At 39.4% G+C, this 72,089-nt stretch overlaps 2 protein-coding genes across 3 annotated transcripts; both read left to right on the top strand.

Annotated features, from left to right (window-relative positions):
* Positions 1-29,000: 29,000 nt before the first annotated feature.
* Positions 29,001-32,784, top strand: LOC114265301 (phospholipase A1-IIgamma-like). 2 transcript variants are annotated; one of them, XM_082903210.1, is made up of 3 exons: positions 29,001-29,793; positions 30,543-30,840; positions 32,126-32,784. In XM_082903210.1, exons 1-3 carry the CDS (start codon positions 29,518-29,520, stop codon positions 32,518-32,520), a joined length of 969 nt encoding a protein of 322 aa, XP_082759336.1. In that variant the 5' UTR covers positions 29,001-29,517; the 3' UTR covers positions 32,521-32,784. The 2 variants fall into 2 exon arrangements, 1 of the variants encoding a protein (XP_082759336.1); XR_014349419.1 differs by lacking the exon at positions 32,126-32,784 and having other exon boundaries at positions 29,650-29,871; positions 30,543-30,680.
* A 13,442-nt stretch (positions 32,785-46,226) lies between these two features.
* LOC114264426 (phospholipase A1-IIgamma) lies at positions 46,227-49,227 on the top strand. The gene is given in 3 exon segments (XM_082903209.1): positions 46,227-46,367; positions 47,023-47,521; positions 48,361-49,227. Coding segments are annotated over 2 exon segments (1,062 nt in total). The 5' UTR covers positions 46,227-46,367; positions 47,023-47,167; the 3' UTR covers positions 49,069-49,227.
* Positions 49,228-72,089: the final 22,862 nt, after the last annotated feature.

Raw genomic sequence — 72,089 nt, 5'->3', positions numbered from 1 at the left:
CGAAATCCTTCAGTTTCAAGCGCTTTGAACCGATTAAATTTTGGTTTCGGGACTTCTTTTCTCATTTTCACAACTTAAGGTGAGTTTGTCTCAATATTTGGAAGATTTTCTCGGGAGTTGACTTTTGTTGAGTTTTTCATTTCCCGAGGGTTGACTTTTGTTGACTTTTTCCAATTTTGGCTCATTTTTGCTCATTTTTGCCCCCTTTTGCAGATTTGTTGAAATGGCGGGTCAATTTCCCACGGTGGAGGTTCTCCAGGCGCCGGAGGCGATCCTGACATCATGTCTCTGCCTCCGAGGGTTCGCTCCTTTATTCCCGAGAGATATGATCCACCAGTACACGTTCTTCCGCGGGCTGTTTTTCATCATTTCACCGAGTTCGACGGGCGAGCACCCGGGGATCTCCTCCTGCGGGAGCCTGAGTATCATCTCTCCCATGAGGCACGAGAGGTATTTACTTCATTCCTACCTTTTCTGTAACGTATTACGAATTTTTCTTGCATTCTGCTTGCATTTTGAACACACGGTTTTATCACTAGAATTCCTGAGCACTCAGCCCATAAATTGATTGTGAACACACGGCACACATCGGTTGAGGGTTGAACACGCAGCCCAACACACTGATTTCCTGAGCACACAGCCTAAATTGACGGTGAACACGCAGTACACACTGATTTCTGAACACACAGCCCAGATTGATTTTCTGAACACACAGCCCAAATTGATTTTCTGAACACACAGCCCAGATTGATTTTCTGAACACACAGCTCAAATTGATTTAGAGTTTGAACACGCAGCCCAAACACTGATTTTTTAGAGCACACAGCCCCAAATTGAAGGTGAACACGCAGCCCACACTGATTGAGAGTTGAACACGCAGCCCAAACACTGATTTTCTGAACACACAGCCCAGATTGAAGGTGAACACGTAGCCCACACTGATTGAGAGTTGAACACGCAGCCCAAACACTGATTTTCTGAACATACAGCCTAGATTGAAGGTGAACACGCAGCCCACATTGATTGAGAGTTGAACACGCAGCCCAAACACTGATTTTCTGAACACACAGCCCAGATTGAAGGTGAACACGCAGCCTAAACACTGATTTTTAAAGCACACAGCCCCAAATTGAAGGTGAACGCGCAACCCACACTGATTTTCTGAACACACAGCCCAGATTGATTTAGAGTTTGAACACACAGCCCAAACACTGATTTTTTAGAGCACACAGCCCCAAATTGAAGGTGAACACGCAGCCCACACTGATTGAGAGTTGAACACGCAGCCCAAACATTGATTTTCTAAACACACAGCTCAAATTGATTTTCTGAACACACAGCTCAAATTGATTTTCTGAACACACAGCCCAGATTGATTTAGAGTTTGAACACATAGCCCAAACACTGATTTTTTAGAGCACACAGCCCCAAATTGATATTCTGAACACACAGCCCAAAACACTGATATTATGAGCGCACGGCCCAACTGATGGTGAACACGCAGCCCACTTACTTTACTTTGCACGCAGCCTTTTCATTTTATTCGCACGCAGCTTTATTCATTTCATGCTGAAACATGTGCTCATTCTGAATGCAGGTGACTTCCCGCAACGTGCGAGGATATGGCTCCACCGCGGCTAGAGACTGGTATGCCGAGCTCCCGGAGGCCGTTCGGGATTTGGTTGACTTAGCGGGGTTCGGGCCCTTCTGTGCTGGGCTATCTCGTTGTTCTGCCAGGAGGACGCTGATGGCCGCCCTGGTGGAGAGATGGTGGGACACCACCAACTCTTTCCATTTCTCTGCTACTGGGGACATGACTATGACCCCTTTTGACTTCGCTGTATTGACCGGCCTTGATGTGGGAGGTTGGACGATCCCATATAATGATGACATGGGCGAGTGGGAGGCCGCTTGGATATATCTGCTGGGGGCTCGCCCGCCTGTTGACAGAGCTTCGGGGAGAGTCCGATATACCTGGTTCTCTTCCCATTTTCGGCCGGTGGAGATGGAGCCCGGGACTCCTGATGAGGCGGCACAGTATGCCCGCGGCTTCCTGATGTTCCTCTTCGGGACCACTCTGTTTGCTGATAGAGGGAACACTGTTGGGCTCTATCTGCTGAGTGCCTTGGTGGACCTGTCACAGGTTAGGCGATATGACTGGGGTGGTGCCGGCTTGGCCACCCTTTATTGCTATATGAGCGCGACTTCCCGCGGACGGGGGGATTTACTTGGCGGCTACTGGAGAGCCTGGGAGGTACTTTCTGCCCTCTTGATTTACATTTCTGCTCCTCATTACTTGCACATCGTACGCACGGTGCACTTTATACTCTGTATCATGCATTTTGTCCTCAGCATTTCACATTCTGCTTTGTTTTCTACAGTTGTGGGTCTATGCATATTTCCCGACATTGGCCCTGGAGATGATGGTAGCGGGACCTCTCATGACCCCGTACTCGCTTGTGTTTGAAGGCCGGCACCGGCCAAGACCTCGGGAGTCTCTCCTTTACCTGCGACAGTATTTTGACACGGTGCGCACATCGGAGGTACTTTAGAACTCTCAGTTCTTTCTGTTTTCATCTTTGATTTGTTTTGTACATCTTCGATTTCTGATTGGCTTATGCACCTGTTATCTGCAGATTACATGGCAGCCATGGGCGCCCTTAGGTGAGGGTCTTCGTTTCCAGTTCGCCGGAGGGTGGGGTGCCTCCCGGTACAGACTTCTGTTTGAAGGGCCGGTTGGTAGGGCCTTTTTCCTGGGGGAGCGTTTCTTGCGCCAAGTCTGGGGGTACACTTCTCAGGACCCTCCCTCAGCACCTCCAGCAGACATGCGGATTGCTGATATACTCATTTCCCGGGATGTCGTCAATGCTATGCTAGACACTGATGCTTTGCTATATATTGAGGAGGGGGACTACGCCACTTACCGTCACACATACCTGATGCCTCCATTGACAGGAGTTCGCACTCCGATGATGAGGTCTGCTAGTATGCCATCTTCGAGCCAGGCCCGGGCTCGGGCTGCAGACGCCCCTTCCACCAGCAGGGCTGGTACATCCAGAGGTGGGGGTAGGTCGGTTCCCCCGATTCCTGCGACTTTTCCTCATCCTGGGTGGCCGGACATGCCGACTGAGCTGATGGGGTGGCAGTTTGGGACTACCTCTCCGATTCCGATCCCGATAGAGCCTCCGATGCCCGGTCATCAATATGTTATTGATCCCGACTCACCGCTGGTATGCTTTACTGCTTTTCATCTATCATTCAAATACTTAGACACTCCTTTATTCGTTGATGATTTGAGCTTGTATCTGCAGCTACCCAGAGAGTACATGGAGGAGGTGATCGGATTGGTGGCCTCACTCGAGGGCATGGTCTTGCGGAGGGAGGCACATTTGTCTATCATGGGCTTCCAGGTACCCTTTAGTTTTCTGGCATTTATCATACTTCTGATGACATACTAATTTCTACTGCATTGATAGGCTACTTGTGCAGAGCACATCAGACACACACCTCACTTGTACACTGTGTTTTCATGCACCCACTTCATGTAGTTTTTGCTTGCATCTGCATCTGATGTACACATTTGGACTGATATATTTAATTTGAACTCTTTGTTCTCAGATGCCTCCGGTATATGCTCAGCCGCAGGCCGGGCCACCTGGGCCTTCTCGGGGAGCTGGGCCATCTGGGCCCTTTCGCGGAGCTGGGCCATCCAGGCCTTTTCACGGAGCTGGGCCATCCAGGCCTTCTCGAGGGGAGGGGTCATCTCGCAGACATAGAGCACATGTTGTGGAGAAGGAGCCTGACGAGGATGAGGAGGAGGAGGTTACAGACCGTCAGTCGGAGACATCTGCTGATAGAAATGACGGTTCCGGCCTTGGTTCCGGGAGTGGAGGCGAGGCTGAGGGGGATCTCGAGGATGACGGCTCCGATTCAGATGATGGAGATGGCGATGGTGGCGGAGAGTCCATTCCGCAGAAGAGGACGAAGAGGGCCTCTTATCACTGCTCTTGAAAGCGCAGATGCAGTTGTTCCCTGTTTTACTTATATTTTTGCTAGTAGTTGTAACACATTGTACATTATCGGGCAGTTCTATTTTCTGTAAAACTTGTGCTTTAGCGAGATATGATAGGATGAAACAGCTTTTGAAAAAAAAGTATTGTATTTTAAACACTTAGCATCATATCGCATTATTCTGCATCATAATGAGATTGAATGGAAATGTGTGTTGTGAATTTTGCCCAGTCAGGTAGTGAACCGACGCAACAACTTAACTTTCTAAGATATAATGAAACCTTAGCAAGTTTACAACTCGATAAGAAAAACACAATAATGTTGACAACTCGATAAACAAGACTCAAACAAAAGCTTAAACAAAGAGTAACAACTCAAAACACGAAAACACGACAGCTCGACAAACAACTCGATAAGCAAAACGACAACTCGATAAACAAAACAACAACTCGATAAACAAAACAACTACTCGATAAACAAAACTTAACAAGACGAAGTGTACTTCGGACGATCTGGGCAACGGAACGCATCCGGAACAGAGGAAAATAGAGGCCTTTGGCACATCCGTTGCATGAGAATGCTTGAAACTTTCTCTCAGAGGGTAAAACAGGGCCAAAGACACACATTGGAGCATGGCCGGCCACTTTTGGGAGCCGGCCGGCCAGATTTATTGCAGAGAGGGGGGGCACCGGCCAGTTTTGAAACAAGAGGTGGCCGGCCTACCAGAAAATATGGCCGGCCGGCCACTTAACTCTGCAGCCGCCCAATTTTTGACACTTGTCCCCCTGAATAGTGTCTTTTCCTCTTTAAAAGCCTTGGCTCCGTGTTTTGATTCAATCCATCTTAGTTTTGCAAAAAAATGGAGGCGTTTCTCGTTGAAAATCTCACAGCTTGGATCGCTTCTCTAGATGGCTCGGAAAAGTTGAACTTCCGGGGTTTCGGCTTGAATGCACTATTCACGCTAAGCCGCACTCCGCTACATCTCCCTTTCCTCCATGCTGCGGCGAGGTTTTGGAACCCGGTGACGCACGTCTTTAGCTTTGGCGGTCAAGAGGTATGTCCGACTTTTGAAGATTTTCAAGTTTTGCTGGAGTCTAAACGTCATGAAGAGATCTTGCCCCAGTTTCGCTTTGGCCACGCCCAGGCTTTAGGGCGGATGTGTGGACTCACCGCGCATGATGCTCGATCCCTGATCTGTAATAGGGAACTGGATATCCTTGGTTTGATTCATCGCTTTTCCGACGCCGGTGACCGCAGCAACCATTATTGGCAAGGTTTCCGGCAACACGCCCTTTGCCTGTGCCTGCTGTCTCACTTTCTGCTTTCCCCGGGCTTTGGCGGATGTAGCATTCGTCTGATTGAAGTTGCTCAAGGCTTGAAAGAAGGAAAGAGCTACATCGCCATGACCTTGGCCGAGACGCTGATGGGTTTGGATTCTGTCTATCGCCGGGAGACGACTAGATTTGCTGGGAGTCCATTGCTGTTGCAGGTAGTGTTTCCCACCCAATCTTACATATGTATTTGCTCACATCACTCGGCCCTCAGGCTCGGTTTTTCTCACAAAAACCATTTTCTCGCTTTTCTCTCAACGTACATCTCTCTATTCTTTATTCTCTCATTTTTCAGCCCTCCCCAGGTATGGTTAATGGACAAACTGCAGGTTGTGGACTCTTGCCCGGCCTACTCAGCTCGAGGCTATTTCTTTCGATAGTGCCTAGTCGATGCCCCTGATGAAAAGTGGTGGTTTGACTGGATGCGCAATTTGTCCGCAGATCGCATTGCTTGGCGTTGTCCTTGGCTCAATCTCCCGGCGATGAGCTATAGCATGTCTCGACTGATCGGGATCCAGTTGATTGGTCTAACCCACTGTGTGTTCTACTTTCTATTCCAGTTCCTGCGCCAGTTCGGTCATGATCAGATTTGCCCACCAGAGGGGATTGAGTACCCGGCTGCTTTCCCGATCCGAGGTGCACAGCTTACCCGATATGCCACAGCATGGAGGACTAGAGAGCTTCTGGCCCCTGCTCCCACTTTCAATTGCACTTTGTCTGACGAGTGCTTGGACTGGCTTAATGAGGAGGCACAGGTTGGGTCTAGCTTGGCGTCAGAGGCTTCGACCAGCTCTAGGAGGGGGCGCAGGGATACTAGACTCGACTATGCCCCAGATTTATTGCTTTATTAGTACTTTCAAGTTTTCTTTATGAATGTAATAAAAAAGCAACTTCGATTGTATGTAAGAGCAGGAGAACTCTGTTTTGAAATCAATGAAATTGAAGGTTGTGGTACTAAAAATTTTCCGCTTTGGTCCAAAAATGGTCTCAGTTGTAAAGAGATTAATTTGAACAAAGTCAACTTTTATTAAAACTTTTCAAAACCATTTTCGATATGGATCGGAACTGGACACGCCTAAGATTTGTCACTGAGATGCACAACCCCAGATCCCTGCAACTGGAAAGTTGCCCCTAGTTTGGAGAGTACCGCGGCACTGCATGGCAACGGAAAGTTGCCCCTAGTCTGAATCGTGCTGCACCGTCGTGGCAACAGAAAGTTGCCCCTAGTCTGAATAGCACTGTACCGGAGATTGCGATAAATGCTGATGGACAAAGATGACCGAGATGGTCAAAATGGACAAAGTTGATCGGGGAAAAGTTTATGGCTGAACTTCAGGGTGAAGTTGCCTATGTATCCCAAAGATGGGAATCAAGCCTTACGTAGTTCAGGCTTAGGTTCACTCGGGTATTTTCACTCTCCTTTTACGCTCCAACTTTTGCCTAGGTCGCCCTTTGCGGGTTTTCAACCTTGCGAGCTCAGTTTTTATATTTTCCAATTTTTTTGTGCTCTAACTTTTGCCTAGGTCGCCCTTCCGGGTTTTCGGCCTAGCGAGCCTCTCAGGGGTAATATTTTTTCAACTTGTCCATGTTGATCGGTTGGGAGAACTCTAGGCCATCCAGATCCATCAGAACCACAGCTCCACCTGACCAGATGGCTTTGATGATGTAGGGACCAGTCCAATTGGGTTTGAACTTGCCCCTTGGGTCGTGGATGGGAGCTCGGTTGTCCTTGAGCACCAAATCTCCTTCCTTTAGATTCCTGGACTTAACTTTCTTGTTGAAAGCCCGGGCAATTCTGCGCTGATAGCCTTGAACATAGTATAGTGCTTTCAGTCTTCTCTCGTCAAAAAGCATGAGTTCCTCAAATCTGCTCTGCTGCCAATCTGCATCGGCTATTTGACACTCAGCCAAAACTCGTAACGACGGAACCTCAATCTCGATAGGTAGAATGGCCTCCATCCCATAAACCAATGAATACGGAGTCGCTCCGGTAGAAGTTCTGATCGAAGTCCTGTAGCCCCACAGAGCAAATGGCAGCTTATCTGGCCAATCCCGGTAGGTTTCCACCATCTTCTGCAGTATGTGTTTGATATTCTTGTTGGCGGCCACGACCGCTCCGTTGGTTTGCGGTCGGTATGTAGATGACTTATGAAAAGCCACGTTGTATTTTTCCAACAAGTCTATCACTTCCTTCTTGAAGTGGGAACCATTATCTGAAACGATCTCGTTCGGGACCCCATAGTGACAAATGATGTTGTTTCTGATAAACTTTGCAACGTGTGACGCCTTCAACACCGCATACGATTGGGCCTCGACCCACTTTGTGAAATAATCTATCACAACCAGGATGAACTTCGACCCCTTTAGAGTGACAGCCCCGATCACATCAATTCCCCAAACTAAAAATGGTCATGGCGAAGTCATATTGTACAGTTTCGACGGCGGGATGTTCATGCGATTTGCATGAATTTGACACTTGTGGCATCGCCGAACAAAACTAATACAATCCTCCTCCACGGTGGACCAGTAATAACCCTGTCTGAGGATCTTCCGTGCTAGCATTACTCCGTTCATATGTGCACCGCATTCTCCTCCATGGATGGCCTCCATCAGGCGCTTTGATTTCTCGGCTTCAACACACAGCTTGTACATTCCCAGATGACCTCTCTTATACAGTTTACCCCCACAGATGATGAACTGGACGGCCATTCTTCGGATTGCCCTTTTATCCTTGGCGTTTACCCCTGGCGGGTATACTTCCTTTCCAAGAAATTCCAAATGTCATAATACCAGGGGTTTTGGTCCTGAACCTCATCTATAGTAGCAATCGACTCATAGGCTGGCGCAAATTTCTGGTCAATGACGACTGGACGCATCCGGATTCCAAATGGGATGTCTATCATGGAAGATAGAGTTGCTAGAGAATCGGCGAACCTGTTGTTCTCTCTTGGAAGATGAGCAAAGTTTAGCTTTTCAAACCGAGGGATTAGCAAGTCCAAGGTCTGATGGTACATTATCATCTTTTCTTCTTTGACTTTCCAGTCTCCGTTTGCTTGAGATACAATAAGGTTTGAATCTCCGATGACGTCCAAACATCTTGCCCCTAGTTCCAAGGCTACTTCTAGGCCGGCAATGCACGCCTCATATTCTGCTTCGTTGTTCGAGACTTTGAACCGGAGTTTGAAGGCTAGAGGGATACGGGAATTGTCGGGTGCTATCAGCAACACTCCTATCCCATACCCGTATTGATTTGATGCTCCGTCAAAGTACATCGTCCAATATTCATCATCGATGTGCAAAATGGCTTCATCTGGGAATAAGTACTCCACCGCTTCACCTCCTTCGACTGGATGATCAGCCAAGAACTCTGCCACTGCTCTTCCTTTGACTGACTTGCGTGTCACATATTTTAGATCGAATTCGGAGAGCAACAGCACCCAACGAGCTAGCCTACCCGTAAGTGCTGGTTTCTCGAAAAGGTATTTGATGGGATCCAGTCGCGAAACCAACATTACGGAGTGAGTTAACAAGTAGTGCCGCACCTTCCTGGTAGCCCATACCAAAGCTAAGCAAGCCTTCTCGAGCGGAGTGTAGTGGGTCTCGTAGTCCAACATCTTCTTGCTCAGATAGTAGATGGCCCTCTCCACCTTGTCCTCCGACTCTTGCGCGAGCATACAGCCCATTGTGGTCTCAGTCACTGAAAGGTACAATATCAACGGTTTCCCCGGCTCTGGTGGCGACAATACAGGCGGGTTCTGTAAATATTCTTTGATCTGTTCAAAAGCAGCTTGGCATCGGCCCTCCCATTGGAACTTCTTGCCTTTCTTCAGGAGACCAAAAAGTGGTTCACAAGTCAAGGTTAATTTTGAGATAAACCGTCTTATGAATTGCACTTTACCCAGAAAGCCTCGCACCTCCTTTTCAGTCCTTGGTGGTGGCATTTCTAAGATGGCCTTGATTTTTGAAGGGTCGACCTCGATGCCCCTTTGTGTAATCAAAAACCCCAGCATTTTTCCCGCTGTAACACCAAACGTACACTTCTGAGGATTTAGCCGCAACCGAAATTCTCTGATCCTTTGAAAGAATTTTTGTAAGGCGGTGTAGTGGCCTTCTCTTTCCTTGGACTTGACAATCATGTCGTCCACGTACACCTCAACCTCCTTGTGGATCATGTCGTGTAATATTTTGGTCGCGGCCCGTTGATAAGTAGCTCCGGCATTCTTCAACCCAAACGGCATTACTCTGTAGCAGTATGTTCCCCACGGGGTGGTGAATGCAGTCTTTTCTCTGTCTTCCGGTGCCATCACTATCTGATTGTACCCTGAGAAGCCATCCATGAATGAGAGCAAAGCATGCCCTGCTGTAAAATCCACCAACTCATCAATATGCGGTAAGGGAAAGTCGTCCTTCGGACTAGCTCTGTTCAAATCCCTGAAATCCAGGCATACCCGGATCCTGCCATCCTTCTTCGGCACTGGAACGATGTTGGCCAACCAAGTTGGGTATTCGGATACCAGCAGAAAGCATGCATCGATCTGCTTGGTGACCTCTTCCTTAATCTTGAGAGCCCAGTCCGGGCGGATCCTTCTGAGTTTCTGCTTAACAGGTCGGGCTTCGGGGTCAAGGGGGATCCGGTGCTGTACAATCTCAGGATCGATCCCAGGCATGTCTTCGTAGGACCACACGAAAACATCTTTGAAATCTTTTAATAAAGCGACTAAGCGCTCGCGTTCCTCCGAAGACAGCGTGGACCCGATTTGGACCAACCGCGGGTCCTCCTCAGTACCAATGTTCATGGTAATGATTTCATCTGTTAAGGGTTTGACAAATCTCTCCTGCTCCTGCTCAATTAATCGTTGCAAAACCGGAGGAATTTCGTCCTCGTTGTTTTCATCAAAATTTTGAAAGTCTGAGTTTATGCAATAAATTAAGGGCACAGAAAAGTACTCAGAAACCACAGTTACTTGATTCTCATTAAGCTCATCCAAATCGTCCGAATTCTCGGTTACAACAGACTCAAATGAGAAAGAAAAAGACGACCTGGACACAACTGTGGCATCCAGGTTATCATCCCCAGGATTACCAAACTCAGACTCAGTCGAGCTGGAACCTGATTCCGACTCACAGGACTCGGTGGAATCAGATTCCGGCTCACTACCTGACCCGGTGTTGTTGGACAAGAATCCCTCTTCGTATTGCCAAGTGAGAGAGGGTGCGATAGATGCATCCAAGATAGTCGCTGGAAGGCCCGCAGCCGTTTCATCTCCAATCATGGAAACCGAGGAGTTATCCCCCAAGCACTTTTGGTCGATCGAAGGATCTGAAAGTAGACACGCCAACGCTACCCCCACCTCAAGTTCGGTGCTCTCAGAATCCACTGCCTTATACTGCTCAACCTCAGCTGATAGGTCTGTCTACTCTTCGGCAACGTCATCCCCAGGTAGTTGCAGGTCGAAGAAGATCTCGAAACCAGGCACACGCTTCCTCTCCGCATTCAGCCATGGTTCTGGGAAGCCGCAAAATGGAAAGTCTTCCCCCTCCCGGACGAAGCGTCCGTTTAGGGTACCCTGAATAGGCCGATGCATTAATTCAAAAGGCTTCCCAGCCTTTTTTGCTCTGGCTCTTCCTGCCATCTCTTTACCCTTCCTCACCCAGTCCTCTTTGGTGGGCAGATAACCCAATCCAAAGGTGTGAGGGTTGTGTGTCACTTCAGCCAATGCAGCGACGCCCTTCCGGCCGCTTCTTCCCAATCCCATTCCGGGGATGTGTTGTAGCTTGCTCATGAGGTAGACGGATTAAGCACTAACGTACACCCCCTCATTCACAGCCATAACGTTCTGCACCACTCGAGCCTCAGCCAAAGTGAACCCCGATAAGAACACATCCTCAGTGCCATGCTCGATTTCCAATACTGGTGTGGACACTTCCGGTGGTGGGTGGATTGAAGAATTCCAAAAACAATAGCTACCCCTTTCCCGTGAGGGTACTTCAGCATCTGATGCAAAGTGGAAGAGACTGCCTTGACCTGGTGCAACCACGGTCGCCCCAAAAGTAGGTTAAAGGTTGCGGGAACGTCCAAGACATGGAATTCAACATTGTGTTGTCCTGGACCAACCTGAGTCTGAATTTTAATAGTCCCCATCACTTCCCTGCTAGTGTTGTCATAGGCTCTGATCACCTGAGTAGTTGGCGCGAAGTCCGCGGGTTTCAACCCGATTGCATATGCTGTCCTGGCTGGGTAGACATTGATGGCGGACCCGGTATCAACAAGTACCACCGGTATCCACTTGCCTCTACATTCCACGGAAACGTAGAGGGGTTTATTGTGATTTATGCCCTCAGGCGATAGTTCCTTGTCTGAAAAGGTTAATGCCGGGGAACCTCCTCTCGGAAAAACCAGCCCAACCAGCTGTTCTGGTGTAGTATCTATAGAGAGTTTAGCTTTGTCCATAGCAGATAGGACAGCCTGTCTGTGCACTCGTGAAGCCATAAGCAATCCCCAGATGGAGATGTCTGCTTGTATCTTCTTTAGCTGCTTTAGCACAGCTTCCTCTTCGATTTGCTTCTCCTTCTGTTTCTCAGCTTCTCTATCCTTCCCGGATGCCTCGGGTTGGTCTAGGTGTGGAGGCTTGAAGTACCGCCCACTTCTCGTCATGTGATCAACCTCATTGAGGTACCAAGTGTCATCCGGTTGATTACTTCCCCAGTCTTCATCTGTGTGGGCGAGACATAAGTCATCGTCTTCCCACCACATTCCGCTGGCGTCCAAAAGGCACCTGTCTGGCTCCGGCATGTTTGTACTCATAGTACTTTCAGCCTGTATGCTCACAGCATCCTCTATTCTCGTGCCCGCAGCACTTTCGATCCCTTCATGAATTTTAGCTTTTTCGGTTCTCTCAGAACCCTGTTGCCTTATCTGCGTCAGTGCAGCTTTTTGTTCAACTTTCCCTGTATTCTCAATGTTTCCATCTTGAGTGAAATTCTTCGTACCGGCACTCTCCGGCAATGTACTTTGACTTCCGGCCCTTCCGGCCACAACTGATACTCCCGCCCCTACCGGGCCCTGTTCTGGTCGGATTTCTTCCACAACATCGGGTTGATCATCTAGCCACCCGGTAGCTCCTGCTGACTCCTCATATTCGAACCAGTTGACTGCTGTGTCCCCTGATTCTTGGTCGTTGAAGAACTGGAGGTTGGCTAAGTCCTCTTCCACTGCTGTCAAGTCATCTGATCTCTGCTCAAATCCTCCCCCTCGGATCATACACAGTTCTGCACTCTCTGGCAACCCCACACTTAGCTCAGATTGGCCCACCAATAGGATGTATTCACTTGGGTCGTAGGCTTCCCCAGCAAAATTCCCAGACTGTTCGGACCCAGCCTCGACCATTCTATCCCCCTCTGCAACTCCTGCTGCGCTATCTTCCACAGTCACCACCGCTGGTTCAGGTTGGGTTGTAGAGATGTCCAACATGCACAAAAGGTCAGTACAGTCGGAAAGGAGCACCTCTGGCTTAGGTAGGTGGGTGGGAGTAATATAGATGCTAAGATCGTAAAACACGACCCCAGTCTGGATAAGGTTGACTCTTTTGGGAGGCGGAGCTTGGTTGTGTGTAGGGAGTGGGTTGGTTGTGACGTTAGGTCTTTCTGGGGATAGGATCACATTTTTGTCAACAAGGTCTTGGATGTCGTGACGCAGCTTGAAACACTGGTCAGTATCATGGCCGTGCTGTTGGTGGTATGTACAATACTTGGCTGGGTTGTGAGAGGGAGGGAGTGGATTCGGCAACGGCCTCGGCTCTAGGGGTTTTAGATGCCCCTTTCTGATCAGGACCCCCAGAGCCTTAGACAGAGGCATGTATAGTAGGGTGAAGGTTCTTTGGCCTCTGGGCGGGTACTTATTGGCTTGGGTATTGCTTCTGGATGCACCGGAGAAGGGTGTGGCCGCCATGGGCCATGGAAGGGGAGGGGGAATGGTGGTGACCATTCTAACCTCCGAAGCTCTTGCAGTTGCAGCGCCACTCGGGCCTGCATTATTGTTACGGTTGAATGTTCTCCGGGGTTGCTCCCTATCCTGGTCAGTCAGACCTTGCTTCATCACGTCTTCGATTTGTACCCCCATCTTGTGTAAATCTGAGAAAGTGGGAAAGGGGAGTACAATCATTTTCTGCATCAACTTTGGTTGGAGATTGCGCACAATCATCCGGATTTGGTCCTTATCAGTGGGCCTCAAAATCATCATCGACGCCTTTGCCCTCCACCGGGTTACAAAGTCTGAGAAAGTTTCCTTGGGCTCTTGCCTTGTCATTTCGAGATCACGAGTTGTAATCTCGATCTGGGTGTTATACGAGTATTGTGCGACAAAGGCCTCAGCCATTTCATCCCAATTTCTTTTGACCTCATCCTCTAACTTCGCGTACCAGATGGCGGCCACACCCGACAGGGTTCGGCCGAACAATGAAAGCTTTTGTGGTCGGGTTAGGCCCATTGGTCGCAGGATGTCTGAGAATAGCCGAAGATGGACCATGGGGTCTCCAGATCCGTCGAAACGGTCAATTTGCGGCATCTTGAACCTATCGGGCAATGTCACGGCCTCATCGGTATATCCGTCCTCGATATCTGGGATGGCCTTTACCCCTTGCGATTTCTTGAAGAGTTTCTCAAGCTTGCTCAATTTCAGAGCTGTATGGTCTATTTCGAACTCGAAGGGAGAGTCCAGGTGGTTGACGGGCGTAGGCGCCTTAGACATCTGAGGTAGAATCGGGGGCGGAGCTGGCCCTGCTGGTGCGTCTGTATCTGCTTGAATGTTCTGGGTGTTTGGCAGAGTGTTCTGGGTATTTGGCGTCTGCTCAGGCAGTGAAGCCCCTGGTGGGGGAGGAACTTGATGTGAAGCAGATGCCGCATTCTGCTGTTGCAGTCTGGTAATTAGCTCGGCCTGCTGGGCCATGATCTCGGCCTGTTGCTTGGCGAACTCATCTCGGCGAATGGCATCCTGCTGCATGGCCCGCATGGTCTCTTGCATTTGGCGCATCATCTCCTCAACTCTTGTTGGTGCCGCCATACTGTTTTGATCTATCTGAACTACTGGCAGATCTATCTCTATAGCAACAATGGGGATCTCAATCTGACTGTCCACTGATGAGGGATACCACTGTTCTGGCAACCTCTGTTCAGACGCACTGCGCTTTCTCGGCTTTCTTCTGACAACGGGGGGGGTAGAGAATGGAACACTGGCTGTCCGTCGATTAGATCCTCGGATCGATTGAGTCGACGACCTCGTGTCCAAAGTGCTTGGGAGGTATCTGTTGGGTTTGAAGCAATTGTGCTAAAACTGCCCTAGCAAAAAGAAAAATAAAGCAACAAGGAAATAAATAAACAGATAAATGGACAGCATAACAACTTAAAATAAATGCATGACACACAGCCGGGCATAACAACACACGGTCGATAAGCTGAATACACACTGTCCTCAAACACTAATTATCATCCCTGAATCACTATCCCCAAAGACTGAATCTAATACCCGCAGATAACTGATTCTCAAATACTGACTGATGCCCGCAGGCCTGATGCCCAAACCCTGTAAACTGATACATGCATTCGTATGGAGACGCATCCCAAAGCACATAACAGATAAGTGAGAGCCAAAACACCCTTATGTTGGGGTAGGGTTTCCCTGTCCTATTTTGTCAGGAGCTAGGGTTTCACTATGCACACAGCGGTTTCAAACAACCTATAAACGGGTAAGCAACCTGTCCTAGTTTGGAATGGTCACTACGGATTTGCATATGCACTAGGTCGAATGGTCAAAAAGTGTGCCCCGGTAAAACCGGGGTTTGTGTTCCCATACTGGCAGAGCCCACAACCGGTCAGCCTTATGGTCATGCATTGACAAGACAAGCCTCCGGCAAACCGTTCAGGAATAGCAGATGGCAAACACGGTGTCCTAGGCGCACCAATGCAAATGCAATGCAAAGAAACACACAAGTGTAGTCAAAACCAGATATCATGAGTTCGAGTTAAGTTCTCTAAATCCCCAGCAGAGTTGCCAGAAACTGTAGACGTCCCCGAACGTCCCGGGAGGGATCGAGCTCCCGTTCTGTTCGATATTGGGCTCACTACAGCTCAGGACTCTAAAATTTTCATGGTTCTAAGTCTGAACCAAAGAGTCCAAATCCGGCAAATCGTTTTGAGAAAACAGATTTTTGAAAGAATTGCCAAACATGGACTGCTTTGCCAGATACAGAGTCGCCACCTAAATATTTTATTTTGGAGAAATTTAGGAAACCCTGACTCGTTGCCTAAGGCCACGTGTCCGTCATCACCAAAGTTGCCTTGGCTCGGGAACTTGGGTACGATTGGGGAAGGTCACTTCGTGAGCACCCCCGCTCACCCGATCAAAGATCGGCCTCTACTAACCATGATATCAAGTTTTGAAAACATTGTGTGTTCTTATTCCGGTTATTAGCCTAGATTTACTATGTGATGCGCACAACATACAAGTATAGACCGGGTCGCCTGAATTGGAATAAAACATTTCATGTTTGTTTTTGAAAGATGGTTTGCTACTCGCAAGCAGGCTTAAAATGCAGATTTTGCCACCCTCAGGTGGGGTTAAGAAAAGATGGTTGTGCCACTATCTAGTGGGCTTAAAACTCACAGTCGATGATTTGTTCCAATCCAAAAAACCCAACCTTCACCCACAAGCATTCAAGCAGTTATATCACATAAGCAAATAGCCTCATGGTAAGCATGCTATTCATGGCAGTCACTCACACGCATGCAAGGATGCTAAAGCATAAAACTTACCGAGTACTCCAAGCCAAAACAGAAACTTATTAGAAATCCATGCATGATCCTAATTATACAAAAATGCCTAATGCAACACATGCAAAATGCAACTATAGCAGGCTCGACTATTCTAAACATGGCATATGAGATGCAACAGCTAACAAGTATTCAACTTTGAAATTGAAATACAATGCAGTTAGTATGATGCGCCGAGCCCGGTGCATGCAAAACAGATGAATGATGCAAACATGCTGTCATACTGTATTCTAATTTAAACATGCCCTAATCTAACCATCATAAGCAGGTAAGTAAAAGGGAAGAAAGACGTGGGGTTGGAAGACATACAACACACACACGCACACTTATTACAGTTGTGCCCTCGCGCAGAGGGTCCGAATAAATAGTACAATCCAAATAATACAGTCCAAATAATACAGTCCGAATATAAACAAACTCCTAATTAATTTACAAATTAACTAAGAAAGCTATAAACTGGCATGCAAGCCAGGGACTGCCTTGACTCTTCTTCAGATGATGGATGATGCATGTCTGGGCTGCCTTGCGCGAAAATCCATTGGGATGCCCCGATTAGCCTCTGTTTTACAATTATTCTTGGAAAGCGCGCCAAACTCCAGAAGGTTGCTAATTCTTGATTTGCTGCAACAGAGAGCAGGAAATGGGCATAGCAATGTATTTTCACAAATGTATGCATGCCTCGATCCTCGTGCCACCAATCACGCATCTCGATGTATGATGGCCGAGGAGTCGATTTGCATTACTCAATATAGAATGAATGCACATGAAAACTCAACTAAAACCTAACTCCATCATGGATAATCCGGAGTGTCGGTGACTGGCAATTGAGACACGTTCCGTCACTCGGAGTACGAAACGTACCTCGTTTCCCATGCCCGGGCTAACTCCTACCCCAAGCACAATGCAATATGCATGATATGCATGAAATGCAACTAAGATACAACCTAACATGCACAATGCTATGAGATGGCATACACGATGCACGAGGTGACATACAACCTAGCATGCGCAATGCTATGAAATGAAATGGCATACACAATGCACAATGGACTTATACTAACACGAGTGGACCTCAGTCACACTCACATAAGAGGCCATCAGATGAAAATGAGACGACTCGAGATGCGCGCACGCATGCACGCAAACCGAGGACCGACCCTAAGGCACGAAATGCCACTCTAACAAGACATGGCAAAGCATGGAATATGGCATACAAGCATGCAAATTTCAGCAACAAAACATGACCCAAAACAGCCCCGAATCATAGGAATATGGCACCCGATGCATGAAATGGTCCCGAAATGCAAGATTAAGCACATGAAATGACTTGTAGCTACATCAAGCATGCATTATTTGATCATGACATGTGAAGACAGATTCAAGGCAGCCCCAAAATAATCATGTTCACAGTTTTAACCAAGACCAAACAGCAAACACAAATAGGGCAAGACTAGCATGCAAAAAATGGCCCTAAATGTGAGATAAAGAAGAAATTCACAGCTTCTGACCTCAAATAGATTAGGGCCCTTCAACAAAGTTGAAGAGGGGCCCAAAATATGATCTTTTACAGTTTATGGAAAACCACAAAAACCAGCACAGGTATGGCTAAACTCTCATGCAAGAAATAGGCCAAAAGATGGCCAAAGAAGCAAGTGGTGGTTTCTGGCCTTAAACACAAAAGGGCCCTTCAACAATGTTGAAGAGGAGCCAAAAAAAATGTATTTTATAGTTGATGGACGGACCCAAAACAGTATGCAAATATGTTCAAAATGCTATGCAAAATGAGGCCAAAAAGAGAGATATAACACAAAGTATATAAAATATGCCTCAAAACATGAAAGACCCTTAATGAAACATGAAGAATGGGTCAAAATAAGACTGTTTTCAGTTCTGAAAAGAGCCCAAAAATAGAAGCATCCAAGGCTAACAAGTCATGCAAAAATATGGCCAAAAGAGAGATATAATGGCAAGTAGTAAATGGAGGCCACAAACAGTAATGAGCCCTTCAACAATGTTGAATAAGAGCTCAAAATAAGAAACTCTTCAGTTTATGACATGCCTCAAAACAGATTATACATAAGCCAAAAATACTACACAAGATAATGGCACATAAGAGGGATAATAAAGCAAGCGTATCAAGGAGGCCTCAAACAGTGAGAGGCCCTTAAACAAAAGTGAAAAGGAGCTCAAAATAAGCCTAACTCCAGTTAGGGTCGGAGTCCAAAACAGCAAGCATGTATGGCTAAGAAATGATACAAAAACAAGCTCAAAAGAGAGGGAATGCTACTTACCCTTGAAGACCAAACTTTGATAGCTTCTTGTCTTGAGTTTGGTCACTCCTAGGCCTTGAAGAAGGACCTCCAGCTGCTGGAATGAAGGATGGAAGGGTGGAGCTTGGTGGTGGTGTGGAAAGGGGTATAGGACTTGGAAGGTTTGAGCTTGGAAATGGAAAGGGAGAGGGATATAATGCAAAGGCCTTAGAGGGAATTTTTGTAACCCTAATATCAGAGTTGGGGCTGCTGTTATATAGACAGAAAGGGGGGGAAAAAGGGGGGAAAAATGGAGGAAAAACCATCAAGTTTTCCCCCAAAATGCAGCCCCCCGGATACAGAATCTGGGGGGAAAATGAATGCACTTCTGCACTGTAGATGATGTGAGGATCCTGGCCGGCCAGTTATCCAGGTTGCAGGTGGCCGGCCGGCTACTTTACATGGCCGGCCGGCTAGGGGTCAAAAGGGTCAAGTGTGATTAATGGCTGGCCACCACAAAAAGAGAGCCTCTGATGCGTGCACAACACAACCTTGTGGTTGAACACTGGAAAAAGTGAACCAGGAGAGAGAATAACCCACTTTTCAAAGGGGTTCAAAAGGGTCAACAACAATTACTGGCCGGCCACCAAATATTGGTGGCCTTCCAGATGTGTACATCACAAATATGGGGTTTAGGGTTCAAGAAAATGGCCCAAGGGTGTTCAACATTGGCTTTGAAGTGAAGAAAATCGGGCGAAGGAGGGCGATGAAGGGATAAAGTTGGCTGACAGAACAATTACTAGCCTCCCACCCTTCTACGGCCTTCTTACCAATGAAACAGAGGTCCCTGCCAAAAATGAACCAAAACTAATGCAAAATGAGGGTTCGGGGGCCGAAACGCGTAGTTCGGGGCCCCGAAAATGGGCTGTTAGGCACCGGGAGTGGTGTTCGACCACGAAGTCGGTCTCTCGGACCACAGTGTCCCTCAAAAGGGAGCAAATAAGAAGTATGCCAAAAATCGGAGCAAACAGAGATGGTTAAGCGGTCCCGAACCGGGGCACACGACCAACGGCTCCGAAAAAAACCAGAAACCGGACTCCAAACGGGCAAAATGGCCTACGACCACAAAACGTAGCCTACTGTCGCTGAGAGATGATCTACGAGACCTCTCCTTCCCTTCGTGAAGAGAAAACAGAGAAAATCGAGCCTGGTTCGCAAACCGAGGCAAAGCATGAAAGGGTCCAGAAGTCCGGAGGCAAGACTCGCAGCCGAGACTCTGAAACTTCTGAACGAGCACAATATGCAATATGACCAAGTGCTTAACTAGTGACGTCTGAGTCTCAATGTCGGTCAAAAATGTGGTGTCTACACAAGTTATTATCTTGCATCATTTTTAGTCCTCATTTTATTACTTCATTTTAATTACCAACCATTCATTAGTCAATTAAGTCCAAGAGTGAGCTTGAAGTCCTCTAATGGAAAGGAATACCAAGCCAAGAGTTGTTTTACGTATGAGAGAAGTGTCATGCCGTTGGTGATGAACCCCCAAAGGGATTAAACCATTAAGCAAGAGACCTCAATCTCAAACTTAAATAAACAAGTAGCTTGAAACAACTTTCAAAGCAAAGAAAAAGCCAAGAAAGGAGGGAGGTTGTAGAGGTGATTAAGGGTGATCACAAGCATGGAAAACAAGAAATAAACACTATCAACTCAAATAGGTTGGTGGCTAAGGCCTAAACCACCAAGCCTATGAAGACAATTATACTACAAGCATGTAATACAAAGCTCAAATGCAATGAACCACTAAAAAAAGTCCTAAAACAGTGCTAAATCAATCCTAAAACAAGCTGGAATTAAGACAAAAATAGCTAAAACATGGAGCATGTTAAGCTAGTAAGCAGACACATGGAGGGGAGGCCACCCCGTTCATTTTTGAGACCTCAAAACAACATTTTAGCCACTGAAAAAGCCTTGAGAATCAATGGTAAAAAACTCAAAAAAGGTTGACAACCAGGTGGGAAACACAAGGGTAAAGGCCTTGGAAGCTAGGTGGAAGAAATGGTAAGCCACCCCTCCATCTTTATTGGCCTTAAACCACAAGTTTTAGCCCAAAATTTTAGAGTTTAGGTAGCCCAAAAATAGTAGGCAAAATAGCAAAAAAATCAAAGCAACAAGCCAAGACTTATACCTTTTGAAGAGGAGAACACTTTCCAAGTCACAAATTAACACTTACACACCCTCAAGAGCTCAAACTAAGCTCAAAAGTGCCTCAGCTCCAATACCAGGCAAAAGCTTAGAAATTTGCGAAAGAGAGAGAGAATTGGAGAGAGAGAGAGAGAGAGAGAGAGAGAGAGAGAGAGAGAGAGAATTTTGCTCCAAAATGTTCAACCCTCAAAAGCTTAGAAAAACATGCAACTCCCTCAGAAACATCCATACATACACATGTAGGCAGATGCAAGCATCAGTAAAAACAGTTGGCATAGTTGGCATAAATATCTGCCAAAACACACTTGTGGCCGACAGGCCACACACATGGCCGGCAGCCCAAAGAAAGGGGCCTGCAGGTCCCAGGATTGTTAGGCTTGAAAAACTAGGGCTTTGGTCCAAAATAAGACAAGATGTGTGTAGGGTTTGAAAACTCAAAGCCGTGGCATTCTGCGGAGGATTTCGAGCACTTGACAAGCATATACAACTTCATCATTGGGCACGCAAACGATGGTGTCTAGGTCGCAAGGGCGGTCAAAAATGGGGTGTCTACAATAGGCTACAAAGAATATTCTAGAACTACTATGATGGAGAGTGTTCTAGACACTTCCTCCAACTCTATCTCATAGACTATTCTAGAATCATTCTAGAATGTACATATCTAGAAGGATCTACAAATATCTACAACTATTTATAAGTCTCTACAAAACTCTTGGGAGTTCTAGAAGCTTCCAACATTTCCAGGGCTTTCTAGTGAGGGATAACATCAAGATTTGTCAGTCTGTGACATTCTCCCCTATCTAATGCGACGACGCCCTCGTCGTGTCTTCTTCATGAAACCATTTTATCTTTTCCTTGAATTGCCACAAAGCTTCTACTGGTTCCCAACTAGCCTCACAGTTAGACAATCCCGTCCATTTTACCAAGTATTCATGACGTGGGGCAAAGCTTTGTCATCAGACCACTCGGTCTGCTAAGACGGACTCTATCTCTTTGTCATAAGTTGTCGTGATGCCCAACAATGCCCTCTTTGACTTGCCTTTATCTGGGTCTTCTTTATCTCCATAGTAGGGCTTTAAGTAGCTTATGTGGAAAACTGTGTAAAGTTTGAGATGTGGGGGTAATTCAAGCTTATAGGTAACCTTACCCACCTTTTTGATTATTGGAAATAGCCCATCATATCGGCGTATAAGCCCTTTGTGTAGGCCTCGGGTGAACTTGTTTTGGCTAGACGAGATTTTCACCATCACCAAGTCTCCAACATTAAACTCTCGATGGCGCCTCATTTTGTCTGCCCACTTTTTCATCTTCTTGGTTGCCTTATTGAGGTAAGACCGTGCCACATCTACTTGTTTGTTCCATTTCTTAGCAACCTTGTAGGCCGATGGACTCCTTGTTGAGATGGTCATTAAAGAGTGTGGAGTGAGTGGTTGTTGCCTCGTGGCTAGCTCAAATGGACTTCGGTTAGTTGCCTCACTCCGTTGCAAATTGTGGGAGAATTGGGCTACATCAAGCAACTTTGCCCAATCATGCTAGTTGGAATTTACAAAATGCCTCAAATATAAAAAATAAAAGATAGACGAGAAATCATAATTTAAACAGCCAAAATAGAAAATCTGAGACAATCAAACATATTTTCCCTGTTTGGGTCAAATTCAGTCAAACCATCCTCTTAGTAAATAAAGTTAATGGGTGAACTTAACCATGCTTGCAAAACAAAGTAGTTCAAATTAGATAACCAAAATCTAGAATTTCTTATAACACACGCCTACAAGTTAATCACACAATTATAAGCTCGGAGGTCGGAATATGAGAAATAATATTAAGAAACGGTTCAGTATCATCGCTACTGGATTTGAACACTCTGCCATTCTTCCTCTCAAATAATCTTTTTGTGGTCAAAACCATACTGAAGATTTAAAAATAAAACCAAAAGTAACATTAAAATGATGCATTTTTATTTTAAACTACACATTTCAAAACTGTGTCATTTTGCTTCAACTTTAAAGATGGATGGTTGGATTAGAAGAACAAGATCTGTCTGTTGTTACCACCTCAATACACCTGACCTTGAGCCATTTGAATTTTGAAGCACCATGGAAACACCATAGTATGCACTTTTAACTAGCAACCTCGCAACACACAAATAAACCAACAACAAGAATTTGTAAAGAATCATTAAGCAAAAAAATAAAATCCAAAATGAAACTATAGAAAGTTATAAACAATTAAAATTAGAGGAAAAAAGACAAGATAATCACTGGAAATTCCACATCATGAATTTATGATGAAAGAAAATTTGAATTTCTCACTCAAATCACAATCTCTAATACATGTAAATATATACCAACATTAAGAGTTGGTAAAAGGATCATTATTCTAATTAGTTAGTTAGTTGAATTATGCAGAAGATTGTTTTTATGATGAGTAAATAGCAATTCTGGCTTTCCACAGCCACTGACTACTCTCAATACTCTTATGTTGTGTTTGGTTGTGAGATTTGTGGGGGGATTAAGAAAGGGAAATGGAAAAGGTAGGTGAAATGTAAATAAAATATACCTAAATTTCACTTACTTTCACACACTTTTTCCCTTTCCCTTTCCGAATTCCTTCCCAAATCCCCCAACCAAACACAGCATTAGGAATTTTGTTTGAAGGGGTCATTCAATCCCCCTTCCCCCCAAGTTAGAATTAAATCAAACCAACCTCAAATAGATGAAATTATTCATAAAATAAAAATTATTTCAGCTCAATGGGGTCACAGTACACCAAGCGCGGCCCTTGAAATTATTTTAGCTCAGTGGGATCACAGTAGGGTAGTTAGTCATCTATCATGTATCAAATTTAATTTTGAACGTTCACATGAATGATTGACAAATAAAGGCGATTATCTTTGCTTATTCACAATGAAAATGTAGATATTCCACTATCCATTGTCTTCAAAAACAAAAATCCAACTATCTAAACCTTATTTAAGTTCCATTATCTTTTCGGGTAAATTACACTTTGCACCCCTGCACTTTACATCAAATCTCATTTTGGCCTCTACACATCAAATTGTGGCACTTAACCTCCTGCACTTTTGGTCAAGTGTCACTTTGGCCCTTCTGTTAGCCCCATTGTTAACAGAGGTTAGTCACAAGAAAAACATTGGAGGATAAATTATGCTTTGTACCCCCGCGCTTTACACAAAATCTCTCTTTAATACCTACACATCAAAATTGTGACACTTAGCTCCCTAAAGAATAACTTCTGTTAGCCTCATTGTTAGCAAAACGGCCAATGTGACACTTGACCAAAAGTGCAGGGAGTTAAGTGTCACGATTTGATTTGTAGGGACTAAAGTGAGATTTTGTGTAAAGTACAGGGGCGCAAAGTGTAATTTACCCTATCTTTTCTATTTTGCAGTTTAGATGGTAAGAGCAACAAATTCTTTTCCAAAAAGATTTAATTTCCAACTAAAGAGGAACAAATCCTACTAGTAAAAAACCTCAATTAGTTATGATTCATGAGAGCTATTTGGTTGTGTCTTGTGTGATATTTAATTATAATTCATTATTATTATTATTATAGTTATGACTAGGTATCAAGTTATGTCATTTTATACTTTAGTTATGATTAATTTTCTTCTTAAGTTATACATTATTTTAGTTATGATTAGTGAAATATTTAGTTATGTTATGTTATGTTTTGTATTTATGACTCAAAAAGTATATAATTATATCATTTTTTTTATTTAGTTATAAGATGCGTACATAGTCTTTCCCCGCAAAAAATAAAATAAAAATTGAAATGAAGTGAATAATTTTATATGTATCAAAATGAAATGAAATATTACAATCATTAAATTAAATAGATAATATTTAATGATTAATTTTTATTTCAAAATGAAATAAAATATTACAAAAATTTATATCATTAAATAAAATAGATAAATATTATTAAAAATTTATTTTTCGAGCTAATTAGGCCAAACCGCAAGCTGGGCTCACTGGTCGGACTGGGCTTCAAAACAGAGGGCCTAGGGTCTCAGGCATTTAAGAATGTAAATCTAGCTTGGCCCATGTCGGGTCTCGCAGACTCTCGCCAAAATTCTGGTCGGGCCACATGCCAAAAACATATGCCAAGGCCCAGACCCAGGCCCAGGGATATTCGGGCCAGCGGGTCGGGCCTCGGGCAGGCCCAGTGGACTTGGACCTGGCCTCGGGCTTGGGCCGGCTTAGGTGGGCCTGATCATTTTTTTTTTGTTTTTTTAAATTTTTTCTACTAAAATTTTATTATTTTTCACTAAAAAATACACCAAGCCTCAGACGGATCGGGCCTTGAATAGGCCTTAAGCGGGCCGATGAGTTGGCCCACGGGTCGGGTCAGGCTTCAAAATGATTGGGCATGGCCTCGGGCTTGAATGAGCATAGTTAGGTTGGGCAACACCAAGCTGTGAGCCGTCTTCAAATGGGCCACGAGCCAGTAGATCAAATTTACACCCCTACTATTAACTCTGGTAACAAGGGAGAAACCAATTTGGTATTGATGAAGTTGTGTGTACTTTTATTTTTCAATAGCAACAATTTATGATTTTGTTTTTAACCATTTAAAAGACCATGATATATGGATAAATACAAAAATTCTTATATTATTAATTAGGGTGTTCAAATTATCCAGTGAACCAAATGACCGAATTAAATCGACCTCTTGGGTTGGGTTGGGTTGGGTTGGTTATTGAATTCATTGGTTTGGTTTTAGATCTTCAAATTGTTAAACCAATAGGATTAGGTTAGTTCTTGGTTTAGAACTTACTCAAATCAAACTAACCCGATAACTGAACATATATATATTTAAAAAAATTATATTGAAAGAGTTAGGCACTTTTGCAGCGTTATGCAACCAAAATTCAAATTATTGTCATGACCATAGCAAGAGATTACCTTGAGTTATACGGTAGTGAGAAACGAAAGTTCAACAATGTATTGACTAGACTAGCAGCTCAATCTAACGAGCTTGCTTCACCACATATTTGTGGACTTCTCTCAAACATGGGTTATATATATTTCTCAAAGTACATTTTATTGTTAATGAATTTTTTTTATATATAATTTACTTAAACTATTTTAATTTGATTTTCAAGTTTTAAATAATCTTTTACTTTTTATTTATATTATGTTTAAATGCTTCCAGTGTGCAGTGTGTCAGCTTGGGTTGGTTCCTTGCCGACTTTTTGCCATGCAATCTTTTTTTTTTTTGATAACCGAGTATTCGGGCCAGGTGCCATGCAATCTTATGATTGAGGCTCTCTCTCAAATGCGAACTTAGTTGGAATTATAGTTTGTCAGCTTTGACGCGTTTTGCATCTTTTTTATTTATTTTTTCTTTATTAATTGTATCTTTGTTTGTTATTGAAGTACTCAATAAAATTTCCTTTTATCGATTAAAAAAAAATTTGTTTCAATGTTAAAGATTTATTTATTTAATTATTTATTATTGATATATTCAATTATTTTTAATATAACAAAACTTGGCCTTGTTTGACATCCTTTAAAAAAGTCAAAAAGTCAAAAAGCCACTATCCTATTTAAGTCACATCATCTTATTTAAGTCACATCATCTCTCAACCATATCACTTTAAACCCAATCTATATTTCATAAAAAGTCAAAAAGTACATTTATTTACATTATCCCAAACCACCCCTAGTTTTAAATCAAACCAACCCAAGCTAAATTGGATTGGCTTGAGTTAGTTCTAGTACATGATTGGTTTGGTTCTGAATTCAAAAATTTGAAACCAATCAGATTGGATTAGTGCCAAATTTAGCACCAAACCCAACCTAACCAAATTTAGCACTATTAACTCCACTTTTAGAACAAGATTTTCAATGAATTCAATTATTAATATTTATATAAAAACATCATATCCCTTCAATTACAAAGTGGTTACAAGTATTTTTTCTTAGCACACAACATGTGTGCCTCCCCTTTTAATAAATAATAAAATTTTCATTTCTCTAATCACTAAACTTTTAAATTAGATAGTAACAATTTCACATGATGGAATAAATATGAAGCCAGCATTTGAAATAGATAAAGTAGCATTGGGTCAAATATTATTATAAATTTTGCGAAGTCCAAAAGATCGCACGTCCGAAACAACATTGCAATTGTTACTTTAAGTAAAAATAAGTTGTATTTGTCACTAAAAACCGAAATTAACTTCGAAAAGGTTGCGACAAGAAGTAGTCCACCGGCAAAGCTATCTGTGACGCCCAATTTTGCATCGTTTAGTTCGTGATTAAGAACATTTCTCCAACAACAATTTGAATTTAAATTTTTTTCAAAGTTAAAAAAGATAAATTCTCCATTTTAGAGGTCACTTTTTTCAACATCCCATGAATTTGCCTTCCCCTCCCCTGCCTAGGCATGACTTTGCCTTCCCCTCCCCCTTACGTGTAGTGAAATGCATGATGTTCTTAAATTAAATTTTAACATCCCATAAATTTTACTACATTGTTCAGCATCAATAAACTTTTCTTTGCACCAAAAACACACACACACACACATTTTTTTTTTGATTAGTAAAAAAAGAAATTCATTAAAAAATATGAAATTGAAGATACAGAAAGATGACAAGTATCGAGAGAAATTCGAGAAAGTACAGACTATCCCTACTGCTGCTATTCACAACCATCTAACCAGCTCCTCGGCCTCACGATATTAAAGACAAAAATAAATAATAATAATAAAAAAAAAAGTTAAGAAGAACTTACCATATATATATATGGGATGCAATACTTGGACGTCCTTGATGAAGCTCAGTTACATGTATTTCATACAAGTGCCCTGCATGCCTAAATTGCTAATTAAAATGGTGGTAGCACATTTGCTCGAGGATAAGTATGATACAGGAAATTTCACTAAAAAAAGTTTGCCAAATAAGTTTTTTGTGTTTTCAAAAAAAAAAAGAAAAAATAAATAAGTATATAAAAAATAAAGAAGAAGAAAAGAAAACCACGACACCAAACAGATAAGATTCATTAAATATGAGCATGTCCATTGGATGAACGTAACACACCCACCACCAACTTTTTTCTTTGGGGTAAGTGAGAACCACAAAAAAGAAAAAAGATCAAAGTTTGCAAGATAGCTCAAGACAAAGACCTAAAGAGCGACATGTAAACCTCAGAGGAAATCTTGACAACAATATCAAAACCAAAACTTAAACCATTAAACAGGATTCCAACATACACCCATAACTGGGTTAATAAAACTTAATTTAAGGAAACATTTACTGAAGAGCATAGAAACAACTTCAATTACATAGTAGAGCTTAAGCTTTCATAATTTTCTCAGCCTTATTAAAGATTGAGAAATCATCTTTTTGATGATCTGGCTTACGGTCTGTCAATTTCCAAGAGTTCAAGAAATCATCTTTGAGATGATCTGGTTCATGGTCCATCAACTTCCAAGTGCCATCCGCCTGTTGAACCATGCCCTTGTTCTTTTCAACCTGCCACGAAGCTGGTATTAAATATTCATCTTTTAAAGCATCCACCAATTTGTTAACAAGCGCAATATCACGATCAACTACCAACTTGAACCCTCCTTTTGATCCTTGTGTACCTGCAACACCATGTAGGTAAGCTTCCGAGTTATGCCAACTTTTCAGAGTTCCAGGTTTCTTCAAGTACTCTGACTGGAGGGTTCTAAGTGGTGAAGATAACTTTGGACCCTCTAGATATTGATCTACGGCAGCAGATCATTCACTATGGAGAAATGGCTCAAGCAACTTATGACAACTTCATCTGCGATAAGTTGTCCAAATATGCAGGAAGCAACCGGTATACAAAGCAAGGTTCTAAATATCGGCCGGTATGGTTCGTACCGGAAAATTGGAGTGGCGAGTCGAATACTCGCCTGTATACCGGTGAGAATGAATTTTGCGTCCGTTGTGACCGATTCCCGATACGTATCGGCCTGAATCCGATACGTGAGCGATATAGTTTCGATACAGTCCGGTACGGCTGAAAATGGAGCAAAGCACCTGCAAAAATAATTGAACAAAGCACCTGCAAAAAATAATCGAATCGAAGCCAAACCCATCACCGATTTCAAGCTTCTTCGTTGAAGGTTTGTTCTCTCATGCTCTGTTTGTATTTGTTATGCTTTGTTTTTTCTTTTGACTAAATAAGTCATGCTTTTGCTTGTTCAGTTGTTGTTTTCGGTTTATAATTTTTTTTTCCTGTTTATTCTGTGGTTATTTTTTATTTATATTATGGGATGGGATGGGAATAAGATATATTTTAATATATATTTATGATTCTTCAAATATTTATATATATTGAAGCAAAGCTCTGCAGATCCCCATCAACCTTTATATTTGATGTCCCACTTTGTTTTTCTATTTCAGTCTCCCATGTGTTGATTAGTTTCTTTGCAGAGTCCAACATTATGTGCACCAAATTCTGAATCATATTTTTCCCATTTAATCATTTTGTAAAAAAATATTTTTCCCATTTAATCATTATGTGCACCAAAATAAGTAAAAAAATATTTCCACATCAATTTTATATTAAAAGTTTAACATATATGCCAAATAAAAGCTTGAGACTAAAACAAATACATATCATTTAGTTGAAAACGAGTCAAAAGTGTCTCTACATATCAAAATTTCGATTAAAATGTGATAAATTAAGGCTAAAAGAGTCAAAAAATGCATAAAATTGAGTTTTAGAGGGATTGCTAATAATTTTTGAAATTTCACGGCCACGACGCTCGATGTCCGATATGTAACGGTCGATACTACCGATACCGATACTCCGCGATCGATACCGTTACATTACTCGATACCGATTTAGAACTATGATGCAAAGACAAACCTCTTTGCTAAGCTGGGTCTAGATCCATCGATGTATCGTGTGACTCAATATTTGTACGCAACATCATCAACCCAAGTCCTCGATGCATTCATCATGAAGTCTCTATCAAGAGAGGCATGGAGCAAAGAATCAAACTGGATGGGATATGTTGCGGTGGCCACAGATGAAGGGATGGCTAAGCTAGGGAGGAGAGACATTGTGATTGCCTGGAGAGGAACAATTCAGCCCTTGGAATGGGCTAACAACTTGCAAATTCTTTTAGTCTCACCTTCAAAAATAATTGGAGAGCAAGATGACGATACTAAGGTGCATCAAGGATTTTACTCTATCTACACTTCAAACAATCCAAGATCACCGTTTACCGAGGCCAGTGCTAGAGACTAGGTAAATTTGATAAACCAAAAAACATATAAGCTTATACTCTTAAGCAAGGAAAACTACCGAACCTAAAATAATTGATTAAAAATGAATTATATATAAATTTAAAGGTCAAATTGTACTGGTATTCCCTATATTTAATCCTTATGTCATTTTGGTCTATATAATTTTAATTAGCTCAATTTTGATCCTAAATTTATGATTTTATCTGAATTTGGTCTAATTGTTCCCAACTTTTAGTGTTTTTAATGAAAAATGTGCATATAAAAGACGTGTCGTAATTTTATAAGCAAAATTGTATACTTATTCAACTTGATAAGTTAATCTCAACTAATGTAGTGACCATTTTGCTTCAAATATCTTAATTATGATTATCAATTGGACTAAATTAATATAAAATCTAAAATTAAAAGTCGAAATTGAACTAATTCAAATGATAGAAGATCAAAATAACATAAGGAGCAAAATGCAGGGATTACTGATGTGATTTGCCCAGATCTAAACTATATATGTTCTGATTACACTCAAAATAAATTTATTGCACATGCTTTATTTTTACAAGCAACATTTTTGAACTTCCTAAAATTGTTGTTTAGGAAAAGATTGTCCATAATAATTTCTTAATTTGGAGAACAATGCCAAAACTAATATTGTTGTTTCATCATATTATATTTCAGGTTCTTGCAGAGATCATAAGACTTGTCGAGGAATACCAAAATGAAGAAATCAGCATAACCGTAGTTGGTCACAGTTTGGGTGCAGCAATTGCAACCCTAAATGCATTTGATATAGCTGCCAACGGATTTAACATTCATAGAAACCAGCCAGACAAGGCATGCCCTGTGACTGCCTTTGTGTTTGCAAGCCCAAGAGTTGGGGATTCAGACTTCAAAAAGGTCTCGTCTGGGTTGAAGAATCTTCATATTCTACGCATTCACAATGCCCTAGATATTGTTCCAAAGGTTCCATTCATAGGTTCAAATCTCAATTCCCTAGGCTGTATCAACTGTCTGTAGACAAAGAGATCACTGTGAAGTTGCAGATCGATTGTCGGGAGAGCAGTAACAATTGGTGCTTCAACTTTCGAAGATCCCTCCTGGGTTGGGAGGCGGATGAGGTGATTCGGTTGCAAAATATGCTGGGATCGGGGCCTTGCCTGCACAATGGCCAGAAGGACTCCATTAGTTGGAAGGCTCACCGCTCAGGAGTGTTTAAAGTTGGAGATGTCTACGATTGGTATGTGCAAAGTCTTAGCCGTGCGCATAGTGTAACAGATTTAGTGTGGAAGAATTTTGCACCTCCAAAGGCCCAATTCATCACTTGGCTTGCTTGGAAAGGTAGGCTGAAAACCTCTTCATTTCTTCACAGAATAGGAGTCCTAACAGGGTCTGAATGTGTGCTGTGCAAAGCTGAGGAGGAAACTGCTAGCCATCTCCTGCTGTTCTGTCCCTTTTCGTGGAATGTTTGGTCTAAAATCATGGTATGGTGGGGAATTCAGTGGGTAATTCCAGGCTCGGTTGAGGAGCTGATGCATTGGTGGTTGGGGTGGAAATTTAGGAAAAAGGCAAAGCAAGTCTGGAGAGCTATCTTCATCTCTGTGATTTGGTCTTTATGGAGATACAGAAATGACTGCACGTTTAACAATACCCAACCTGATATTGAGGAGTTGTGTGAGGTAATAAAGGTAAGAGTGGCCATATGGGTAAAGTACTATGGGATGGGATGTGCATACTCTATTCATGAGATTATTGCAAATATCAAATGGGTGAGCCAACAGATTTAAGGGTGAACCAACATATATAAAGTTGCTGCTGTCTGCTGGGGAGATTCTGTTAGGTGTGGTGTGTTTGCTGCTGTCTGATGGGGAGTGTGGATGTATCTAGCTAATGTTGGAGTAGCTCTGCTTTGGGTATTGGTTGTATCTCTGCTGGCCAAGGTTCACTGCTCTGGAGTGTCATGCTGCTGTGTGGTCATTATGGTGCACATGCTCATTCTCACATCTCTGCTGATATCTATTGGATGTCTGGTGGATCCCCCATCTGTTCTGCAGAATTTGTTTCCATCTGTCATGCTTGGCTTTCATGGTTGGGTAGGAGAAATATCAGTAGGCTTTGTATAGGTTTGCAGAAGGCTGTGTGTAAGTTTGGTTTCTCACCAAACATACACTAAGCCCCTTGGTGTTTTGTTCCCCCTACTCTGTTTACTTCTTCAATTAATAAAACTTTCTTTGCTCATCAAAAAAAAAAAAAAAAAAAAAAAGGTTACAAAAACGTGGGGGAAAAATTGGCAATTAACACTACCAAGTCGGAGTACTTGAAGCGTCCTGGAAATCTGCAAAGTTGGCATAACTTGGAGGCTTACCTTCATGGTGTTGCAGGTACACAAGGATCAAATGGAGGATTCAAGTTGGAAGTTGATCGAGATATTGCACTTGTTAACAAATCATTGGATGCTTTAAAAGATGAATATCTAATACCACCTTCTTGGCGAGTTGAAAAGAACAAGGGCATGGTTCAACAGACGGATGGCTCTTGGAAGTTGATGGACCATGAGCCAGATCATCTCAAAGATTATTTCTCGAACTCTTGGAAATTGATGGACGATAAGCCAGATCATCAGGAAGATGATTATGAAAGCTTAAACTCCACTGTCTAATTGAAGTTGTTTTAAGTAAATGTTTCCTTAAATTAAGATTTATTAACCTAGGTTATGAATGTATGTTGGAATCCCATGTAGTAGTTTAGGTTTTGATTTTTTTATTGTTGTCAAGTTTTCCTATGAGCTTACTTGTTGCCCTTTAGGACTTTGTCTTCAGCTATCTTGCATACCATTTTATTTTTTTATTTTTCTGTTTTTTTATTTGTTCGTAATAAATCTGACTCATCCAAAAAAAAGTTGGTGGTGGGCATGTTTCATTAATCCATAGTCGAAGAATCTTAAGTGTTTGGTATTGTGCTTGTTTTCTGTTTTTATCTATTTTTATTTTTATTTTCATTTTCATTTTTTTGAAAACGCAAATAACTTATTTGGTGAACTATTTTTTGAGAAATTTCTTGTATATCATACTTATCCTCCAACGAAAGACCTGCTTCCATGTCCTGCTCTCTCAGCCTTGCAACTAGTTGAAACATAATCACTTTTTTCGCTCACACAAACAAGGGGAAATAACACAACAAGAGTGTCAGAAGAAAAATATTAAAAAATTATGAAAAGGTATAATACTTTAATTATTAAAATATATAAATTATTTCATAATTTTGTAATACTTTTCCTCTAACACTATTGTGGTGTTATTCTTCCTAAAAATTACATATTAGTTTATAACATGTGCTATGCACATGAATAAACAATGATTAATAAATTTATTTTTTTATTAATAATAAAATAATTTTAAAAAGAACAAACAATAAATAAGAATAAGTACGTCTTAATTATTTTTAACTTACTGGTGGTTTGAAATTAGTTTTTAAATGACTTTTTGGATTTTTTAGGAGTTAAAAAAAAAAATCCTGTGTTTATAAATGAGTTTATTAATTTTATGGAAAAACTTGACTGACTATGTCATATGCCTACTCAAGAGGATTGTTGGTCATTTCTAGCCGCGGTTTAAAATTTTCAATTTTTTTTTTTAAGGTACATCGCAAATACATTTTAGCTTTTTAACTAAAGCTTTTTCGAGTTAAAAGGAAAACATCACAAACATGGACTAATTTTTTTTATTTATTATTTTTGTTTCTATTATTGTTTTGTCCAAAGTATTATCTAATAAATACATATATTATAATTAAATTTATAAAATTAAAACAACTAAATTTGCTAAAATTAAAAATATATATATATATATATACTTTACATTTTGTCTACGGAATTCCTAATTATAATTCATCCTATCAGAGTTTGTCCGATTACGTAACAATTTTATTTTTTGTCTCTCTTTCACTCCTCTATCTCTATTTTCTTATATGTAGTTTTGATGGTTGTGATAGATTTTAATTGTATAAAAAACATGACGTCGTGGTAGCATTTGAGTTTTGATGGTGGACAATAAATTCGAGTTTTACATCTTAAGGTGATTGCAAGAAAGAAAAAATGAAATGAAAGATTTAAATTTTTATATTTATTTCAAAAAGTGTATTAAGAAAAATGGATCTGCAATCTGTTCAGATTTAAATTTGATTTTTGCCATCTGTTCAGCTGCAATCTGTTTCTGTTCTGATGTTGTGGGTGGCATTTTGGATTGTTTGGGCAAAACTGTTCTAGAGGTTGAGTTTTGGCTGTAAGAAGAGTATTTTGGTTGTCCTGCGAGCTGTGCTCACTCTGTATCTGTTTCTGTTTTGAGGCTTGGTATCTTGATCTGCTACTATCTGGTGTGTTTAGGCTGCTACTGTTTTGGGGTCTGTTGAGGTAGTTGTGTTTTGGGGCTGCTTGTGCAATATCTGATTCAGGTGGTTCAGTGCAATACCTGTTTTAGCATTTCCTACCTATGCATTAATTGATTCAAGAAGATTATGCGGCATTTTTTTGTTGGTGTATCTGTTGGTCCCTCACCAACAGTTGTTGGGTTGGTGCTGGCTTATGTTGGCCTTTTCATCATCCCCCTACCCCCCTCCTCCCATCTTTATTGATGTCTCTCTTCCTTTCTTGTAAGGTTTTCCCTCATTAATAAATTTTTTGTGTTGATAAAATAGAAAAAGAAAAATGGATCTGCATATTGGTAATCACAATTTAATACGTGGTATAGAAAGGGCAATTTGGAGAATTAATTCAAGTTGCCAACCAAAGTCTGACACGTGGCAGTTCGTATTGGTAATAATGGATCTGCGTAGCACTGGAACAATTGAGAGGTACAAGATGATGTGACTTAATGGTTACTTATAAAGTTTAAATTCAAAATCAGGAGGGAAGCCTAACTGCAAGAGTGGAATAGTAGGACTGACTGTGAGAAAGCATATTCAGCAATCATGGGAGAACATTTTGACAGTTGGAAGCTCACTTCGACGATTATCATTGAAGAATATAAATAGTAGAGAATGCCCCAAAATGAAACCCCAGACTCAAATCAAAAAACTAATTTATTTACTTTTCCTTCCAGTTTTTCCTGTTCTTTATATTTCTACACTTCAATTCATGTACTGCACTTCATTTCCTAGGAGTAGTTTCAAATAGCTTGTTGCTGTAAACCTCTACGAGGCTAGGTCAGATCATTGTAAGTTTTCATTTTACTTAATGAAATTCAGATTCTGAAATTGTTCTTCACTTGTTGTTATTTACTAAATTCTCCAAAACAAGCCACCAGTAAAAGTCCTCTTCATTGAGACTGAGAGAACTATAACACAATCGTTTGATAATTGGTTAGCAATTAATATTCTGTAAAGACTAATTGATCCTTGCTGGCACGCTTAAAATTACATTATTAACCTTCGAAAGCCAAAAAGCCAACATATATTTTTGGCATGCCTGGTGGGATCTTAAAATGGCTCGACGTAGGAGACAAGGAGAAAATGAACGCCTGGAAGAAGGCGTAGAGGGAGAGGGAGATGGAAAGGTAGAGGTAGACGTACCTGATCTAGAGGATAATGTGATAACACATCCTATGGAAGCACCTATCTCATTAGAACCTATGGTCGAACAGACTAGCAACTCGGAACATGCACCACATGTTCAAAAAATTGGACGAGGCCATGAAATTGGACCATTCATTGTTCTATCTACTCAGCTAATGAATCCATGGGGAGGCTTGGTAGATGCCATGGGACAGCAGTTAATGTATACAATGGAAAGATGGGCAACATCCTTTATGGATCGCATGAATTCCCATCAACTAACTAGCACAAGGCATATGGAGGAAAATTCAAATATTCTTCAGCAAAGAGTGGTTAGAGATAAGCAGCGTATGCAAAGTAGTAGACATACTAATGGTCAGACTAGTAATTAAAATTATAAAAGACCATCACCTATGCCTTAGTCATGGTATGAGCCTCTTTTGAGGCTTGCGGTAAATCAAAATATCTCATTACCTAACAGTGAATCGGGATGGAAGGAAATTATCCTGTGAATCTTATTTACATTATATGCTCTTGTTCCGATTTATTAGGCTAACTTACTATGTGATGCACACACATACAAGTATAGACTAATTTGCAAAAATTGGAACAATTGATTTCATGTTTGTTTTGAAAAGAGTTTGTGAATGTGCCACTCGAAAAAGTGGGCTTAAATGTACATTAATCAAGTTATCTCGATTCAAGCAATTAGCCATCATCTGCCGGCATTTAAACAGTTTATTAGATAAGTACTTAGTCTCATGGTGAACCCGCTTTGCATGGCAATATTAACACACACATGCAATATGCTAAAGCAATGAATGTTCACCTAGTACTCAAAGCCAAAAACAGATGACAAAGTTAGAATAATGCATGATCCTAACTAATGCAATATGACTACTGCAACACATGCGATATGCAATCTAAATAGGCTCGACTACTTAACGTAACATGTGAATCAATTTGATAGCATGCGGTCTAAGCACGTATTCAAAGAAGTGTTAACTAGTCATGTAAGTTAGAATGATATGCCGAGCCCAATGCATGCAAGGCATGATATATGCTAAATGAAACATACTGCCCTAATCTAACCATCATAAGCAGGTAAATAAAAGGGAGAAAGATATGAAATAAGAGGACACACACATTATTACAACTGCTTGCCCTTGCACAGGAGGGTCCGAATAAACTAACTAACTAAACTAATTAACTAGCTATTACAAATCGAATTAACTAACTATGCTAGCTAGTTATTACAACATCACAACTAATTAACTATTCTAGCTAATTATTACAAATTGGAACTAACTAATTAATTAATTACAAAATTCTAATTTGCTAACTAATTAATTACAACATGAATACAACATGAAATAAAGTAACTAAATTAACTAATTAGCCCCGGGAAGCGAGGGATGCTCATGTATGCGCGAATTTCCACCCGAAAAGCACATTTTTCTGTTGCCAGAATGCTTCTGTTACATAGTAGAACACCTTTCACCTCAGCTACTGCTCTGTTCTGTTCCAAAAAAGCTGCTGCTCAATTTGACAAAAGTAGCCGGCCGGCCAGAAGTGGTGGCCTGCTGGCCACAAATGGTAGCCCGTCGTCCAGAAACAGTGGCTTGCCGGCCACTGATGCTTGGTTACTCCTGCTACAACAGAAAGCATACAGAGCATAAACAAGGTATTCTCAAGGGTTGTTTGCACAACTTATCCATCATTATCATCAAACAGCTCAATGAAGTAGTCAATTTGATTCACAAACCATCAATCGATATAATTTCATTGCATGATGGCCTATGAACCAAAGTGTACAAGTTCAATAAATGCAACAAATAAAGGCTCTGAAACCTCCTCCCTATCATGGATTGATCAAGAAAAGCGGTTGACATTGACTCTTGAACCGTTTACATCACTAACAATTATGAAACGATTCAAGACTCAAGGTTTCAATTAACGTCTGATTGAACCCTAACCAAGTTATTATCTTGCATCATTTTTAGTCCTCATTTTATTACTTCATTTTAATTACCAACCATTCATTAATCAATTAAGTCTAAGAGTGAGCTTTAAGTCCTCTAATGGAAAGGAATACCAAACCAAGAGTTGTTTTAGGTATGAGAGAAGTGTCATGCCATTGGTAATGAACCCCCAAAGGGATTAAACCATTAAGCAAGAGACCTCAATCTCAAACTTAAATAAACAAGTAGCTTGAAACAACTTTCAAAGCAAAGAAAAAGGCAAGAAAGGAGGGAGGTTGTAGAGGTGATTAAGGGTGATCACAAGCATGGAAAACAAGAAATAAACACTATCAACTCAAATAGGTTGGTGGCTAAGGCCTAAACCACCAAGCCTATGAAGACAATTATACTACAAGCACGTAATACAAAGCTCAAATGCAATGAACCACTAAAAACAGTCCTAAAACAGTGCTAAATCAATCCTAAAACAAGCTGGAATTAAGACAAAAATAGCTAAAACATGGAGCATGTTAAGCTAGTAAGCAGACACATGAAGGGGAGGCCACCCCATTCATTTTTGAGACCTCAAAACAACATTTTAGCTACTGAAAAAGCCTTGAGAATCAATGGTAAAAAACTCAAAAAAGGTTGACAACCAGGTGGGAAACACAAGGGTAAAGGCCTTGGAAGCTAGGTGGAAGAAATGGTGAGCCACCCCTCCATCTTTATTGGCCTTAAACCACAAGTTTTAGCCCAAAATTTTAGAGTTTAGGTAGCCCAAAAATAGTATGCAAAATAGCAAATAAAGCAAAGCAACAAGCCAAGACTTATACCTTTTGAAGAGGAGAACACTTTCCAAGTCACAAATCAACACTTGCACACCCTCAAGAGCTCAAACTAAGCTCAAAAGTGCCTCAACTCCAATACCACAAGGTTTGGTTTAGAGTGTATAGGCAAAAGCTTAGAAATTTGCGAGAGAGAGAGAGAGAGAGAATTTTGCTCCAAAATGTTCAACCCTCAAAAGCTTAGAAAAACATGCAACTCCCTCAAAAACATCCATACATACACATGTAGGCAGATGCAAGCATCAGTAAAAACAATTGGCATAGTTGGCATAAATATCTGCCAAAACACACTTGTGGCCGACAGGCCGCACACATGGCCGGCAGCCCAAAGAAAGGGGCCTGCAGGTCCAAGGATTGTTAGGCTTGAAAAACTAGGGCTTTGGTCCAAAATAAGACAAGATGTGTGTAGGGTTTGAAAACTCAAAGCCGTGGCATTCTGCTGAGGATTTCGAGCACTTGACAAGCATATAAAACTTCATCAATGGGCACACAAACGATGGTGTCTAAGTCGTAAGGGCGGTCAAAAATGGGGTGTCTACAATAGGCTACAAAGAATATTCTAGAAGTACAATGATGGAGAGTGTTCTAGACACTTCCTCCAACTCTATCTCATAGACTATTCTAGAATCATTCTAGAATGTACATATCTAGAAGGATCTACAAATATCTACAACTATTTATAAGTCTCTACAAAACTCTTGGGAGTTCTAGAAGCTTCCAACATTTCCAGGGCTTTCTAGTGAGGGATAACATCAAGATTTGTCAGTCTGTGACATTCTCCCCTATCTAATGCGACGACGCCCTCGTTGCGTCTTCTTCATGAAACCGTTTTATCTTTTTCTTGAATTGCCACAAAGCTTCTATCGGTTCCCAACTAGCCTCACAGTTAGGCAATCCCTTTCATTTTACCAAGTATTCATGACGTGGGGCAAAGCTTCGTCGTCAGACCACTCAGTCTGCTAAGACGGACTCTACCTCTTTGTCATAAGTTGTTGTGATGCCCAACAGTGCCCTCTTTGACTTGCCTCTATCTGGGTCTTCTTTATCTCCATAGTAGGGCTTTAAGTAGCTTATGTGGAAAACTGTGTAAAGTTTGAGATGTGGGGGTAATTCAAGCTTATAGGTAACCTTACCCACCTTTTTGATTCTTGGAAATGGCCCATTATATCGGCGTATAAGCCCTTTGTGTAGGCCTCCGGTGAACTTGTTTTGGCTAGACGAGATTTTCACCATCACCAAGTCTCCAACATTAAACTCTCGATGGCGCCTCATTTTGTCTGCACACTTTTTCATCTTCTTGGTTGCCTTACTGAGATAAGACCGTGCCACATCTACTTGTTTGTTCTATGTCTTAGCAACCTTGTAGGCCGATGGACTCCTTGTTGAGATGGTCATTAAAAAGTGTGGAGTGAGTGGTTGTTGCCTCGTGGCTAGCTCAAATGGACTTCGGTTAGTTGCCTCACTTCGTTGCAAATTGTGGGAGAATTGGGCTATATCAAGCAACTTTGCTCAATCATGCTAGTTGGCATTTACAAAATGCCTCAAATATAAAAAATAAAAGATAAACGAGAAATCATAATTTAAACAGCCAAAATAGAAAATCTGAGACAATCAAACATATTTTCCCTGTTTGGGTCAAATTCAGTCAAACCATCCTCTTAATAAATAAAGTTAATGGGTGAACTTAACCATGCTTGCAAAACAAAGTAGTTCAAATTAGATAACCCAAATCTAGAATTTCTTATAACACATGCCTACAAGTTAATCACACAATTATAAGCTCGGAGGTCGGAATATGAGAAATAATATTAAGAAAGGGTTCAGTATCATCGCTACTGGATTTGAACACTCTGCCGTTCTTTCTCTCAAATAATCTTTTTGTGGTCAAAACCATACTGAAGGTTTAAAAATAAAACCAAAAGTAATATTAAAATGATGCATTTTTATTTTAAACTACACATTTCAAAACTGTGTCATTTTGCTTCAACTTTAAAGATGGATGGTTGGATTAGAAAAACAAGATCTGTAGAAGATCTTGTTCCGTTGTTACCACCTCAATACACCTGACCTTGAGCCATTTGAATTTTGAAGCACCATGGAAACACCATGGTATGCACTTTTAACTAGTAGCCTCACAACACACAAATAAACCAACAACAAGAATTTGTAAAGAATCATTAAGTAAAAAAATAAAATCCAAAATGAAACTATAGAAAGTTATAAACAATTAAAATTAGAGGAAAAAAGACAAGATAATCACTGGAAATTCCACATCATGAATTTATGATGAAGGAAAATTTGAATTTCTCACTCAAATCACAATCTCTAATACATGTAAATATATACCAACATTAAGAGTTGGTAAAAGGATCATTATTCTAATTAGTTAGTTAGTTGAATTATGCAGAAGATTGTTTTTATGATGAGTAAATAGCAATTCTGGCTTTCCACAGCCACTGACTACTCTCGATACTCTTATGTTGTGTTTGGTTGTGGGATTTGAGGAGGGATTTAGAAAGGAAAATGGAAAAGGTAGGTGAAATGTAAATAAAACATACCTAAATTTCACCTACTTTCACACACTTTTTCCCTTTCCCTTTCCAAATTCCTTCCCAAATCCCCCAACCAAACACAGCATTAGGAATTTTGTCTGATGGGGTCATTCAATCTCCCTTCCCCCCAAGTTAGAATTATATCAAACCAACCTCAAATAGATGAAATTATTCATAAAATAAAAATTATATCAGCTCAATGGGGTCACAGTACACCAAGCGCGGCCCTTGAAATTATTTTAGCTCAGTGGGATCACAGTAGGGTAGTTAGTCATCTATCATGTATCAAATTTAATTTTGAACGTTATCACATGAATGATTGACAAATAAAGGCGATTATCTTTGCTTATTCACAAGGAAAATGTAGATATTCCACTATCCATTGTCTTCAAAAACAAAAATCCAACTATCTAAACCTTATTTAAGTTCCATTATCTTTTCGGGTAAATTATACTTTGCACCCCTGCACTTTACATCAAATCTCACTTTGGCCCCTACACATCAAATTGTGACACTTAACCTCCTGCACTTTTGGTCAAGTGTCACTTTGGCCCTTCTGTTAGCCTCATTGTTAACAGAGGTTAGTCACATGGAAAACATTGGAGGATAAATTATGCTTTGTACCCCCGCGCTTTACACAAAATCTCACTTTAATCCCTACACATCAAAATTGTGACACTTAGCTCCCTAAAGAATAACTTCTGTTAGCCTCATTGTTAGCAAAACGGTCAATGTGACACTTGACCAAAAGTGCAGGGAGTTAAGTGTCACAATTTAATTTGTCGGGACTAAAGTGAGATTTTGTGTAAAGTACAGGGGCGCAAAGTGTAATTTACCCTATCTTTTCTATTTTGCAGTTTAGATGGTAAGGGCAACAAATTCTTTTCCAAAAAGATTTAATTTCCAACTAAAGAGGAACAAATCCTACTAGTAAAAAACCTCAATTAGTTATGATTCATGAGAGCTATTTGGTTGTGTTTTGTGTGATATTTAATTATAATTCATTATTATTATTATTATTATTATTATAGTTATGGCTAGGTATCAAGTTATGTCATTTTATACTTTAGTTATGATTAATTTTCTTCTTAAGTTATACATTATTTTAGTTATGATTAGTGAAATATTTAGTTATGTTATGTTATGTTTTGTATTTATGACTCAAAAAGTATAAAATTATATCATTTTTTTTATTTAGTTATAAGATGCGTACATAGTCTTTTCCCGCAAAAAATAAAATAAAAATTGAAATGAAGTGAATAATTTTATATATATCAAAATGAAATGAAATATTACAATCATTAAATTAAATAGATAATATTTAATGAATAATTTTTATTTCAAAATGAAATAAAATATTACAAAAATTTATATCATTAAATAAAATAGATAAATATTATTAAAAATTTATTTTTCGAGCCAATTAGGCCAAACCGCAAGCTGGGCTCACTAGCTGGACTGGGCTTCAAAACAGAGGGCCTAGGGTCTCAGGCATTTAAGAGTGTAAATCTAGCTTGGCCCATGTCGAGTCTCGCAGACTCTCGCCAAAATTCGGGTCGGGCCACGTGCCAAAAACATATGCCAAGGCCCAGACCCAGGCCCAGGGATATTCGGGCCAGTGGGCCGGGCCTCAGGCAAGCCCAGTGGACTTGGACCTGGCCTCGGGCTTGGGCCGGCTTAGGTGGGCCTGATCAATTTTCTTTTTGTTTTTTTAAATTTTTTCTACTAAAATTTTATTATTTTTCACAAAAAAATACACCAAGCCTCAGACGGATCGGGCCTTGAATGGGCCTTAAGCGGGCCGATGAGTTGGCCCACGGGTCGGGTCAGGCTTCAAAATGATTGGGCATGGCCTCGGGCTTGGATGAGCATAGTTAGGTTGGGCAACACCAAGCTGTGAGCCGTCTTCAAATGGGCCACGAGCCAGTAGATCAAATTTACACCCTTACTATTAACTCTAGTAACAAGGGAGAAACCAATTTGGTATTGATGAAGTTGTGTGTACTTTTATTTTTCAAAAGCAACAATTTACGATTTTGTTTTTAACCATTTAAAAGGCCATGATATATGGATAAATACAAAAATTCTTGTATTATTAATTAGGGTGTTCAAATTATCCAGTGAACCAAATGACCGAATTAAATCAACCTCTTGGGTTGGGCTGGGTTGGTTTTTGAATTCATTGGTTTGGTTTTAGATCTTCAAATTGTTAAACCAATAGGATTAGGTTAGATCTTGGTTTAGGACTTACTTAAATCAAACTAACCCGATAACCGAACATATATATATTTAAAAAAATTATATTAAAAGAGTAAGGCACTTTTGCAGCGTTATGCAACCAAAATTCAAATTATTGTCATGACCATAGCAAGAGATTACCTTGAGTTATACGGCAGTGGGAAACAAAAGTTCAACAATGTATTGACTAGACTAGCAGCTCAATCTAACGAGCTTGCTTCACCACATAGTTGTGGACTTCTCTCAAACATGGGTTATATATATTTCTCAAAGTACATTTTATTGTTAATGATTTTTTTTTATATATATAATTTACTTAAACTATTTTATTTTGATTTTTAAGTTTTAAATAATCTTTTACTTTTTATTTATATTATGTTTAAATGCTTCCAGTGTGCAGTGTGTCAGCTTGGGTTGGTTCCTTGCCGACTTGGTGCCATGCAATCTTTTTTTTTTTTTAATAACCGAGTATTCGGGCCAGGTGCCATGCAATCTTATGATTGAGGCTCTCTCTCAAATGCGAACTTAGTTGGAATTATAGTTTGTCAGCTTTGACGCATTTTGCATCTTATTTATTTATTTTTTCTTTATTTATTGTATCTTTGTTTGTTATTGAAGTACTCAATAAAATTTTCTTTTGTCGATTAAAAAAAAATTTGTTTCAATGTTAAAGATTTATTTATTTAATTATTTATTATTGATATATTCAATTATTTTTAATATAACAAAACTCGGCCTTGTTTGACATCTTTTAAAAAAGTCAAAAAGTCACTATACTATTTAAGTCATATCATCTTATTTAAGTCACATCACCTCTCAACCATATCACTTTAAACCCAATCTATATTTCATAAAAGTCAAAAAGTACACTTATTTACATTATCTCAAACCACCCCTAGTTTTAAATTGAACCAACCCATACTACATTGGATTGGTTTGAGTTAGTTCTAGTACATGATTGGTTTGGTTCTGAATTCAAAAATTTGAAACCAATCAGATTGGATTAGTGCTAAATTTAGCACCAAACCCAACCTAAGCAAATTTAGCACTATTAACTCCACTTTTAGAACAAGATTTTCAATGAATTCAATTATTAATATTTATATAAAAACATCATATCTCTTCAATTACAAAGTGGTTACAAGTATTTTTTCTTAGCACACATGTGTGCCTCCCCTTTTAATAAATAATAAAATTTTCATTTCTCTAATCACTAAACTTTTAAATTAGATAGTAACAATTTCACATGATGGAATAAATATGAAGCCAGCATTTGAAACAGATAAAGTAGCATTGGGTCAAATATTATTGTAAATTTTGCGAAGCCCAAAAGATCGCACGTCCGAAACATCATTGCAATTGTTACTTTAAGTAAAAATAAGTTGTATTTGTCGCTAAAAACCGAAATTAACTTCGAAAAGGTTGCGACAAGAAGTAGTCCACCGGCAAAGCTATCTGTGACGCCCAATTTTGCATCGTTTAGTTCGTCATTAAGAACATTTCTCCAACAACAATTTGAATTTAAATTTTTTTCAAAGTTAAAAAAAATAAATTCTCCATTTTAGAGGTCCCTTTTTTCAACATCCCATGAATTTGCCTTCCCCTCCCCTGCCTAGGCATGACTTTGCCTTCCCCTCCCCCTTACATGTAGCGAAATGCATGATGTTCTTAAATTAAATTTTAACATCCCATAAATTTTACTACATTGTTCTGCATCAATAAACTTTTCTTTGCACCAAACACACACACACACACACACACACATATATATTTTTTTGATTAGTAAAAAAAAAATTCATTAAAAAATATGAAATTAAAGATATAGAAAGATGACAAATATCGAGAGAAATTCGAGAAAGTACAGACTATCCCTACTGCTGCTATTCGCAACCATCTAACCAGCTCCTCGGCCTCACGATATTAAACACAAAAATAAATAATAATAATAATAAAAAAAAAAGTTAAGAAGAACTTAACACATATATATATATATATATATATGGGATGCAATACTTGGACGTCCTTGATGAAGTTCAGTTACATGTATTTCATACAAGTGCCCTGCATGCCTAAATTGCTAATTAAAATGGTGGTAGCACATTTGCTCGAGGATAAGTATGATACAGGAAATTTCACTAAAAAAAGTTTGCCAAATAAGTTTTTTGTGTTTTCAAAAAAAAAAAAGAAAAAAAAAAGAAATAAATAAATAAAAAATAAAGAAGAAGAAAAGAAAACCACGACACCAAACAGATAAGATTCATTAAATATGAGCATGTCCATTGGATGAACGTAGCACACCCACCACCAACTTTTTTCTTTGGGGTAAGTGAGAACCACAAAAAAGAAAAAAGATCAAAGTATGCAAGATAGCTCAAGACAAAGACCTAAAGAGCGACAAGTAAACCTCAGAGGAAATCTTGACAACAATATCAAAACCAAAACTTAAACCATTAAACAGGATTCCAACATACACTCATAACTGGGTTAATAAAACTTAATTTAAGGAAACATTTACTTAAGAGCATAGAAACAACTTCAATTACATAGTAGAGCTTAAGCTTTCATAATTTTCTCAGCCTTAGTAAAGATTGAGAAATCATCTTTTTGATGATCTGGCTTACGGTCCGTCAATTTCCAAGAGTTCAAGAAATCATCTTTGAGATGATCTGGTTCATGGTCCATCAACTTCCAAGTGCCATCCGCCTGTTGAACCATGCCCTTGTTCTTTTCAACCTGCCACGAAGCTGGTATTAAATATTCATCTTTTAAAGCATCCACCAATTTGTTAACAAGCGCAATATCACGATCAACTACCAACTTGAACCCTCCTTTTGATCCTTGTGTACCTGCAACACCATGTATGTAAGCTTCCGAGTTATGCCAACTTTTCAGAGTTCCAGGTTTCTTCAAGTACTCTGACTGGAGGGTTCTAAGTGGTGAAGATAACTGGAAGGGCCTATTGGACCCTCTAGATATTGACCTACGGCAGCAGATCATTCACTATGAAGAAATGGCTCAAGCAAGTTATGACAACTTCATCTCCGATAAGTTGTCCAAATATGCAGGAAGCAACCGGTATGCAAAGCAGGGCTCTAAATATCGGCCGGTATGGTTCGTACGAGAAAATTGGAGTGGCGAGTCGGATACTCGCCGGTATACCGATGAGAATGAATTTTGCGTCCGTAGTGACCGATTCCCGATACGTATCGGCCTGAATCCGATACGTGAGCGATATAAATTCGATACAGTCCGGTACGGCTGAAAATGGAGCAAAGCACCTGCAAAAATAATTGAACAAAGCACCTGCAAAAATAATCGAATCGAAGCCAAACCTATCACCGATTTCAAGCTTCTTCGTTGAAGGTTTGTTCTCTCATGCTCTGTTTGTATTTGTTATGCTTTGTTTTTTCTTTTGACTAAATAAGTCATGCTTTTGCTTGTTAAGTTATTGTGTTCGGTTTATAATTTTTTTTTCCTGTTTATTCTGTGGTTATTTTTTATTTATATTATGGTATGGGATGGGAATAAGATATATTTTAATATATATTTATGATTCTTCAAATATTTATATATATTAGGAGCATTTATATATATTGAAGCAAAGCTCTGCAGATCCCCATCAACCTTTATATTTGCTGTCCCACTTTGTTTTTCTATTTCAGTCTCCCATGTGTTGATTAGTTTCTTTGCAGAGTCCAACATTATGTGCACCAAATTCTGAATCATATTTTTCCCATTTAATCATTTTGTAAAAAAATATTTTTCCCATTTAATCATTATGTGCACCAAAATAAGTAAAAAAATATTTCCACATCAATTTTATATTAAAAGTTTAACATATATGCCAAATAAAAGCTTGAGACTAAAACAAATACATATCATTTAGTTGAAAACGAGTCAAAAGTGTCTCTACATATCAAAATTTTGATTAAAATGTGATAAATTAAGACTAAAAGAGTCAAAAAATGCATAAAATTTAGTTTTAGAGGGATTGCTAATGATTTTTGAAATTTTACAGTCACGACGCTCGATGTCCGATACGTAACGATCGATACTACCGATACCGATACTCCGCGAGCGATACCGTTACATTACCCGATACCGCGATTTAGAACTATGATGCAAAAACAAACCTCTTTGCTAAGCTGGGTCTAGATCCATCAATGTATCGCGTGACTCAATATTTGTACGCACCATCATCAACCCAAGTCCTCGATGCATTCATCTTGAAGTCTCTATCAAGAGAGGCATGGAGCAAAGAATCAAATTGGATGGGATATGTTGCGGTGGCCACAGATGAAGGGATGGCTAAGTTGGGGAGGAGAGACATTGTGATTGCCTGGAGAGGAACAATTCAGCCCTTGGAATAGGCTAACAACTTGCAAATTCTTTTAGTCTCACCTTCAAAAATAATTGGAGAGCAAGATAACGATACTAAGGTGCATCAAGGATTTTACTCTATCTACACTTCAAACAATCTAAGATCACCGTTCACCGAGGCCAGTGCTAGAGACCAGGTAAATTTGATAAACCAAAAAACATATAAGCTTATACTTCTTAAGGAAGGAAAACTACCGAACCTAAAATAATTGATCAAAAATAAATTATATATAAATTTAAAGGTCAAATTGTACTGGTATAAAAAAGTGTGAGGCGGAGGGGGCTGGCTGTTTGGGCGCGCGTAGCAGTAGTAGGGGTAGTTTGTACCTTCCGAATCTCTCTCGGTGCGCCTCATCTTCCTGTACTCTTAATTTTATGCTGTTAATGAAATTTTCCTTTGCTGATCAAAAAAAAAATTGTACTGGTATTCCCTATATTTAATCCTTATGTCATTTTGGTCTATATAATTTTAATTAGCTCAATTTTGATCCTAAATTTATGATTTTATCTGAATTTGGCCTAATTGTTCCCAATTTTTAGTGTTTTTAATGAAAATGTGCATATAAAAGACGTGTCGTAATCTTATAAGCAAAATTGTATACTTATTCAACTTGATAAGTTAATCTCAACTAATGTAGTGACCATTTTTCTTCAAAAATCTTAATTATGATTATCAATTGGACTAAATTAATATAAAATCTAAAATTAAAGGTTGAAATTGAACTAATTCAAATGATAGAAGATCAAAATAACATAAGGAGCAAAATGCAGGGATTACCGATGTGATTTGCCCAGATCTAAACTATATATGTTCTGATTACACTCAAAATAAATTTATTGCACATGCTTTATTTTTACAAGCAACATTTTTGAACTTCCTAAAATTGTTGTTTAGAAAAAGATTGTCCACAATAATTTCTTAATTTGGAGAACAATGCCAAAACTAATATTGTTGTTTCATCATATTATATTTCAGGTTCTTGCAGAGATCAGAAGACTTGTCGAGGAATACCAAAATGAAGAAATCAGCATAACCGTAGTTGGTCACAGTTTGGGTGCAGCAATTGCAACCCTAAATGCATTTGATATAGCTGCCAACGGATTTAACATTCATAGAAACCAGCCAGACAAGGCATGCCCTGTGACTGCCTTTGTGTTTGCAAGCCCAAGAGTTGGGGATTCAGACTTCAAAAAGGTCTCGTCTGGGTTGAAGAATCTTCATATTCTACGCATTCGCAATGCCCTAGATATTGTTCCAAAGGTTCCATTCATAGGCTACAAAAACGTGGGCGAAAAATTGGCAATTAACACTACCAAGTCGGAGTACTTGAAGCGTCCTGGAAATCTGCAAAGTTGGCATAACTTGGAGGCTTACCTTCATGGTGTTGCAGGTACACAAGGATCAAATGGAGGATTCAAGTTGGAAGTTGATCGAGATATTGCACTTGTTAACAAATCATTGGATGCTTTAAAAGATGAATATCTAATACCACCTTCTTGGCGAGTTGAAAAGAACAAGGGCATGGTTCAACAGACGGATGGCTCTTGGAAGTTGATGGACCATGAGCCAGATCATCTCAAAGATTATTTCTCGAACTCTTGGAAATTGATGGACGATAAGCCAGATCATCAGGAAGATGATTTCTCGATCATTACTAAGGCTGAGAAAATTATGAAAGCTTAAACTCCACTGTCTAATTGAAGTTGTTTTAAGTAAATGTTTCCTTAAATTAAGATTTATTAACCTAGGTTATGAATGTATGTTGGAATCCCATGTAATAGTTTAGGTTTTGATTTTTTTATTGTTGTCAAGTTTTCCTATGAGCTTACTTGTTGCCCTTTAGGACTTTGTCTTGGAGCTATCTTGCATACCATTTTATTTTTTTGTTTTTTTGTTTTTTTATTTGTTGGTAATAAATCTGACTCATCCAAAAAAAGTTGGTGGTGGGCATGTTTCATTAATCCATAGTCGAAGAATCTTAAGTGTTTGGTATTGTGCTTGTTATCTGTTTTTATCTATTTTTATTTTTATTTTCATTTCCATTTTTTTGAAAACGCAAATAACTTATTTGGTGAACTATTTTTTGAGAAATTTCTTGTATATCATACTTATCCTCCAACGAAAGACCTCCTTCCATGTCCTGCTCTCTCAGCCTTGCAACTAGTTGAAACATAATCACTTTTTTCACTCACACAAACAAGGGGAAATAACACAACAAGAGTGTCAGAAGAAAAATATTATAAAATTATGAAAAGATATAATACTTTAATTATTAAAATATATAAATTATTTCATAATTTTGGAATACATTTCCTCTAACACTATTGTGGTGTTATTCTTCCTAAAAATTACATATTAGTTTATAACATGTGCTATGCACATGAATAAACAATGATTAATAAATTTATTTTTTTATTAATAATAAAATAATTTTAAAAAGAACAAACAATAAATAAGAATAAGTAAGTCTTAATTATTTTTAACTTACTGGTGGTTTGAAATTAGTTTTTGAATGACTTTTTGAATTTTTTAGGAGATAAAAAATAAATAAATTCTGTGTTTATGAATTAGTTTATTAATTTTATGGAAAAACTTGACTGACTATATCATATGCCTACTCAAGGGGATTGTTGGTCATTTCTAGCCGCGGTTCAAAATTTTCAATTTTTTTTTTTTTTTTTTTTGTTAAGGTACATGGCAAATACATTTTAGCTTTTTAACTAAAGCTTTTTGGAGTTAAAAGGAAAACATCACAAACATGGGCTAATTTTTTTTTATTTGTTATTTTTGTTTCTATTATTGTTTTGTGCAAAGTATTATATAATAAATACATATATTATAATTAAATTGATAAAATTAAAACAACTAAATTTGCTAAAATTAAAAATATATATATATATATATATACTTTACATTTTGTCTACGAAATTCATAATTATAATTCATCCTATCAGAGTTTGTCTGATTACGTAACAATTTTATTTTTTGTCTCTCTTTCACTCCTCTATCTCTATTTTCCTATATGTAGTTTTGATGGTTGTGATAGATTTTAATTGTATAAAGAACATGACGTCATGGTAGCATTTGAGTTTTGATGGTGGACAATAAATTCGAGTTTTACATCTTAAGGTGATGGCAAGAAAAAAAAATGAAACGAAAGATTTAAATTTTTATATTTATTTCAACAAGTGTATTAAGAAAAATGGATCTACAATCTGTTCAGATTTAAATTTGAGTTTTGCCATCTGTTCAGCTGCAATCTGTTTCTATTCTGATGTTGTGGGTGGCATTTTGGATTGTTTGGGCAAAACTGTTCTAGAGGTTGAGTTCTGGCTGTAAGAAGAGTATTTTGGTTGTCCTGCGAGTTGTGCTCACTCTGTATCTGTTTCTATTTTGAGGCTTGGTATCTTGATCTGCTACTATCTGGTGTGTTTAGGCTGCTGCTGTTTTGGGGTCTGTTGAGGTAGATGTGTTTTGGGGCTGCTTGTGCAATATCTGATTCAGGTGGTTCAGTGCAATACCTGTTTTAGCATTTCCTACCTGTGCATTGACTGATTCAAGAAGATTATGCTGCATTTTTTTGTCGGTGTATCTCTTGGTCCCTCACCAACAGTTGTTGGGTTGGTGCTAGCTTATGTTGGCCTTTTCATCATCCCCCCACCCCCCTCCTCCCATCTTTATTGATGTCTCTCTTCCTTTCTTGTAAGGTTTTCCCTCATCAATAAAGTTTTTGTGTTGATAAAAAAGAAAACGAAAAATGGATCTGCATATTGGTAATCACAATTTAATACGTGGTATGGAAAGGGCAATTTAGAGAATTAATACGAGTTGCTAACCAAAGTCAGGCACGTGGCAGTTCGTATTGGTAATAATGGATCTATGTAGCACTGAAACAATCGAGAGGTACAAGATGATATGACTTAATGGTTACTCATAAAGTTTAAATTCAAAATCAGGAGGGAAGCCTAACTGTAAGAGTGGAATAGTAGGACTGACTGTGAGAAAGCATATTCAACAATCATTGGAGAACATTTCGACAGTTGGAAGCTCACTTCGATGATTATCATTGAAGAGTATAAATAGCAGAGAATGCCCCAAAATGAACCCTCAGACTCAGATCAAAAAACCAATTTATTTACTTCTTTTTTCCTTCCAGTTTTTCCAGTTCTTTACTTTTCTACACTTCAATTCATGTACTGCACTTCATTTCCTAGGAGTAGTTTCAAATAGCTTGTTGCTGTAAACCTCTACGAGGCTGGGTCAGATCATTGTAAGTTTTCATTTTACTTAATGAAATTCAGATTCTGAAATTGTTCTTCACTTGTTGTTATTTACTAAATTCTCCAAAATAAGCCACCAGTAAAAGTCCTCTTCATTGAGACTGAGAGAACTATAACACAATCATTTGATAATTGGTTAGCAATTAATATTCTGTAAAGACTAATTGATCCTTACTGGCACGCTTAAAATTACATTATTAACCTTCGAAAGCCAAAAAGCCAACATATATTTTTGGCATGCCTGGTGGGATCTTAAAATGGCTCGACGTAGGAGATAAGGAGAAAATGAACGCCTGGAAGAAGGTGTAGAGGGAGAGGGAGAGGGAGAGGGAGAGGTACCTGATCTAGAGGATAATGTGATAACACATCCTATGAAAGCACCTATCTCATTAGAACCTATGGTCGAACAGACCAGCAACTCGGAACATGCACCATATGTTCAAAAAATTGGACGAGGCCATGGAGTCGGACCATTCACTGTTCCATCTACCCAACCAATGAATCCATGGGGAGGCTTGGTAGATGCCATGGGACAGCAGTTAATGTATACAATGGAAAGATGGGCAACATCCTTTATGGATCGAATGAATTCCCATCAACTAACTAGCACAAGGCATATGGAGGAAAATTCAAATATTCTTCAGCAAAGATTGGTTAGAGATAAATAGCGTATACAAAGTAGTAGACATACTAATGGTCAGACTAGTAATTAAAATTATGAAAGACCATAACCTATGCCTCAGTTATGGTATGAGCCTCTTTTGAGGCTTACGGTAAATCAAAATATCTCATTACCTAACAACGAAGCCATACAAATTGGTGAATCTAGGCCAACACAAGAAAATGACATGAGAATGTTTCCAAATCCCATGTTTGAAGCCATGCCTGACACAAGGGGGTTCACTAATCCTCCGTTCGAATTTACACTCGGGAGTTTAGAAGGGTTTCCTACGGCTGGGAGAGAAATAATACCTATTTCTCCTATTACAGCACCTTTCGCAAGTCCTCTTGCAGGACAGGCTTAGAGAGGTTGACTATACCCTCAACAGTAGCTAGTACCATAGGGATAGCCAGTCCTAAATATACCTCCCTATAGACCAAGAGGACATTAAGCACATGGGTTTCCACCAAACCCTGTGTTTGTTCCTCCAATAGTAGTCCAACAAGCACAGAATATGATTCTTAGGGACCAAATTGCTGATATTGTACAAAAATGTATGGACCTATGGCTCGGGGGGTTCAGACTCCAGTGTATAGGAAGCCATACCCAGAATGGGTGGATAGGGTGCATGAATACCCAAGAGGGTTTAGAATACCAAACTTTGCTCTCTTTTATGAAAATGGAACCAGTCAACAGTAGAACACATTGCCAAGTTCATAGGTCAATGTGGTGAATTTACCAATAATGATTATATGAAGTTAAAACTCTTTCCAAATTCTTTAACTGGGACAACCTTTGTATGCTATATTAATCTTATACCTAGTTTTATCCAAACTTGGCAGCAAATGGAAGAGGCATTTCATGCCCAATTCTTCCAAACAGAGCCTAAAGTTTTCATGGCAGATTTGGCAAGGTTGAGCCAAAGGCCTAATGAGAAGGATGCTCAATTTATTGCCAGATTCAAAAGAGCACAAAACAAGTGTAGGGTCATTCTACCAGAGCCTAAATTTGTGAGATTGGCTCAAAGTGGTTTAGAATTTAGACTTCGAAAGAAGTTTGATTCAACTGAGTTTCGAGACTTAGTGGAATTAACTTATAAAGTGTCTGGATATGAATCTTTACTTGAGGAAGAATAGGATTGAAGTAATGCATCATACAAGACTTATTATAGGGACCCTAATTATGAAATTGATGCAGCAGAGATCGTAGGGAAAGAGCTTATGACCTGCGAAGCGTTAATTCATAAGGACACTATAATAGACCAGCAATTTAAAAAGAAAGACCTTTATAGAAAGTATTTCTTTAATTTAACAAAAGCACATGATATTTTTGATCATTTGCTTGCAGCAAATTACCTAAAGTTATCAAAGGGAGTTAAGATCCTAACCCCAGAAGAACTTAAAGAGAAAATGTACTGTAAATGGCAGAATTTTTGGTCTCATTCAACTAAAAATCGTATTATTTTTCGGGACATGATCTAAGAATAAATTCGAAAGGGGAGTTTAAAGTTCCCAGCCAAAGTAGAGAAAGCTATGGGGATTGACACTGACCCATTCTCAGAGATTGGGGAAGTTACAGCCAATGTTAGTGTGCCAGATTTTCAAAACCTATCTTTGAAGGAATTGGAGGAGGTTAATGTGCCGATGCATGCTGTCAGCCAGACTGATTTAAAGAAGGATACTAGAAGTTCACCAGCAAATGGACAGAGCTTTGCAGACCAAAATGATGATTCTAGTGAGGAGGTGCTGAATGATGACTCTCTTAAGGCAGTTGTCATGCAAATGATGTGTCCTAGATGCAGGCTAAGATACAAATGGTTGAAAGGGCTCCCAATTGATGGGAAATAGTATTACAAGAATGTACAGAGACGCCTTAAATCAACCAATAGCTACAACAGGAGGCCATACCCAATTAGTCCCAGACAATAGCCATTCTTGGCTAAACCACCAGCCACTAGAATACATTCCAAGGGTAAGAGACCTCTACATGAGTTCAGACCACTCAATTACTACGGGATGGAAGGAAATTATCTTGAGAGGAGGCCTGAATTGGGCTCAAGTCAGGGAACCAGAGCTAATAATTGGCTTCCAAAGTTAAATTTGAACAAGAGACAAGGCAATTACCCTGAAAGAAGGCCTAAATTATGCTCAAGATAAGGTGCCAGAGCTAGTGAATGCCCTCAAAAGTTAGCTTCGAAGGTGGTTTCAAAGACTAGGAAAGCAAGTTCAGCAACTGAATTAGTGAGTTCATGGGTACCTGGGATGCCAGACTAGTTGGTCATGCAGAACAAGCATAAGGAAATACCTGCACAGAGAAGTGTCTTTGGAGACCAAGGTAGAATGATTAAACCTCCCTTAGTGGCTCCAAATAATTGGGTATTACTCAAGCACCCAAAAACAAAGGAACCAAATATGGTTCCGATAATCTCTAGGTCTCAAAGGAGAAAGATCGAATGAAGGTACACCATGTACCAAAAGGATCTAAAGGAAAGCAGTGAGAGTTCTTTATTAGCCCAATTAAAAGGCCAGATAGAGGAGAAAGAAAATCCAAAATTGGTTCCTCAGAACAAAAGAAGTGTCAACAGAGAGCAGTTGGCTAAGGTTCATACTGAATTGAAAGCCAAGGAAAGATCCAGCTTAGCAGGCCTTCAAAAGGCCTTGATGGAAAGCGACAGTGAAACAGAAGAAGAATGTGAACTACGCCAAAGGAAAGAAATGGTTGAAGATGAGATGTTTGAAGCCTTCATAACTGAACAGACCTTTTTGCTCGAGAAGCCAATAGGATCAGACCACAAACGAATTGATTTGAAGGAAGTCACCAGTACTGAGGTACCAGAGTGCAACATAGAGGATGTTTCTGAAATAACTGAACAAGTTAGTTTGGAAAAGAAACAAGTGCAGCCAGCAATTCAGTTTGGCTCACTTCCACCAATGTCAATAAATATGGTATATATATTGCCACCAGAGTTCCAGGCTGAAGATAAAGACCCAGAAGGTCAAGAAGACCCTATTTCAATTTCTAGTGAAGATTCACAAGTTAGCATGATTCAAGATGAGTCTAAAGTGGCTACACCAATGGAGACTGAAGATGAAAATGAGGAGGTGAGTATTAATCTCTCGTATTCTTTCGAGTATCCTACAACATCTATGACGCAACACGTTAAGCCCTTATATATCAAGGCTTATTTCAATGAGATACAAATGAATAGGGTATTAGTGGATAATTGGGTAGCAGTGAACCTGCTTTTGAAGTCCTCTTTGAAGAAATTGGGAAAAAGAAACCCCAGATTAATCGTAACCAACACGGCCATTGCTGGCTTCGTTGGAGATAAACAGATGGCTCAGGGTATCCTGCCTATCAACCTGAGTATGGGAACCAGAGATTGTATGACAGCATTCTTTGTTATAGATAGTAATGCCAAGTATAATGCTTTACTTGGCAGGGATTGGATCCACACCAACAAATGTGTGCCTTCCTCTCTACATCAGAAGATAATGATGGCTCTATGCAATGGAGAAACAGAGGAGATCAATGTCGTTCCTCAACTCTTTATCACTTGTGCTGACTTTGCAAAGGCAAAGTTGTATACTAAAGGAGTGACACCACTCATTATATTGAGAAAACCTAATGGATCAGCCGAAGTGACGGCTGATGAAGAAGTAGCACACCTGAAGCACTTAGTGCAGAAGAGTGCTAATGAAGAATTCGCCATCAAGGATGACAATGATGCCTGATTGTAGGAAAGAAGATGAGACCCAAGAAGCCAGACCCTTAGCTTTAGTTAAGTTTTCAATATTGGACATAAAATCAATAGTCCAAAAGGTTTAGGAATAAGAGAGGGAAGACATGGTAGTTGGTTGTAAACAGAAGCAACAACAAGTCAGGCCTTTGACCCTTGATAAGTACTGTGCATTAGACATCGAGACAAAAGTCCAGGAAATACAGAAAGAAGAAGTCTTATGGATAGATTTTGTCTATGAGGAAGAAGGCAAAGATGTTGAACCAGAGAAAGTGGGAGTAGAACAAAGCAAAAAAATTGCTTCGAAGGCAGAAGAAGTCAAAAGAGAAGCACTAGTAAGTGCTCGAGTACAAGACCCCTTAGAATAAGTCAATTTAGGGGAAGGTTCTGCACAGTAACCCACTTGTATCAGTGCTTGGTTGAGTTCTTTTGACAGGAATCAGTTATTGGTAGTCCTAAAAAAATATAAGAATTGTTTTGTGTGGTCTTATAATGAACTGCCAGGATTGGATAGGTCATTAGTGGAACATAGGCTCCCTATGAAGCCTAACTTCAAACCACACAAACAAAAACCAAGATGGATAAGCCCTGAAGTGGTTCAGAAAGTGAAAGAGGAAATTCTTAGACTCCTTAAAGCAGGTTTCAGTAGAACATCCAGGTATGTTGAATGGTTTTCAAACATTGTGCCTATAGTTAAAAAGAATGGCAAGATGAGGGTACGCATCGATTTTAGAAATCTGAATTTGGCAACTCCAAAAGATAAATACCACATGCCTATAGTGGATCTATTAGTAGACAGCAGAGTCTATGATAGATGGGCATTCTAGTTACAACCAGATCTACATTGCAGAGGAGGATGTCTACAAGACAACATTCAAGTATTCTGGGAATATTGGCACCTTTGAATGGGTAAAAATGCCATTTGGTCTAAAGAATGCTGGGGTAACATATCAAAGGGCAATGAATAATATCTTTCATGATCTTATTGGAGGATACCTAGAGTGTTACATTGATGATATTGTTGTAAAATTCTAGTCCATGGAGGAGCACTTGGTTCACTTGGTAGCAGCTTTCGAAAGAATAAGAAAGTTTAAGTTAAAGCTTAATCCTCTCAAATGTGCCTTTGGTGTATCAGTTAGAAAAATTCTTGGGGTATGTAGTACACAAGAAGGGAATACAGAATGATCAGAATAAAGCCAAAGCCACCATTGAGGCCAAGCCTTCATCAAGTAAGAAAGAAGTACAAAAGTTCCTTGGTTAAGTTAATTTTCTTCGAAGATTTATTTCTAATCCTGCAGGGAAAACTAAAGTATTTTCTTATTTATTAAAGTTTAAAGATGAAGAGAAGTTTGTATGAATAGTATAGAATCAACTTGCTTTCGAAGGAATTAAAGCCTACTTGGCCAAGCCTCCAGTGTTGATGCCACCAAAGAGCGGCAAGCCTTTGAAGTTATACATTACTGCAGCAGAACAATCATTGGGAGTTTTCCTAGCCTAGGACAATGAAGAAGGCAAGGAGCAAACAGTTTACTACCTTAGTAGGTTTTTAAATTCTTGTGAATGTAAATACTCATCCGTAAAAAAGTTGCTCCTTGCATTGTACTTTGCAGCAATGAAATTAAGATATTATCTTTTGCCTACTATTGTCTCGGTAATCGCAACCACAGACTTAGTTAAATATATGTTATCTAGACCAATGTTGAGAGGAAGAATTGGCAAAATGAATATTAGCTTTGTCAGAGTTTCATCTAGAATATGTCCCTCAAAAGGCAGTAAAAGGACAAGTTTTGGCTAACTCTTGGCAGATCATCCATGTCACACGGAAAGCCAGGAGATGATGGATCTTGGTATGATCAATGTTGAGCCATGCTAGATGTGGTTTGATGGATCAAAAGCTAATGGTTTGATTGGAATTGGTGTAATAATCAAATCACCACAGGGGATAAAAACAGCACATGGTTTCAGATGGATGAAACTACTTGTTCCAATAATCAAGCTAAATATGAAGCTTTAATAATGGGACTGGAAATGCTTATTGGATTACAAGCTCACGCAGTTGATATATTTGGAGATTCTCAATTGGTAGTCAACCAAGTGAAAGGAATTTTCAAATATCAAAGTGCAAGCATGTTATTATATTATGTGGTTGCATTACACTTCCTTTCTCAATTTTAGATTGTAAATGTGACTTATATCCTAAGGTTCATGAATAACAAAGCCCAATGATGTAGCTCAGAAGGCTTTGAATTTCAGAAGGAGGGATGACACTCAATTGAACATAAGTCAAGCAACATATCAAAACATAAGACCACTTTTAGCTAAAAGGAATGTGGTGTTAGAAGTCAATCATACTGACTTACAGGATCAAGATTGGAGGTATCCAATCATGCAGTACTTAACTGGCCCATCTTCGAAGGCCAACAGAAAGATTAAATTACAGTCTATGCAATACATAGTGTATGGTAACGCTCTTCACAAAAGGGAAGCAAATGGGTTGTTATTGGAATGTCTAGGGATGAAGGAGGCATTGACACCCATGGTTGAAGTCCATGAAGGCATTTGTGGTGCCCATTAGCCTGGTGTGAAGATGAGGTGCTTGCTTCGAAAGCATTCCTACTATTGGCCAACCATCCTTAAAGGTTGTATAGAGTATGTTAGAGGTTGCCAGACATGCCAAAAGCATGGCATGATATGACATGTACCAATAACTGATCTGCATGCAGTTGTGAAACCTTGGCCATTTAGAGGTTGGGCCATGGCTAGGATAGGGAAAATACATCCATCCTCTTCGAAGCATCATTGTTTTATCCTAGTGGCCACAAACTGCTTCACTAAGTGGGTCGAAGCCAAACCATATAAGGCTGTAGATCAAACTGAAATTATTGGGTTTATTAAAGATCTGATTCACAAATTTGGCATCCCACGGACCATAACTATAGATAATGGAACAATATTTGATGGAAATATGATAAAATATTTTACAGCAGAATTTGGAATTAGTCTTATTAATTCCACCCCTTATTATGCAAAAGCCAACGGTGAGGCAGAATCATCCAACAAGTCCTTGAAAAAAGAAATATAGAGAGTTATGGAAGACAATCCTAGGGATTGGCATAACTTGTTATTAGATGTATTACAGGCTTATAGGACATCTCTAAGATCAAGTACTGAAGTCACTCCTTATGCTTTGGTATATGGGCATGATGCAGTGTTGTCTGTAGAGATTAACATTAAGGGTGAAATGCCAGGACTAGCTAGCTTCTGAACAGTACCACCAGAGCATGTTCTTGGAATTAGAAAATGTGGATGAAGCTAGGATTTTGGCATTAAATAGTATTCTTTTCCAAAAGAGGAAGGCAGCCAAAAACTATAATAAGAAAGTTAGGCACATTAGCTTTGATGAAAGTGATTTGGTATGGAAGACAATACTTCCGGTAGGAATCAAGAGCCATAAGTTTGGCAAATGGTCACCTAATTGAGAAGGACTATATTAAATTCATAGAGTCTTTCCTGGAGGAGCATACTATTTGAGAAATCTGAATGGATACGTGCATCCTAAGAAAATTAATGGCAGGTACTTGAAACCTTATTATCCAACTGTGTGGGAAACACAAGAAGTGTAGAAAATGCTAAAGAAGAGAAGCATGAAAACACTCAAACAATAAGGATTTCATTTCATAAAGAGTTAAGTACACGCAGCCATAGATTGGCCCAAAAATTAGTACAATGCTTTAGTTGTTCCCTTATAATTGATTATCTACTCATAAGGGATGAGAACAACTGAATGGTTGTAGCCAAGACTTGCTTACGGTCAGCTAGCCCTTGATTGGTAATCTGTAGCTTTGTAGCAATTCGATACAAAGCTAGGTTAACTGTTGCTAACTCCTCTTCCAATTGGTCCTTTTTCTCCAAGAGCTGAATGCAAAATTGAGAAGTAGAAGAATGTTGTCCCTTCAATTCAGATACTTCAACATGTATATGGGAAACAAATTTCTTGTCTTTCAATAAACTCTCATCTGCAGGTTTAGCAATTTGACAAATGTTGACATAGAAATCCATGGTAGCAGCTGCCGGGGATAAATGGCTTGAAATGGCCATGTTGGATTGCTCAATGATTTTGCAGCATTGGAGGAAACCATTTTTAAGCACGAGTCTTTGTAAGGCTTCAAATGGGATCCTTGAAAATGATGTCAGCAATTCCAAACAAGTGCCTAAATCTAATGGAGGCAAGGAAACTCTACTGATGGTTGGGGAGCTCTTAAAAATTTCTAAGAAGGAGTCAGCAAGGGCTAATGGCTCAGTTTCACTACTGGCTGCTATGGTGGTTGAAGGTGTGTCAAAAAGGTTAGCCAACCAGGCCTAAAAAATGTCTATCTCTTCCATTGACATTGGAGGTACAGAGAGATTTGGAAGAAGTGGTTGCATAGGGATAGGAGAAGAGGTTGAAGTGTCCTTGGCAATGTCCATAGTCCTGGCCACCAGTAAATCAAGGAAACAGAGACTGGAGCTAGATGGTGGTAGCAAAAAAGAAATTGGTAAGCTACCAATATCTTCTCTAGAAGCACTAGTTATCACTGATAAGGTGACAATGAGGCCTTTTTAGGTGATGAAAGAGCAGCCAGGATTGTAGGGAGAGTAAATTGGGTTGAGGTAAAGGTTAGATGAAGAAGATATGGAGTTAAGTCCAGGGATAAAGATATAGGAATGCCTTGCCTCAAAAAAGGTATGGAAAGTGTAAAGCCAAGAAATGGAAGTATTGTTTGGATAGGCTCTACACTTAAAGGCACTTTAGTGTTGATTTTCTTCCTCTTTTTTGAGGTTGTTTCTAATGGTCTTTTAACTTCAGATAAGACTGAAGAAGCACTTGTCGAAGAAGTAGGTGGGGTAACTACTACTGCAAGACAAGAAATAAGAAGCAATGGTAAGTTTTATTGCTGAAAACTTGGGAAAGGAAATTACTAGAGAAGCTAAAGGGAATTACCAGCTTCGAAAATAGTAGTAATGCTTAGTAAACTGTGAAGGGAATAATGTTCGGCAGTTTGTTGCCTCATTGTAGTTTCCCTCTGGAGTGTGTTAGCAGCAGTAGCTTCATTCCTTAATATCTGCTGTTGTCTCCTTTTCTCATATCTCTAGAAAACCATCAATTCCTTAGATTGCTCTTTCTCTCTCTCTACTACCTTGGCGGCTGCCTGATGAGTAAGGTCACCATTGAAATCAGAAAGGGAGATTGTTTTCTTCTTCCTTTTAAGTGGTGTTTCTTTAGGCACCTCCTTTTCTTGAAGACCAAGCACAAGTTTTCTCTTCTTTTGCTGTTGTTGCTTGTCTTTAAGAATGCTTAGCGCTTGAGCCTTTTGAAGAGAGTCTACCTGTGAAGCTCCTGTATTCAAAGTAAGCTATAAGTAGATGAACAAGGCATCATAAAGAAAGAGAAAAAAAGAGATGGAAATGCATGCCTCTTTTTGAAGTAGCCCTGGTGACTCTAGGGTTTGAAGTAGCCCTGGTGAAGCTCCTAGTCTTTTTGGGTTTAGCTTGAGAGGGCATATCTAGTCCCACCAGCAAATCTTTGAGAGGAATTGCCAGGAGCACCTCCATATTGGCCGTCCACCAACTTTGAAATCATTTTAAAGCTGTGCCATGTGGGATAAAGGGGATGAATTGAAACTCACTCAACTCTTGTAGCAATTTAAATGTGGCTTCCTCTAATTCAGTTTTGGGTACCTTCAGGTCTCTGACTGTGAGATTGGTATTAGAGAGGCTACAGAGAGGAGTAGGAATTCATTGAGTAAGCCCAAATTGCCTGGCAAACTGGGAAGGACAGTAAACTTCAGATATACATTTGTAGGCTCAAAAAATCAAAGTACCGATAAAGAGCTCCCTTGGCAACAAGATAGAGGCCCACATATCCTTGTGTAGCGAATTAGAGCATTCCCTATTAGCCAAAAATGCCCTGAGCCAAGATTGTCCTATGTTGGTTTCGAAAGGAAAAAAGAAGAAAGGAAGTGGAGAAATTGGGAGTTGATGAAAGAAAGAAAAATAATAGGCAAAGTTGGAGGGGTATAAAGAAATCCTGACAGATTTCTCTTTGTAAGTAGTGGGTTCTTGCACCAAAAATCTCAACCTCTTGGAGTGTAGACCAGTGAAATATGCGAAGAGCCGGAGTTGTAATACCTAGAGGGGGCCTCCTTGGTTAACATCCAGAGGTTTCTTGCAAAATTGGGAACATGCCCTATAAACATGGCCTAAAACATAAGGAGCCAAGGCTATCCTCTTCTTCGAAGCAAGAGCCTTGGCAAGTGGGGCAAACTTAGGCATAATCTGCTGAGATGAAGTACAAAAGATAAATTTGTATAACCAATACAGGATGAAGGAAAAGAACTCTCAGTCAATACATAACCTACTTTCTTGTTCTCAAATTTTACAAAATCACTGAAGGAAGAGTTCAAGGGTGGAATGGTAAAGTTGACTGGAAGGTCTGGATAACCAGGCATAATAAAAACACCAAGTGGTGAGAGCCCTAAGAGATGGCAAATATCAAGAACGGTGGGGGCCATCATACCACACCGAAACTGGAAAAAATTGAAAGCCGAATTCCAGAAACAGAGGGCTGCAGGAATCAATAAAGGATCCTCAGGGATAATGAACCTAGAAAGGCGAAGGGCATCAAGGATACAGAGCTCTTACAGATTCTATTCTCTAGCAGGCACAACCCTGTCATACCACTCCTCCCATTCAGCCCTCAATGTGGGCCAGCAGCGGTGGGGGCGATTTATCCTCCAGCTTCCCCAATCAAAACCCCCTTCGTAGAGGAGACAGTGATCCTCTAGACGAGGATACAAAGCAGGAAGTTGAGCTAGTGCTTCTCTGAAGATAGGTCCTAAGACGTATTCCTGTTGTTTATTATGGAAAGGAATAAAGAGGCGACTATCTATGGTACTCAGTTCACCAGCTCTGAGCTTAGATATCTTCGTCGATACACCTCTTTAAAGCCAGGGATGGGCTCACGCGTTCCACAACTGGTACTTTGAAGGAGGAAGAAGCCATTAATAAGAGTTTTTGGAGGACGAAACGGAGAAAAGAGTAAAGATGAGGAAAGAGCAATAGAAATGAAGGGTTTGTGTTTTTGGGCGAGCAAGTAAGTTAAAAGCGCGAAGGGAAAGGGTTTTTAAACCTTTCTATACGAAAGATGTCCAATTTTGTCTAAATGGGTAAAAGACCTAAAATAAATTGTTTAGCAGATTTTGGAACCCGTATGAGTTTAAGACTTTGTCTTAAAATTCGTAGGAGTCTTGAAAGTACAACATGAAAAGTTTCTCTCTAGGGTGATTGTTTGGATGGGAAACGTATCTCAAACAATTAGATTGGCTTTGAAAACAAATATTTGGCTTCGAAGTCATGATTTGGCTCCAAAGCCAGATGTCAAACAACTAACCAAGGCTTTGAGAGCAGGAAGTTGACTTCGAAGCGCATTATATTCCCGAGGATGCAGGTTTGATTTGCTTCAAAGGGATTGGAGACTTGCTCTTAGATTTCTTTAGAAGGATGAAATCCTTCGAAGTGAACTTTGAAGTATTTTGTAGCTGGAATTTGAATCTAATTTGATGTTTTAGATTTCAAAGTTGAAGGGCCAGTACTAAGTCAAGTAAGAGATCAAGATCCAAAAAGACTTGCTTGAACATGAAAAATTCCTTCTGGGATTCTCTGTCAAAGCAAACCTTTTTTTTTTAAAGTACTTTGAAGTACTTAAAAGTAACTTTGATACAAAGGGTGGTCAATTCAAAGTTGTTAAAATTATATTGACCATGCGATTAGAATGAGAAGACCTAAGGCAAAGATTGTCAATTGTACACCATATGTTGGAAATATTCAAATCAGGTTTCAAGTATTCCATTGGAAATGTTCGAATCAGGCTTCGAAGGAAAAAAATTGGTAAATTCGAAGCTCTAATTTTATTTGAATTGGGCGAATAAAATGGTCACAAACATGTAATTGGAACATAAAACCAGATCATGCCAAATTGAGTAAGAAAGAAAAAACCTAGTTTTATTGATATGTAAATAATTACATTAGAAAGCCTTATTGGCTACAAATTCGATTTCATAAAAGTAAGGAATGGAAAAAGAAACAAGTTCATTAAATTTGACCCAGCAGTGGTCAATGAATTTATGTTCCTTCTTTATTCTGTCTTCTGTCCTTTTGAAGCTGGGTTGTTGTAGCTGATATGTTCTTATTTGATGAAAAAGCTGTTCAACTTTGATCTCAAACTCTATCTCCTTCAATCCTTGTTCCATTTCATCCATATCTAAATCATCCTAGTACGCTGAATCCTTATTCTTGAAGTCATTATATTCTTTAATGAGATTCTCTGCTTCGTACTGGGTTTGAATTCGATTGGCCGAAATTTTGTCCGAAGAATTACTGGTAGCCATAGAAATTTGGTACCACTGAAGAAGGAGCAGGAGTTGATCAAAAAAAGCTTGAAGCTCTGCCTGGGCAATAGGGTTGAGGACATGACCCCGAATCATAATATCAGAGGCCCATCGGAAGTTCTTGAGAAGAGTCTTATCCCCAAGCACATTGAAGGGCAAGTGAGAGAAGGCGACAAGCAGAAGTTGAGCTTGGTATCGCTCAAAAGTAGTGGGAAGAGTTGGAGGTTGGTAGGAAGGAAGAAATTGATTCTCGAAAAGAGTACGTTTCAGTTCCTCCATCCAATGAGGATTCTGAGGAAGAGGAGGTGCAGAGGGGTCCATCCCAAAGGAAGAGGGAATTAGGGATTATTTACGCATTCGAGCCAGTCAGAAGAGCATAGTTTTTCCTTCTTGGTCAAGAATGATGGATTATATCCCTATGCTTCATCTGGATGAGGAGCTGCTCGCACTATCTTCGTTGGCATGGAAGACGTGTACCATGCCACAAGTAAGTTGTCCTCCAGACTACGTCGGTGATCAATGGGTACATAGGGGTAAACCACTGAGCAGAAGAAGGGATAGATAAAGGATCATCGAATTCAACAAATCGATGGTGAATTCACTCTCTTAGTTTGGGTTCATCAGGTTCTAGCCAACTTCCCCAGCCAGTAGACTTGGAGGAAGAAGAAGCAGCTGTGTCCCATGCAGAGAGTGGTAGGGCAGAAGAAGAGCTTCCAAGATCCATTTTTGCAAATGCTTGGTCCAAGGGTTTATAGTTGATAGATTTTTGGTCTAAAGATTGGTAATTTTCAAAAGCTTCCATGACTTGTATAAATGAAGGTGGATAGGTGTCACCAATAAATGCATTAAGGTTCTTTCGAGGCCTGCAATCATCTTCCAAAGATTCCTCGTATGCTCGATCAATGTAAGAGAATGTGTGATTGGCCATTGGGGATGCACCGGTCTTTTCGTCTACTCATAGAATGGAAGTGCAAGATACAAAGATTTAATGAAGTTCACTGCTTCATTATTCAAAAAGCGGTTATAATACCAGAATACACAGAGTCCATGAATGTCCTAGAACATGGGTGGATTGCACTAGTTCACTAATATCACTAAGTATTGGGTATATTAGTGCGGGGGTAATGTTAGCTGTATAATTTGTAAAAGCCAGTCATAATTTAACACGTGGTATAGAAAGGGCAATTTGGGAAATTAATACAAGTGGCCAACCAAAGTCAGACACGTGGTAGTTCGTTTGGTAATAATGGATCTGCGTAGCACTAAAACAATCGAGAGATACAAGATGATGTGGCTTAATGGTTACTCATTAAGTTTAAATTCAAAATCAAAAGGGAAACCCTAACTGTAAGAGTGGCATAGTGGGACTGACTGTGAAAGAGCATATTCAGCAATCATGGGAGAACATTTCGACAGTTGGAAGCCCACTTCGACGGTTATCATTAAAGAGTATAAATAGCAGAGAAGGCCCCAGAATGAACCCTTAGACTCAGATCAAAAAACTAGTTTATTTACTTCGTTTTTCCTTCCAGTTCTTTACATTTCTGCACTTCAATTCCTGTACTGCATTTCATTTCCCAGGAGTAGTTTCAAATAGCTTGTTGCTATAAACCTCTATGAGGCTGGGTCAGATTATTGTAAGTTTTCATTTTACTTAATAAAATTTAGATTCTGAAATTGTTCTTCACTTGTTGTTATTTAGTGAATTCTCCTAAACAAGTCACCAGTAAAAGTTCTCTTCATTGAGGCTGAGAGAACTATAACACAATTGTCTGATAATTGGTTGGCAATTAATATTCTGTAAGGACTAATTGATCTTTGTTGGCACACTTAAAATTACAATATTAACTTTTGAAAGCCAAAAAGTCAACAAGTAATTTGTTTTTTTATAATAAAATCTACATATTTATTAAAAAAAAATTAAGCTTGGGTAAAATTTCATATATTTATACTCAAAACTATTGCATTAATATTAAGATATATTTATGTGTGAAGAAAATATTTAAGATTGAATTGGGTTAGACCATGGGTCATGTCATAGCCCTATGCTTGGATTTGAGTAAGAAAATTGATCAATAATTGATGGATTAATTAGTTGAAATATTTAGTAAATAATTAAATTAAATCTTATATTTAAATTATATTATAGTTGTTCAAGTTGTAATGTGCATGGAGTAACTTGAAGTTGGTAGAATTGGGTTAGACACTAAATGCTGTGTTTAGTTAGGGGATTTGGGAAGTGATTTAAAAATGAAAAGGAAAAATGTAGGTAAAATGTGAATAAAATATACCTATATTTTATCTAATTTCACACATATTTACCCTTCTCTTTTCCCTTTCCAAATCTCTGTCCAAATTTCCCAACCAAATACAGCGTAAACACAACCCAAAAGCTGAGTTTAGGTTGATTTATATGCAAATATATCTTATTCCAACCCTAGTAATTGAAAAATTATGTCCCTTCATGTTCAACCTATAAGTTACTTAGTTTATTTATTTATATATTCAATTTAAATATTTGTTAATTATTAATTTAAATTTTATATCTACAATTTTCAAGTTTCCATTTTATATTTTTCTCAATAAAATTAAGATAAGGAAATATCATTTTGCAATTCAAATAATTATGTGATACTTAATTTGACACTCAGACTTTGTATTATTTTAATTTGATACCTAAACTTTTTCAAATTGGATCAATTTACCCCCATTGTCTGTTTCCATGTGCAATCAAATGGAATTCACTGATGTAGTACCAAATTTCATTTGGAATTTCATTTTACCACCCAAACTATATCTTAAAAATCAATTAGCCCCCAAATATTTTTTTAAAAAAAATTATTTAAATATTTAATAAATATTTTTTTTATATCAATAATGAAAAATTAAATTTTAAATTATATACTTTGCAAACATATATATATATATATATAAATCCTCATTTGGAATTATCTCTTTCGGTCTCAAATTATCTCGAGTTGATCTTGAACAAACTAATTAACCCAAAATTTCTCGGCATCTATGTGTACGCGCACGCACAATTGTAACTAGTTTATTTTCCAAATTAATTTCAATAGAATTGATCGGCTAATAGTAATTTCAAAATTGATTGGGTAAAAAAAAAATTTAATTCAATTATTGTCTAAACAATACTCAACATGACTAATACTCAATTTTTTTTAATTTAAAATTTAATTTTTTTTCATTTTTGAGATGAAAATTAAATATTTAAATTTATGTTTTTTAATATTTGGGGGGCTAGTTTGTTTTTAATGTATAGTTTGGAGGGTAAAATAAAATTTCAAATGAAGTTTGGTGACACATCAGCAAGTTCCGTTTGATAGTAGACGGAAATAGATGGTGGGAGATAAATTGATCAAATTTTAAAAAGTTTAAGGGTGAAATTAAAATAATGCAAAATCTGGGTGCCAAATTGATTTTCGCGTAATAGTTTGGAAAACAAAATAATATTTCCTCAATTAAGATATGAGACTTGAATTTTATAACCATTGGCATTTCATTTATATTTTTCTTAAGAAAAATTTCAAATTATATATACTTCAAAATTCACAAGGACTTTCCTTTTAAAATAAATGTAACTTAGGAATGGTTTTGTTTTAAAATTCTATCTATTGTTTATTTATTTATGATTATTATTATTATTTTTTTAAAAGTTAGATATGGCTAGATGTATTTTATGTCACATGTATATTTTAATTTTCACAAAAAAATAAATTGAAATTTTTATCAATATCATAAAGTAAATATGTTCAAATTTTAGACTAAAATTATAATTGGAATTACTTTTGAATAAAATTATATTTGGATTTTTTTAAAAAAGATTTTTCAAATTTCAATTTAGGTATGGGTATGGCTCAAACTTTTCTTCTTCTTCTTCTTCTTCTTCTTCTTCTTCTTCTTCTTCTTCTTCTTTTTTTTTTTTTTTTTTGAGTTTCCATATAAAAAAAATTAATTTAAAATTATAGATATAGTTAGCATTGATAATAGATGCCATAAATAGTTTTTAAATTAATAAAAAGTTATCCATTTTAATCAATCAATCAATTAGCACTTTAAAGTTAAACAACCAATGATAATACGCCATGTATATTTATATAATTTTTAATTTAAAAAATTTATGAAAATAGAGTTAAACTTTAGAGATCAAAGCCTTAACAACATTTTTGCTTAGAGGTGTTGGATATATTTTCCAAGATTTATTCTAATAGTGAGGTTGAAAAGGAGGTAGGCGGTGATTGCAAAAATTCATCATTAATAAAAGATTTGAGGGTAACACATGTAGGAAGGAAAAGTTGGGCAAGTTCGCAAAATACACGTAGGAAGGAAGAGTTGAATGGGTTTGCAAAGTCTAATATTTCGATTTTTTTTTTGTTCTTCCTTTTCATCAAGGTGTCAAGAGCAAAGAAAAGTCTGAAATGGTGTTTTACAAAAGGTGAAAACTCGAAGCTTGGGCTGTTAGTTATAGAGATGAAGTTGTCCTGAGGAGTAATTAGGGAGGAAAATACGACTACAAAAAATGAAAGTTTGAAGAAATAGTTCAAAATGAAAGATCAATACTCTTGAAATGAAGGTTTTGGGTGTCAATTTCCAACCACACTGCCAAATGGGTACTCAGCTGGAGAACACTGGCAGAATAGATTAAGCCCCAAACGACCGGCAACAGAAAAAAGAGACTCTGGCAGTGGTTCGTCCACCCAGGGGCACTCCGAAGATCAAGTCAGTTATCTCTCAAAGATAGCAAAAGTGCTTAACTCACTATTTAGAATATAAAAAGCGTACCTTAGACCCATGGGGCTGCCTCTCTTTTATGGCCAACATAGACCTAATCCCAATAGAAGTCTAGCTTCAATGGATTCTATCTTATTGTCAATCTTGGACTCCCAATAGGATTGGGATAAACTCTCTAAGAGTCTTATCTTTATCCAAACTGAAATCATCTCCCAATCTAGGACTTTTCTCCCTTATCCGTTTATCCTGGATTCCGGTATTCTCGCAGATAACCTCGGCCTAGCTGAGATTACCTCGGCATCATGTCCAGGACAAGTGGCACCTCAGCTGACACTTCGGTGCCACCTCGGCCACGTGTTGTCATTCAGAAATTACGTCCCACAACTGCCCTCTAGGTTCTATTACCTCAACATCCTGAGGTGATAGAACTTATATCATCTCCTCCACTTAGCAGGTCGGCTAAGCAAGCTTTATCCTTCATTACCCAGGTCATCATTCGTTAGCCCCATTCGACCAAGACCTGTTAATCTGTTTTCATCAATGCCTTAGGATAAACAATCAAGTCGATTCAAATTATTTAGCCGAGATCATCCTCATAGTCGAGGTCTTTGCTTTATTTAAACCAAGAACTTCAAGAGTTTCAACACGCGCGTGAGCTGTCATGCACAGTATTTCAACCGTTTCTGCCATGCGTCTTTCCCCTACTGAGCCGTACTTGACACGCGCCATTAAGCCGTATCGCTCATACGTGCGCCGTCTAACAAGCACGTCGCCCTAGGCACATTGATTGCAATTTTGCCGCCATTTAGTGGTTTTGATCAAAATCACTTCTCTCTCTCTCTGTCTTTTCACTTTTGTAGCTCTATTCTCGTTCAAACTGTATCTCTCAAATCCTCCATTGCTACTTTCGTGAAGCTTTCTGCAACCAGTTCTATCATTTCCCTCCGGCGAAGCCTTTGGTGATCTTTTCCGATTGCTGCCGTCATCTGACTTTGGCGTACTCAACACTGGCTTCATTTTCTTCGATGAGTCACTGTTCCTCCTTGTTTCTATTTCTTGTTTTACTCCAAAAGAATTCCTCTGTTGTACTCGCTACCTTTGCGTACTTGTTCATGTCTTTTGATCGTTAGTTTGTGCCTTGAATTCCACCACGTATTGAGCATGTTTGTTTCATGATTCTGTTTTTGCCCAATCCATTCTTGAGTATACACACACTGCTTACATATCTGTGGATTTTTGCCACTGTTCTTGGCCTTACACACCTGCACAAACTTTATCACTATTCTTGATTCTGAATCATTGTTCTTGTTTTTGTTTTTTGTGTCTTTTCCAGATTCTTGCCTTCAATCTTTATTTGCCTAGACTTAGGTTTGGGATTTGTCGTAGAAGTCACGAATCTTAGGGAAAACTGAAACGAATTCCCCTTAGATCCTAACAAATTCTTACCCCAGCACACATTTAGGTTTTGGCCGAGGTCCTTCAAACCTCTACAAAACACTTCCTTCTGAATCCTAACACTTTCCCCTTAAGCCGATATCATGGGTATGTGGAAGTATATGGTAGACACCCCAACCAAGTTACAATATTTCAGGCAAGAGTTTTCCATTCCTGTCGACGTCCATCTCAAGTTGGCTGGGGAGGATGACTCCATCATGCCCACAGTCGATTCCATGCCCTTCCCAGTTGTAGCTTTCATAGAGTGTGGGCTTAGGCTCCCTCTTGACGTCCTTTTCCGAGAAGTCCTCTATTACTACAAATTGAACCCAATGCAACTCGCCATCAACTCTTATCGAGTTATTAATGGCATAATAGCCCTAGCCAAAAAAGAGAACGCTAGGGTTACTCTTGCCGATATCCAGTACTGCTATGCCATGTGTGGCCTCAAGTTAGAAAAATGCTACATCTACTACCTTAAACCGAGGTCCACAGAATACAAACTTGTTGCCAACCTCCCAGACTCCAACAAGGGAGTCGGGGATGATTACTTCATTGTCTCGGGCAACTGGGAGTTCCTTCCAGATGACGACCTTCACCTCTACCCTCTTAGCCGTACATTGTTCAGAGAGGGAGATGGTAAGAGCCAAGTGTTCGCTTTTTCTTGCTTTCAAGTCTTTCTTACTTTGATATTTTTGTATATGTTAACCTCCTTTCGTTTTTATCTTTGCAATTCTTCCTCAGCCCCCGAAGGACTTCCGAAAAAACTTCTACCCCAGCAAGGATTTCAACAAGCTGTTGGACTTGCCTGTTAACCAGCGCAGAGCTCCTCTGCTTATGAATTTCATCCCGACTTACAGATCTGTTCTTCCCGACGTCCCAAGAAAAAGCAAGAGCAAGTCTCTTCCATTAGCTACAACTCTACAAGCTGAATCGTCAAGACTTAACCAAGGATCAACATCTGATCTTGTAGAGCAGCCATCTACCTCAGCTCCACAACTAATCCCTCCATCTCAATGCAAACGCCGATGTAGAACTGCCATCGCCGCCAAGATGGGTCGCAAGAAAGCTATTGCAGACGACCTTCTGGCCGACATCCTTAACACTGTCACTGCTCAACCTTCACCATCCCAATCCCAGCCGAAACCAAAGCCCAAAAGGCTGAAGGAAGCACAATCCAAGGCAATGGTGACTCAGATCGACTCTGAGGACACCTTACCGATCTCTAAAATTGCTGAGGTAGAAAAAAGTACCTCCGTGGCCGAAAAGAGGCCTGCCGAAGCCGCGCCTTCCGAATCAACCAGGTCAAAGAGACTGAGGTCCGAATCAGCAACAACCTCGGGCTCTCAGAAGTCTGATGCCCCCTGGGCTTCCCCAATTATAATTGAGGACAAGCCGGTTAGAGCTGGCGACAG

This window comes from Camellia sinensis, chromosome 13, assembly GCF_055761805.1.
Source record: "Camellia sinensis isolate YWXY chromosome 13, ASM5576180v1, whole genome shotgun sequence".
Classification (NCBI taxonomy): domain Eukaryota; kingdom Viridiplantae; phylum Streptophyta; class Magnoliopsida; order Ericales; family Theaceae; genus Camellia; species Camellia sinensis.
Note: the sequence above shows the minus strand (reverse complement) of the source record. Positions and strands in the feature narration are given on the sequence as shown.

Excerpts from the sequence above, each read along its gene's own strand:
- LOC114265301 (XM_082903210.1), top strand. The coding sequence starts at position 29,518 with ATGTATCGTGTGACTCAATATTTGTACGCAACATCATCAACCCAAGTC. Across the intron at positions 29,794-30,542 it reads AGCAAGATGACGATACTAAG|GTTCTTGCAGAGATCATAAG; the intron begins GTGCATCAAGGA and ends ATTATATTTCAG. Across the intron at positions 30,841-32,125 it reads TCCAAAGGTTCCATTCATAG|GTTACAAAAACGTGGGGGAA; the intron begins GTTCAAATCTCA and ends AAAAAAAAAAAG.